The sequence below is a fragment of the Primulina eburnea genome, chromosome 1, assembly GCF_022965805.1.
Source record: "Primulina eburnea isolate SZY01 chromosome 1, ASM2296580v1, whole genome shotgun sequence".
NCBI classification, from domain to species: domain Eukaryota; kingdom Viridiplantae; phylum Streptophyta; class Magnoliopsida; order Lamiales; family Gesneriaceae; genus Primulina; species Primulina eburnea.
In genome coordinates, this window is record NC_133101.1 from 8,180,828 (window position 1) to 8,241,775 (window position 60,948).

Consider the following 60,948-nt stretch of genomic DNA (forward strand, 5'->3'; position numbering starts at 1 on the left):
GTTTAAATTGAACGTATGATGTACAAGATTTGTACCTTATGTATACCGATATGTATAATAGTATGATTTCCATTACGTTCCGCAATTTTAAAAAAAAAAATTAGACCTTGTTTATTATAATTGATTAAATTATCCCAATGATGATTATGAACTTGATTAGTGTCCGGGTCCCCATATTAGCAGATACAAACCAACATTAATTCTGAATAAGTGATGTTTTTCCATTGTGAGTAGACAATAATTCACTGTGTATATATTTACTTGGCATATATAATATAATAGTGTTAGCCAATTATATTTGTGGCTTTTAATTAATTGTTTCCTGTATGACTTTTCAGTTATTTCGCGACTGTTCATTATGTTTTTATTTTACTTTCTCAAGATAAAGATCACGGATTCGAGACTTAATTATAATAAAAAAAATTCGAGAAATAAATTCTCGAAAATTACATGCATGTGTACCATATGAACATTGTTCGTCTAATTGTACGACTTAATGTGCATGCATGATTCATAATATCTATCATTAAAAAATTATTATTGGAACATTTCATGTTCGCAATCTTAATTTTGATGTTAACAAAAAGTGCTATTTTATTTATAATGATTTTACCGAAGTGCGCAGAAATCGGAATTGATCAGGATTCGAAATGATCAGTTATCGAGCCAAAACTGAAGCTATCAAGACGCAAATTGAAAGCGCAAACTGATCGCCCAAACAGAATCAGTTAAAACTGAAATATCAAAAGACCGGTTCAACTGATTGTCCAGCTGATAGATATTTCAGCAGAAGATCTTCAGAAACCCGGCCAGCTGATGAAGATCCCAGCTAACCAGTTCCACTGAAAGAGTGAAATCAGTTTAACTGACGAGTCAACTGATTTCACCAGCCCAACTAAAGATCAGTTAAGATGACTAGTTCAGATCATCAGTTAGAACCAATCAGTTGCAGAACACTACAAGGTTATTCAATGGAACCCAGCTGTGCGCATTGAAGAAAAGCAATTGTCCAGTCAAAGGACAATAATAGACGTTGCATCAGTGTTTAAAGCCAAAATGTTCCGGAATAGTTGTCGGAAAGTACAAGATAAATATCAAGGAAAAGATTCAAAATGCAATGGATACAATAATTGAGTCTCACTGTACGATCAAACTTCGCGCCTATAAATAGAAGATGAAGATCAGTGAAGACACAAGAACAATAGAGTGTATGAAGAAGAAGGGCACGCAAAAAGCCTTATCAACTTTTAAGAAGTAATCAGCTTAGTTGTGAGGGAACACTTCAACGTGTTATCAGCTTAGTATAGAAGTCATTTTCCCTCATTGTGTGAGAACATCTTCCCGGTGTATTCATTGTTCAGTTCTCACACACACTCACACAATCACTCACATATGTCAGAGAGTAGAGTTTAAAAGATCAGTTGAGTGAGTCTTGTACAAAGACGTAAAAATTGTGTATGTAATCTTTGACATATAGATGTTAAACAAGTGTTGGCTCAAAGGTGATGCTTCAGTCTAGGCTAGGAGTTCAGTTAGGCAATATGGTAACTCCTAAACTGAGTGGGTTTATACAAGGTATTGTATAAATCAAAGTCTTCTAGTGTATCATACACGAGGAGGTAGAAGGGGTGACGTATGAGCAGTTGGAGTCTCCGAACATCCATAAACATATCTTGTGTTATTTGTGTTTAACTGCTTGTTTTTGTTTTTAACTGATTTGATCAGCTTAGCTGATATCAGTTCTGTTCTGTCCATAACTGAACTGATATAAGCCAAAAATGATCTCATGTAATTTCCAGTTATTCAATTGCACAATATATAAAACCGGTTAATTTTCTTAACGAATGATTATTTAGAGTATTTTCCGCTTGGTTTAACACCAAACTCGATTTAATTCATCGGTGTTTACATTCTTAGAATACAAGCTATTGCAATTCATTGAGAATATTGTTTTTGAAGTACCCTCAAAGATGTCTGAACCGATCCATCAATTACTAGGGGGAAAAATACTTTGGGAAAGTTGTTTTATTGTCTTGTAAACGTCTTTTACGATTTTAGTCATTTATGCTATTAAATTTCAACTTTAATCTGTTATATTTGGTTTTTGTGTGACAATTTTAGTCATTTTTTTGATATGTCGTTGATGTGACGATGACATCTGTAGTGTTTTATCAACACTATAGATAAAAAATAACTAAAATTGTTAAAAATAATAAGATTTATGATGTGTCATGTTCATAGTTTAACTGAATAATCATGACCTTACAATTCTCTAAACTATATATGTGGTGTGTTTATCTTGACTATTCGCTATTACAATTCTGTACTTTGAACCTGCAGTTGGTTTTTTCAAATTATATCAGGTAATTATTTTTTCCATCAAATAATTTTTTAATTATATTTTTAGTTATTATGTTTTTGTTTTCCTAATTTCTTGTTCAATATCGCATTGGTGGGAAAATGATCGAAATGTGTTCATTGGACTCTTCCCAATGATTTAAAATATATGTACCATACTATTATTGATAGAGTTTTCGATAAAGTGACAATATTTTTTACAAATTTTAGCAAATAACATAACATTAAAAAAAAAGGAGTAATTGAACTTAAAAACGATTTAAACTAAAAATAAAATTGATTTATTTATTTATTTATTTATCAAGTATTAATTTAAAATTTTATCAGTAATTCATTTACTAACATGCGCGATTTTTTATTAATAATTTTTCATAACTCTGTAAAATTAATTACTAAGGACACCCACAATGGTGGGTATTGTGGGTGCTATGTCATCTAAATATTTCTACCCACCAAATATTCACAATTGTGGCTTGTTGATTTCCGTGCCAAGTGAATAACCGGTTACAAATTTGTCACCGGTTATTCACTCTTTTTTTGTTTTTTTTTAAAATATTTTTAATTAAAATTTCTAATTTTAATAATCATTTTAATATTTTTTTAATATTCCAAAATATTTTTAATATTTTTTTAATATTCAAAAAATATTTTTTTAATATTCAAAAATATTTTTATTAGTCATTTTAATAATTTTTTTTATTTTTTTGTAAATTAGCTATTAAAAAAAAATCGTTATTAATTTTCTAATTTTATTTTCGAATAAAAATTACATATTAAATAATAGATGAAATTAATTAAAGTGGTGAAATAATTTTTCATAAAATTATAAGTTATTTTATTTAAGTGAAAATAAACTATTAATTAAAGTGACAGTGGGATCCATAAATATTTGATTGGTGAGATATTTGATTGTGAAATGTGAGATATTTGAGTAGTAAAATATTTGATTGATGATGTGGAGTACGAGACCCACAAATATTTGATAGAAATACCCGTGTTATTGTGGATGGCCTAACAATAACATGGACAATGTGGATTTTAATTAAATTATCACTTTTACTAGAACCACATTTTTTTTATACACGTACTCTTACACAAATTAATGCCATGCATTTTATTTTACATTATAACATTAGGACATGGCATATTATATTATAGTACATAATATTTAGTCCTTGGTTTTAGTAAATTTAGGCTCTCTCTGCATGAAGGCTTTGGCTTCTTGGGCGCTGTGGCAACATCGGCAATCCAAACCTCCGCCCGACATCCGCCACCCATGTCCGCTGCCGCAGCAGTTCCCCCATTTGCAAGATCCCCATCCTCCACCACCACCACCATATCCACCGCTACCTCCCCCACCACCATAGCCTCCACCACCACCATAGCCTCCACCACCACCATAGCCACCACCTTGCCCACCGCCACCATAGCCTACACCTTGTCCGCCACCTTGTCCGCCAAATCCGCCACCTTGTCCGCCGCTACCATAGCCTCCACCTTGTCCACCACCCCCACCAACGCCTCCACCTTGTCCACCACCACCACCAATGCCTCCACCTTGTCCACCACCATAGCCTCCACCTTGTCCGCCACCCTGTCCACCACCGCCACCACCATAGCCTCCACCTTGTCCGCCACCCTGTCCACCACCATAGGCTCCACCTTTTCCGCCACCCTGTCCACCACCATAGGCTCCACCTTGTCCGCCACCATAACCACCTGCACCCTGTCCGTCACCGCTATTAACTACATAGTTTTCTGGTCCGTCTTCATTTCCTGCGTCACACAAACAATTAAAATGAATTTAACAAACATGCCTAGCTTCTACATGAATGCTTCTATACAATCTCAGCTCTCACCATAGCTATAGCAATAACGATAACATCTGCCGTTGCGCCACCCGCCGCAGCACCATTGATGCCCGTAGTATCCACCACCTCCTCGACCAACTACGAAATTTTGATCAGAGTTTAATCATTTCCAATTAACTACGAAATAAACCGCTCATAATTAATCATATTAATGGAGAATCAAATCAGAACCAACCCTTTTCTTGATCTCCTTGGGCCGATTCCTGAGTCTCCTGCTGAGATTTTTCCTCCGCAAAAGCTGAGCAAACAAGAAGAAGAACGACCCCGTATACAATAAAAACTAATTTAGACTTCATTTTTAGTCTCTTTGATGGATATTATACGTAAGAACAGGTATATGTTGCAATATGAATCGATCCTTATTATTTATAGGTATACTGAACCAGTAAAAGACATGAAAGATGGTGAAATCATGACAGTAGACGCATTAATGGTGGATAGGTAGCAGTTTAATTAATTTCACCGATTAGATATAGGTAAGTAAGGTCGAAGCATTTGTTGAATTTTTGTGAAGATTCCGGGTTCTTATCAAATTTGATTACGATTCAATCCGAAGAAAAAATGTCAATGAATACATCAGGAGTTTGAAAGTGGTAATTCACAGTTCACATGCATGACTGACGGGTATGAAACCCTATGTAAGAGAGAGAGTGTGTATATATATATATATATATGTACATATACATACGAACTTAGAAGTAGAAATATAGAAACGAGAATTCATATATATATATATATATATATATATATATATATATATATATATATAAAAGAACACAACCGGTATCACACATACACACACATATATAATTGGATTCATGTACGATATAAAATATTTGAATGAGAAAATAGTTTTTCTTGGTCTAATAACTTGTCTAATTTTGGGTTTTAATCGACTAATTTTCAAATTTTGGTTTTGATACATTAGTTTTTAATTTCATCTATTTTAATCTAATTCTTGATGTGACACCGAAAATATTGATATGACATCAAATATGTTTTTGGTATTGAAAATTTATGACTTATCAAATGTTAGTTCAGAAATTAGACCAAAAATCCGAAATTAAAAGTTCATGGAAGGTATGCTAATTTTTGGGTAAAAGCTTAGCTTTAATAATATACAAATTCATTCAAAAAATAATAATAAACAAATGAAATATTTGTAGCGATAATATAAAATTTTATCTACCATAAAAGCATTTATTCTCTCTTTATTCCTATTAAGCTTGATATTTTTTATATTTGGAAACTTTGCTAATATTTTAATTTATATCAACCGGGAAAGCTGCATTAGAACCAAATTTTGACTAATTAGAATTCCAAAAATCATTGAAGATCAAATTAAAGAACTAAATTTTGACTAATAATTAGAGGACCAATTTTTAGAATTTTCCACCTATATATAATATCGTATGTGGTGAACACTCAAGGTACATCTAATTTTTTTTTAGGGAAGTACGACAGAAAAATTGATGTAAAGTTAATTAGCAACTATATATCTATCTATACTATTTATTAAGGCTGAGCACCTTATAAAAACTGCCAAGGAGGACACCATCTTTTTTTTTCCAGTTTTACCCTTACAATTATAGTAATATTACACTTTTGTTTTTTTGTTTTTTTTTATTTCAACACACACATTTATTTTTATTTCAATCATTAAATATCAATTTAGTCCCTCCATAATTTGTCAATTTTTACTTTAGTCTATCGATAATGATAAAAAAGATTGTACACACACGCAACGCGTGTGCAGAGTAACTAGTATATATGGAGTTTTAATATGTTGTATATCTATCGTGTGTATTTAATGTGGAGGAAATTGGTTAAATAACATCGATCAACTCTTTTTTTAAGAAAATGACATTCTAAAGTGTATTTGAAATATACTTGAGGAGGTCATTTTCTTAAAAAAAATAATTGACCGAGGTTAAAAAATAAAATACCCCAACGCCGATAAGATGACACTCATCTATGAAATATATCAAACTTGTGCATCCAACAAGTATGTGACATCTCATCGGTGTTCACATAAGTGTGTTTGGTGGATGTACAATATATCAAAAAAAAACACACACACATATATCATCGTGCCCACCATTGAGGTGTCGCTCATCTATTTGATGTACAATTTTAATATGTTTCATTTCATCCAAAAAATGAGTATCACCTCAGTAATGGACACTGTGAGTGAGCACTATATACATGGCCGATCCTAGCAATATTTGAGCCCGAGTTTAACTTTTAAAAAGAGGTCTCTGAATCATAATGTGTATTCATATTTTTTTTAGTTCCATAGAAATTTTTCAAATTAAATCAATATGTTAAAGACAATTTAAAAAACTAAATGAATAAAAATATCAATCATTTCCAAAATGATCATTAAAAAATAATCCATCTAACAGTTTTTTAGAGCTAAAAATACTAATCAAGTCTGTATAATCAAGTTTTTCAGTAATTTCTTTCTCAATCGACAACATAGCCAATCCATTCAATCTTTCTTGTGACATGGTTGATCGGAGAAAAGTTTTGATGAGCTTTAACTTTGAGAAACTTCGCTCTGCACTTGCTACTGTGACCGGGACAGTCAACAAGATTTTATAAGCAATATGAGCATTTGACATCAATTGTGATGATGGAAAAGCAGAAAATAATTATAATTACAAACAAACATGGGGAGGAATGAGTTTTCCTGGATTCATTATATTGTTGGGATCTAAAGCAACTTTGATCTTCTTCATAGTCTGTAAAGCCTCCATCCCAAGTTCTTTTTCCGAATACTGACACAAGAATTAGTACTATTATTTAAATGTCATAAAAGAAGAGCCTATCTTGACTAATGAAACGTGTATTCAATAACTGGAGTAGAAGAAAGTTCGAATCAAAATACCTTCATTTTCCCAGTGCCAACGCTATGTTCCCCAATGCACGTTCCTGCTCATCGTACAATCACAAAATATGAGGAAACTCCATATATCTAGCTCATCAGTGATCAATAACATCGGTAATATTGTAGGATAAAAAATTACTTGGATTTACTTTAGTAACGCTAAAAGGCGTAAAGAAATTGATTTGGTTTTGGGCTATTAATATTATATATAATAAATTTTTTTAACAATTTTTGGGTCCCAAACAGAAATAGGCCTGAGTCATTGGACTCATTTGACTCTTAATAAACACGACCCTGACTATATATAATCTTGTGACCTTGCACACTATTGTGCGCACACGCCAGTTGAGCTAGCGGCACGCCCGTTGTTTTACCTTCGATAGGATGTTCCCGCAAACATCGTTGAATAATTTAATATAGCAGGTTTCTTGAAACTCAGATATTTGTGTAAGAGACGACGTTTCCACATAATGTTTGTGCAAACCAATATGGTCCCATGATACGACATAAATATTTGCTTTAAAACTTTGATATATTTGGCATATTAAAATTTTAAATAAAAAATAACTGAAATAAAATAACGACATGTTTGAAATACTTAGTGATAAATGTATCAAATTAAACATAGAAAAGTTTAATCTTAAATTGATTCAATCAATTTTAGAAATTAAATATATTTTATATGTCCTATAAAAATTTAAGGTGGATTTTAGATTATATTAATTAAAGAATTAGGTTTTTTCCGAACAAATTAAAGAATGATGCTATAGTTATCATCGTAGGAGAAACTGTGATTATAAATTGATTTTAAAAAATTTAAAATAAAAATAAAAATTGCTTTGTTCTCCATTTTTGTCACGCTCCGGATCTAGGCTCATGCCCGCGGCTACACGATAGGCTCTTATAGAGGCTACTTCGAATCAATCATCGTTTTACGAAAATGATTAAGTCAAGTTATTATATAAGTTTATTGTAAGCCCTTCTAAAATATTCTAAACTTCCATTTTAACAAATGTGGGATAAAAGTATCACAATTCTTCTATACACCACATGTGTGCTTGGTTTGCTAATATACCGCATGAGTTTTAGTCAACAAAATTTTCAAAATTTGATTTTGATGTCCTAACTTTCATTTTTTCTTGGATTTCAGTCGTATATTGTTGGAATATTGAAGTGGCATCGATAATTTCTATTGAGATGAACAACTATTTGGGAGGAAAACAATTTCTCATATTGAAAAGAATTGTGAATTAATGTTTCATGTGCAGTGCTTCATATATTAGACCAACTAAAAGTAAAACACGTAAAATAAAAACAAGACTTTTAATACTAAGACTACTAACACTATGTAACATGCCCCATTCCAGCTTGGAACAGGATCTGTACACCAAGCTTGGACAACAAAAATGTATGTTGATCCTCAGTCAACCCTATGAATATATCTGTCAATGCTTTGAGAAGTAGGAATGTGTGTGGTCTGAAGTAAACCAGCTTTAATCTTATCCCGGAAGAGGTGACAATCAATATCAATGTGTTTTGTATGCTCATAAAACATAGGATTGGATGCAATGTGCAAAGCGGTCTTGTTTTCACAATATAATATTGCTGGTTCTGCAAATTCAACCTCCATATCATAAAAAAGACCAGTTATCCAAACAATTTCACAAGAAGTATTTGTCATGGCTCTATATTTTGCCTCTGCAGAAGATCTGGAAACAATGCTCTGTTTATTTGTTTTCCAAGACACCAAAGAGTTACCCAGTTTGACACAAAACCAGTAAGTGACCTACGGTTAATGGGCAAGAAGCTCAATCCGAGTCACAGTACGTAGGTAGACAAATTTAGAAGACTTTGGGTAGACAGTAGTATCCCCATTCTAGGAAACCCCTTGAGATACTTGAAATCCCTTATGGCTGCATCCATATGTGAGCATTTAGGAGAATGCATAAACATACTCAAGTGCTGAACTCTGTGGCAAATGCCAGGAGGAGTAATAGTTAAGTAAATTAATCGTCCAACTAGTCGCTTGTAAGAGTCCGGATCATCAAGAATATCATCTACTTTACTAATTGGTTTCTCAGAATTTTTGAAACTGATACTCACGGGAAATTTAGGGTCCGATCCCAACGAGCGTCACTAGTTCAGACATGGGCTTTAAGATGACCCTGAGCCTGAAATCAAGAAAAAGACCGTTAAGAGGGGGCCAGGAGGGTGTCCTGGCGTAGCCCCTCCGCTGCTCAAGTCAGTGACTGAGGATATATGGGGGGAGCAGCTAAGGGTGCTGCTGAAACAAATATATTGAATTCTTAATCATACGCTCAAACCTGATATTTATAGGAGAATACCTGGGCTTGTCATGGGCCATTCACCTGCGGGCCTTATATACGGGCCAGGAGTTTGGGCCGGATCTTGATGGGTTCATCCCTAAGGTATCACCAGTCTCCCCCTCCCGAGTCGAACTGAATCGTAGGTTCAAAGTTCGATTAATTGCATTGTTCTAGGTTTACAACATGTGAGTTGTGTGTCCTTCTCGCCATCTGTCAGTCTCCAAAAATTTGGAAACAAATAAAGTCGCAATCCTGCAGCGTCTCCCCTCCCCACGCTCGCCGCTCGCCCCTGCCGCGCACAACGCCCCAGCTGCGCGCCACTCGCCCTGTCGACGCTCGCCGCCAGCGCACAATTCGCCAGCCTAGCCTCGCCAAGCGCCGCCCTCGCCTAGCCACACCACACTACCCTCGCCGAGTCTACGCCCAGCCCTTACGCTCGCCTGTTCCGCCCTCGCCTGCGTATACACTTGCCGAGCTCGCCCCTCACCAGCAGCCCACACGCTCGCCCACACGCTCGCCCTCGCCTGCCCATACACCTGCCAAGCTCGCCCCTCACCAGCCCTGCCAGATCGCCCAGCCCCTCAGCTCGCCTGTCACGCTCGCCCATCACCGCCCAGCCAGCTCGCCCAACCCCTCAGCTCGCCTGTCACGCTCGCCCATCACCGCCCAACCAGCTCGCCCCTCGCCGCGTGATTGCCCATGCCGTGCCACGCTCGCCCCTCGACGTATGCCGCGCTCGCCCTGCCTTCTCCTCGCCTCGCCTCGCCATCTCCCCGTGCAAGCCACCGCCCAACCTCGCCATCCAGCTTCTCGCCCGAGCGCACGTCACGCTCGCCCCGCCCAGTGCCCGTCCACTTCCGCCATGCTCGCCCCTCACTCGAGCGCCCCTGATGCCACGCTCGCCCCTCGCTCGAGCGCCCCTGATGCCACGCTCGCCCCTCGCTCTTCGTCCACCAGCTCGCCCCTCGCCCTTCGCCCAGCGCCCGAGATCGCCCAGCCACCTGCAGCTCGCCCATCGCCAACGTTCGAGCTCGCCCTCGCCTGTTCGCCCTTCATCCGCCAGCTCGCCCCGACGCCCAAACATGCCCTCGCCCAAGCACGCCCCTTGCGAATGGTTGTCTAATTTCGATCCCCGTAAACTCTGCTCCCTGTAAACATCTTTCGTTATCGACTAACCAAATAAATTTTTCTCCTCCCAAACTCTGCTCCTTTTCTAGGCGATGTCTTAGCAGGAAAATTTAATTCTCCTCCTCCACTCTGCTCCTCTGTTAGGCGACGCCATAGCAGGAAAATAACATTTTTCTCCTCCCAAACTCTGCTCCTCTGCTAGGCGATGCCTTAGCAGGAAAATAAAAATTCACTACCTCTACCCTCTAACTCCTTTGCTAAGCCGGGTCTTAGCAAGAAAATAAAAACTCAACATCTCCACCCTCTAACTCCTCTGCTAGGTGACACCTTAGCAGGAAAAATAAATTTAATTCTCCTCATCCACTCTGCTCCTCTGCTAGGCGATGCCTTAGCAGGAAAATAACATTTTTCTCCTCCCAAACTCTGTTCCTCTGCTAGGTGATGCCTTAGCAGGAAAATAAAATTCACCACCTCCACCCTCTGACTCCTCTGCTAGGCCGGGTCTTAGCAGAAAAATAAAAACTCAACACCTCTACCCTCTAACTCCTGTGCTATGTGAAGCCATAGCAGGAAGATAAAATTCAACACCTCCACCCTCTAACTCCTCTGCTAGGTGATGTCTTAGCAGGAAAATGGAATTCAACGCCCCCGCCCTCTAACTCCTCTGCTAGGCGATCCCTTAGCAGGATAATAAAATTCAACTCCTCCATCTAACTCCTCTGCTAGGTGATACCTTAGCAGGAAAATAAAAATTCAACACATCCACCCTCTAAATCCTCTGCTAGGCCGGGCCCTAGTAGGAAAAATCGAACTCTCACCTCATCATCTCATAACTCCTCTGCTAAGTCGGGCCTTCGCAGGAAAAATCAAACTATCACCTCAGCATCTCATAACTCTTCTGCTAAGCCGGGCCTTAGCAGGAAAATAAAATTCAACGAGCCCACCCTCTAACTCCTCTGCTAGGCGATGCCTTAGCAGGAAAATAGAATTCAACGCCCCCGCCCTCTAACTCTTCTGCTAGGCGATGCCTTAGCAGGATAATAAAATTCAACTCCTCCATCTAACTCATCTGCTAGCTGATACTTTAGCAGGAAAATAAAAATTCAACACCTCCACCCTTTAACTCCTCTGCTAGGTGGTACCTTGGCAGGAAAATAAAAATTCAACACTTCCACCCTCTAACTCCTCTGCCAGGTGATACCTTAGCATGAAAATAAAATAAACACCTCCACCCTTTAACTCCTCTGCTAAGCCGGGCCTTAGCAGGAAAATAAAATTCAACGCCCCCACCCTCTAACTCCTCTGCTAGGCGATGCCATAGCAGGAAAATAAAAATTCAACACCTCCACCCTCTAACTCCTCTGCTAGGTGTTACCTTAGCAGGAAAATAAAAATGCAACACCTTTACCCTCTAACTCCTCTGCTAAGTCGGGCCCTAGCAGGAAAAATCAAACTATCACCTCATCATCTCATAACTCCTCTGCTAAGCCGGGCCATAGCAGGAAAATAAATCAACACCTCCACCCTCTAACTCCTCTGCTAAGCCGGGCCTTAGCAGGAAAATAAGATTAACACCTCCACCCTCTAACTCCTCTGCTAGGTGATACCTCAGCAGACAAATAGAAATTCAACCTCCTCACTATCTAACTCCTCTGCTAGGTGATACCTTAGCAGGCATATTTAATTTCTTACGCTACTCCTCTACTAGGTGATGCCTTAGTAGGAAAATAAAATTTCTCCGCGCCCCAACTCTGCTCCTCTACCAGGCGATGCCTTAGTGGGAAAATAAAATTTCTCCCCGCCTCAACGCTGCTCCTCTACTAGGCGATGCCTTAGTAGGAAAAAATAAAATTTCTCCCCGCTCCTAGCTCTGCTACTCTACTAGGCGATGCCTTAGTAAGAAAAAATAAAATTTTTTTCTCGCTCCAGCTCTGCTCCTCTACTAGGCGATGCCATAGTAGGAAAAAATAAAAAATTTTCTCTCCTTCCAATACAACAACATTCATGAATTAAAAAGAAGAACCTGATTTTATTGAATTCCAATTGATTACATGAGAAAATGTAAAGATGAAATACATCAACGATAAAATCCAGAATGATATGCCTTAAAGTGATAAACATTCCAGGGACTCCTGAAAGCCTTGCTTTGAGTATTCTTCAAGTAATAAGCTCCAGAATTAAATTTCTCAATCACTCTGAAAAGATCATTCCACTCTGGGTCCATCTTTCCCTCTGCTCTTCTTGTACCTAGGACCAAGCCACACATTTCCTCCTTTCCTAATCATGTTAACCTCCAAACGCGCTCTCTTCCCCTCTTCTTTCACTATCCCCTCATAACACCGACGCTGCGACCCTCTGATCCCCGCGTAAAACTCCAACCTCCTTCCCTATAGAAAACTTCAACTTCTGATGATACGTGGACTGCTACAGCTCTGAAATCCTTTAGGGCTGGTCGCCCCAAAATTCCATTGTAAACGGATGGGGTGTCCACCACAGTAAATGTTGTCATTTTTGTTACCCACCGAGGCTCATGTCCCAAAGATAGAGGAAGAACAATCCGACCCAAAGGCGGGATGGCGTGTCCTGCAAACCCATACAGCGGGGTGGATACCGGCTCAAATTCAAATCCTCTCATCTTCATTTGATCCAACGTCCTCTTGAACAAGACGTTCACGGAGATTCCATTATCAATAAATATTCTCGCCAAACCATAATTGGCAATGGTGGCCGTTACCACCAAGGCATCGTTATGTAGAGTGACAACGCCTCGAAGATCTTCTGGCCCAAAGCTGATGACAGGGTCTTGTGGTAAGTCTGCACCCTTACATATCTCAAAGTTCTCCAACCTTCTCCCATGTGCCTTCCGAGCTCGCCCAGAGTCTCCATCAGTAACACCCCCCGAGATCATATGAATCATTCCTCTAGTAGGGTGGTTATCATCATTCATTCCTCTCCTCGGTTCGACGAGTTCCTGAGGAACACCTTGACCTCGAATTTCATCTCTCTGCTTCCCGACCCTCTGATTTATCCATGGAGGGCCTTGACAACGCCTAGTGGATGGGCGAGACCTCGGTCGACTCTCGGATGCAGATCCTTCGCGTCTTTCCCGCGAAGGCAGCCTAGCACTGCTCTTAGCCCTTCGCGACTTCTCCCACCTCTCCTCGGGCTCCCTCATCTCCATCACCTCGTCACGACTCCTATTCAGAGAAACATGCGACGAGAATTGTCTTTTGTCCCTAGCCTTATCATCCTCTCTCTCGCCCGCGCCTCTCTTCCTACTTCTTCTTTCCGCTCCCTCAACTCTATTTCCCCCAGGTCGCTGCTCCTTCCTCTTATGCCGCTGGGCATCTTCGAAATTTACATATTTTTCCGCCCGAGATAACAGATCATCATAGCTCAACGGAGGCTTCTTGACCAGCGACTTGAAAAACTCCGCTCCCCTCAGTCCTTGTGTGAAGGCACTTATCATGATGTTAGGGGTAGCCGCTGGTATTTCCAGCGCTGCACTGTTGAAACGCTGGACAAATTCTCGTAAAGTTTCATTCTCTTGATGTTTCATCACGAACAGGCTCAAATAATTTTTCTGGTGCCTCTTGCTGCTAGCAAATCGGTGCAAGAAGGCAGCTGAGAAGTCCTGAAAAGAACGTATAGAGCTGGGCTGCAAAGTGTTAAACCACTGCTGGGCTGACCTCACCAACATGCCCAGAAACACCCTGCACCTGACTCCATCCGAATATTGGTGCAACAGAGCCGCATTCTCAAACCTCCCCAAGTGTTCCTCGGGGTCAGTATGTCCATCGTACTCTCCCACATTCGACTGTCGAAAATTTGGAGGAAGCCCTTCTTCTAAAATGGTTAGTGAAAAAGGACTTCCTCTCTTGGGTGTCGGCGCTCTGCTCCCCAACTGCTGCCTCAACATCTGTATTTCCTTCCACATCTCCTCCATCTCCGGATTCTCCTCACTTGGGAGGGGTCGCTTCTCCTCCACCCTACTCTGACTGCCCTCCACATTCTCCTCTTGCTCCCGGCGAGCGGCCTACTCTTCTACAAACATAGACTCTTTATTCCTCTTCATTACCTCATTCACTGTCCGGGTAATAAATTGGCCCAGCTGTTCCAGGGTCAAATTCCCCACATTCTCATTGGGACGGGTTTGCTCGACCCTCGTCTCGTGAATGGGCTGCTCGGTTCTCGTCTCTTGACGAGGTTGTTCCTGTCTTGTCTCAAGATGCGGTTGTTCCTGTATTGTCTTAGCATGAGATGGTTCGGGTCCCCTCCGAGGACGCGATGATACTGAGGTAGCTCTTCCACTCCCTCTCTTCCCTACCATATCTACGTCTCAACTCAAACTTCCCACAGACGGCGCCAAGTGATACTCACAGGGAAATTTAGGGTCCGATCCCAACGAGCGTCACTAGTTCAGACGTGGGCTTTAAGATGACCCTGAGCCTGAAATCAAGAAAAAGACCGTTAAGAGGGGGCCAGGAGGGTGTCCTGACGTAGCCCCTCCGACGCTCAAGTCAGTGACTGAGGATATATGGGGGAGCAGCTAAGGGTGCTGCTGAAAACAATATATTGAATTCTTAATCATACGCTCAAACCTGATATTTATAGGAGAATACCTGGGCTTGTCATGGGCCATTCACCTGCGGGCCTTATATATGGGCCAGGAGTTTGCGCCGGATCTTGATGGGTTCATCCCTAAGGTATCATCGAACAAGAGATGAAACTCATGAGTGGTAAGTTTCTGATGTTACTCTGTTGGGGTGTCAAAAGGTTTAGCACCTGAAACTTCTGCATCATCAATGAGTTCTAAAGAATACTTTGTTTGATTAAGGAAAATTCCCTTCCTCGAACTTGCAATCTCGACTCCCAAAAAATATTTCAATGAGCCTAGGTCTTGAAGCTCAAGTTTGGAATGCAAAAGCTTCTTTAAATAATCAATATTATGCATGTTTTCACCAGTTACGACAATATCATCAACATAGACCACCAAAAGTGTAATGTTGCAATTATGGTGCCGAAGGAATAATGAATTTTTGGTTCCACTGTCTCAAGAAATGTTTAAGGCCATATAAAGATTTACGTAATCTGCAAACCTTGTTTGAATCATGGTCTTTATCACCCAGAGGGCAACCACATAAAGTTTTCTTCATCCAAATAGCCTTGAAGAAAAGCATTAGCCACATCCATATAATTTAAAACCAAACACAAATAGCAGGAAAATCTAATAAATTGTGAACGGTCACAATCTTAGCAGTAGGGGAGAATATATCATGAAGACCCACTGCAGCATGTTGCATGTAACCCTTCGCTACCAAGTGCACCTTAAACTTATCCACTTTACCATTAGCAGAAATTTTAGTTTTTATACCCATTGAAAACATATTGACTTGACATGATGAGGTAAATCAACGACATCCCATGTATAGTTAGATTCTAATGGTACATGTTCTAAGTCCATTGCATGCCTCCATCTAGAATAAGTAGTTGTTTCATGGTAAAATCGCGGTTTAGCGAGGGAAGAAATATCAGCTAGAAAACTTTGATATGCTGAATAAAATTTAGAATAACAAAGATGGTTATTGATGAGTTAAGGACAAGAAGTAGTATTGGCTTGGGACAAGGATGGGCAAGCAAAGTATTTGGTCCAAATAGGAGGCCGAGTAGCCCGAGAGGATATTTGCAAGGGAATAAAATATGTGGGAGCTGAAAGAGAAGGACAAACATCAAGGTTGGATGGGTAGAATTGTGAAGAATCTGAAACAGTAGGAAGAAAAGGATCCTTAGGTAAAGAACAACTCAGAGTGGAAAAGGACTTAGGAAAAACAGAATAAGTGTCACGCCCCGAAACTCGGGATTGACACCGGCGTTGTTTAACAATCACACAATCGAAACAACAAGCCTTTCGTAGCACAGTATAAACCGAACCAGTTTATATATCATATTTCAATGAAATAACATTGTCTTTACAAAACTGAAATAATTAAGACGACAGAGTTTTTAATCCGGAAACGTAAATCTAATTAAAAATAACGTAAAGATAATCGATTTCTTGACATTCACCATCCCCAAAACCGCTCGGATTTTTCCTCCTCAATCTGTTCTTCGGACTTATCTGAGAAGGGTTGTAAGGGGGTGAGTATTTGGGGAATACTGAGCAAGTGGGGGAAAATCGAGCACAATAAAGACAACATGCATAAATTTCGAATCATAAATCATGAGTTCATACGTACTTCATAACACATGCATAAACTTTGACCCAGCACTGCGACTCATCTACTTTCTACGGTTTACTGACGTCAGTCCCTAATTTTTACTCCTCTAAGGGGGCGAGGCCGTATAGCGGTTATGTCCCCCACCGCGTAAGGGTACGTCGTGGTTGAGATTCCCTCCCGTATACAGTCGACTCATCACAGTGCTTTTGAAAGCGTATGAAAATACAAGAAAATAGTAGAAAGAAGATTATACTCGACTATTTATTTTTCTTGAAAAAAATCGAAAACATGCATAACCAAATCCAAAATTTTAAAGTTTAAAAACAAGCCCACTTACAATGTTTGGATGTACTAAAAACGTGGATGCCTGGCTCGGAAATAGAGTCGCTTCTCACTCCTACTTTGGACAAAACTTCAGCTTGCTTCCTTGTCTAGCTTCGGGACGATATTCGGGCAGAATGTTGGCTTAGGGGAGCTGCTGAAATTTCGAATTCTGCAGCTAGGGGATTTTGAAATTAGGGTGTAGAAGGGCTAGGTATGGTGGGCTATTTATAGGGGAGGGGAGTGGCGCTAATTTTGGTACTAAAATCCTACCAAAAGTCATGCACAATCTCACAATTTTGGCTCCAAAACACCTTCCATAGCTGCTGATTTTTCTACAAAATCAAGCTCCCCAACATTTTAATCCAATGGTTCGAAATTGAGGTGCAAAGGAGATGAAAATTTGCTTCATCATTTTATCTTACCTTTCATATATTCCCACACTAAGCACCACCATTATTAAGGCAATAATCTAGGGCAAATTTCGAATTTCTTGCATGGTCATATATTCATTCTCCTAGACTTTGTATGATAATATCCAAATTTGCTATATTTCTTACCCAAAATTCGAAAATATGCCTCATTTTAATGACTTAATCTTGTATTTCCAATGTATTTTCATATAAAATATTCTCCACTATGAAAATCCTATACAAAACTTCTCATGCTCTTAAATTCCCTTATACATGATTAATTAAGAATATTGATTAACCAAAAATATTCGGTCCGCACAATAAGGCTGAGATTTTTTTGCAAATGGAATAAATTCTCGTGAACACAATGTCCCTTGAAAAACAAAAACCTTTTTGTTTGAAGATCCATAACATATATCCCAAAAACACAAAAGTCTTAGCTGAGAGAATTTGTAATCAACATGCAAGGTTGTTGCATAGTAAATATGTGATACCCTTGTCTTATATCATAAAAATTAAAGATTTAAAATGAGTTTATAACGAGCTACAATATTTTTCTATAACCTAGAATTTTGATTTTTTTCATAATTCCTCATACTAGAGATGAATGTCCAAACATATCGCACCTTACTTTTCTTATACTATACCTGTAATATTCATCGACCTATTATATTAGCATTTATGCTGTTTAACTTAAGAAATCTTAGTACCAAACTTTACCGATCAACTTCTATCATTGATAATACACTTGAAAGTTAAACCTTATTTCAACTCCATAATAATATTAGCCTAAGATCCTTGAATTGAATCTTTATCTTACGGTCCAAACTAATGTAACTTAAGTATTTACAAGTATACTCCAAATATAAAATTGTTGTAAATCTTAAACCTCGAATAACGTTAATCCACAAAACCCAATTATACAACAACGACCTTGTGAGGCCCGGGGCCGAAGAGGGCGGGGGGTGATCGCCGGTACCATCAGTTGCACGGACAATGAGCGGCTCCTGGCAGGCTTCTAGGTGGAGGGAACATGAATGAACCGACCCATACGGGAATGAGAGGGATTCCGAGACTGTTCAATGTAATGGACTGTACAGTTGAAGAGGGCTTAAAAGATTTGATTTTTACTACTCATATCAAGAAAGTGCATCTTCTTTTCGGTAGTTCATCACATAAGAACTCCAAAGTTAAGCGTGCTTGACTTGGGGCAATTTTGGGATGGGTGACCTCCTGGGAAGTTTCCTAGGGTGCGTGTGAGTGAGGACATAAGCACGCTGGAAAGACTCGTCTTGGTACAGTGAGGACAGTCGTCAAATCTGAGGCGTTACAAGTGGTATCAGAGCCGACCTCTCTTAGTACGGTGTGGTTCGGGGACGAACCAAGCGGAAGCTGGTGGGCATGTGAGGCCTGGGGCCGAAGAGGGCGGGGGGTGAACGCCGGTGCCATCAGTTGCACGGACAATGAGCGGCTCCTGGCAGGCTTCTAGGTGGAGGGAACATGAATGAACCGACCCATACGGGAATGAGAGGGATTCCGAGACTGTTCAATGTAATGGACTGTACAGTTGAAGAGGGCTTAAAAGATTTGATTTTTACTACTCATATCAAGAAAGTGCATCTTCTTTTCGGTAGTTCATCACATAAGAACTCCAAAGTTAAGCGTGCTTGACTTGGGGCAATTTTGGGATGGGTGACCTCCTGGGAAGTTTCCCAGGGTACGTGTGAGTGAGGACATAAGCACGCAGGAAAGACCCGTCTTGATACAGTGAGGACGGTCGTCGAATCTGGGACGTTACAGTTGGTATCAGAGCCGACCTCTCTTAGTACGGTGTGGTTCGGGGACGAACCAAGCGGAAGCTGGTGGGCATGTGAGGCCCGGGGCCGAAGAGGGCGGGGGGTCATCGCCGGTGCCATCAGTTGCACGGACAATGAGCGGCTCCTGGCAGGCTTCTAGGTGGAGGGAACATGAATGAACCGACCCACACGGGAATGAGAGGGATTCCGAGACTGTTCAATTTAATGGACTGTACAGTTGAAAAGGGCTTAAAAGATTTGATTTGTACTACTCATATCAAGAAGGTGCATCTTCTTTTCGGTAGCTCATCAAATAAGAACTCCAAAGTTAAGCGTGCTTGACTTGGGGCAATTTCGGGATGCGTGACCTCCTGGGAAGTTTCTCAGGGTGCGTGTGAGTGAGGACATAAGCACGCAGGAAAGACCCGTCTTAATACAGTGAGGACAGTCGTCGAATCTGGGACGTTACAGACCTTCTACCAATATTTTAAAGTCCTTCAAGTTCCAATTACATGCTTAATCTATTTTATTCTCAATTACAATATAGTTGAAGCCTAAGATCCTTGGACATTTCTCATTGGAACGAATATCGCATTCTTATGTATCCTCAATGCTCAATACATACTAGTGAACAAAACTTAGTAAATTATCCCATGGTAGTCTTAGACTAACTCTAATAAATCAACTTCGTTTATAACTCATAGAGTTCTAGAATCCCCATATCAAGATTTTAGATTTCTTACTCGATAAAAATATTAACATTCGTCAATTGGTAACCTATGTTGAATACAACTAATTCCTTTCTGTTTTGATTTCACCCAAAATTTTCGTATGAACAATATCCCATAAATTTAAAATTCAAACTTACATAATCCAAATAGATTTAGATAAAATTATTCCAGTACACCTATCCGCTTAACACCAAGTTTCTTAATTACTTTAAAAAAATTTCCTCAGAACATGGTGCCTAACCCACTTCCTGCTTGCTTCTATCAAATAACCTAATAATCTGTTATACCCAACTTTCTAGGAAAGTTTAACCCTAGCACATGTATAATTTTTAACTCTTAAAATTATGATTAATACTTATGTCATATCAAACCTTAAGTCCCCAAAAATATGTTAACTTACTGTCGAATCTTATAACTTAATAATTGCTCAACTTTATCTTAAATTATTGCCACTCTAGATTCTTGATTTGCCACATCATTATTCACTAGCGCATAAATTTTCAAGCCCAAAGTTGATTTATCCTACAATACCCTTGATCACTATTCTTTATAACATTATAGCTCAGATGTTTCAAGGTTATAAATATCCCCTCAAACCTAAATCATCAAAATTTCCTATCATTTAAACCATTCGATTCTCGTTTATTGCTAAACTAGTCCCTCCCCCCCCCCCCCCAAATTTCTTAAAATTGCAACATTAATTCTTAATTTCTCAAAAAATTATCCAATTTTTCCTAAATTCCTACAATCCTACAATTCCATAAATACCCAAAAGTTCTTGGCGTTCCTAATTCCACTTTATAGGTTTCTCGTAACATAAAGTTCAATAATTTTAAGATTATTAGACCCAAGATCAATTCTCATAACCTCAAAATTACTGATTTTACCCAAGTGTTCCTCAAAAGTTCAAATTTAATCCTCAAAATTTCAAAATTTGCAATTTGGTCCTTAAAATTCTAAAAGATTACAATTTTGGCCCTATAACTCTTCGAAATTTGCATTTTTGTCCCCATAATTTTCGACTTGGCCCCATTAAACCTTAAAATTCTCGAAACTAAAAATTTAATCCCAAAGTTTGGTAAATTCGAAATAGTCCCTTAGAATTTTATTGTTGCACTTAGATCCTCAAATTATTGGTTAATACAATTAGGCCCTTAAAATTCTCAGTCCATGCAGTTCAATCCTTAGCTCCCACTACGTAGAGCATGCATCCTAAATAAATTATACTTTTTTTTGTACTTCCAAAGATCGTCGTAGTTTTCGAATCATAAATGCTTACATGGAATCCTCAAATATTAATTCAACTAGCAACCACGAATCATAAGTAATTTCTTAGAAATTCTACAAGTCCCAAAAGCATTCATAATCTTCATGACTAACTTATAATCCAAATAGTAGAACATCAGTACTTACTAACCAAAAATAAAAATCAACATAGACAAATAATTTCCATCCTTTCTTAATGCCCAATAGCAAAATTCTTATTCATGTCCAATTCCCCCACAAAGCCAGCATGCATGAAAATTATATAATTTCTCATTTCATGTGGTAACATGCAGGAGAATTTTAAAACGACAAATCTCAAAACAAAATGACAGATAAACATGTATAGTAAACATATATCATGTAAACATGAAGGTGATAGCATTAAAAACATTTAAAACATTTAAATCATAAAAGCTTACAGGCTTGAGGATTGAAGACAGAGCGGCAGAAATATTTTTTTAATAAAAGCTCGCATTTTCGAAATAACATTTAAAAATGATCTTAAGTTTTTGACAATAAAAATAGTGCATAAACATAAACGAGTAAAAATTGTGAAAATCATCAGCGTATCAAAACCAGCGTATCAAAATGTTCATATCATCTCAAATCTCATAAAAACAAAATCCGGAAAACATGTGGTCCTCGGGTCGTGTCACCCCACCAGGTCTGTCTACTCAGTGTTCAGCACCTCCAGTCCTCTCAATAACAAGCTCACCTGCATCACACACGCCTAGTGAATCTAAAGACTCAACACACATGTATTGTTAATAACAAGTACATATACATAGCACACAACAGTGAAAAATATCATACTCAACATATCTTTCATGAACTTAAAAGCATAACGTAAACGTGTCGTATAAAATTATGTTGTGTCAACTCATGTCATCTCATATCATGTCATCTCATATCATCATATACGTGTCAGAACAGCGCATCGTGTCATCATAAACTTAAACAATTTCTTTTAATTGAATTTAGTTCATTAGTTGTGACTTTCGTATCAGCTCTATCGATGGATCCATCTATAAAAACCGTGGAACCCGGCGGACTGGGGACATCAGTGACAGCATTACCTGCCCACTGAGCCCGGGCCTTAGCTCATCATAGCTCATGTCATCGTATACATATATATCATTAGTCACAACTAATTATCATCCTTAAAAAATATCATCATTAAACATGCATATGCGTAACTTTTCCTTTAAACCAAGCATGCAATGGGCCTGAATTGATTAAACTAAAATTTTAACAAGATGATTAAGCCCAATACTTAAAATTAGGCCCATTAGATCTTAATGCACTCCCGTAAAATAATTCGTGTTGAAAAGTTTTGAAAATAATAGCCGGACCCTTAAAAAGTCCTCCGATTTGATAAAATTTGCGTACTGTTAAAAATAAAATCACGTAGGTAAAAATACCCAAATAAAATCCCATTTTTGAGAAATACCCTTAAAAACACCTTAACTCAATTTATAAAAATAAATCGTGCAATAAAATAATTTTCCTGAAAATTCTCCGGTCTCCGATCCTCGTTCGAATGTGAAATGCATCTAGAAATCCTAATGCATGAATTTCATGAATTAAATTCTATCGTGCATGAATTATGTATAAAATACATAAAAAGAATTAAACACATAATTAATGAAATAAACATGTATTTACTGCTTTAAAACAATTTAACAAAATACCAAAGAAATTTAATAAATTGCATACAGGTGATTACCGTGGACTTTCAAATTTTCGGAACGTTATATTATCACAAACTACACAGAAATCATGTTATTTCCTTGAGTCAACCTCCCAATCTCTTGATGGAGAAAAAAAATTCTAGATCCACTGATTTTAGTGTATTGGTCCATCGAATTGGTCCTTTTAATCCGTCCAAACTGTGGAAGCATCAGTTGAATACATGATTCCACCAAAGAAACCTTTCGAGACAGTGTTTATAATCCAAAAGAGAATCAACATGTTACATCTTTCCCATTGATTCAATGTAGCACTTCCAATAGCAGGACGCTTACAGGTACCATCAATTAATGCAATTTTATTTTTGGCAAAATGAGCGATTAAAATAGCACGACTCCATACACCATAATTCTCGACTCATGTTAATTGCTCAGTAACAATGTAAATACATGGAGTGTCCGAGAGATGAAGAAACAATGGATCATTGAAGCTATTAGTGTTAGCCATAGACATAGCAAATCGTAAATTGAAATCAAACAAGTATCCAACAATAAACTGCAAAATCCGTAAAACCACTCAACGATCTCAATCGATTGAGCTGAATAAGGACACAATCTTCCAGTGGAAAATCAAATCACGAAAATGAGCTACGATCTTCAATGACTAATTGAGAATCTGTAGCAAACCTCGTGCCCAAGTTCCAACCAAACTATCTGTTGGAGTAGATGTTCTGCAAGCCAACGATTGACTAGAGAATTTATTGACTCGAGGATAATAAACAATCTTTATTTTAGTATAATTTAACTTTTTTATGGTTTTATTTACTTTATCTGTATACCCTTGCAATCAGCATAGAAAGTCCTTGATTATACTTTAATACAAATGAATCGTAATAAAATCTTTAAACTCATTTGTAAATACTGTATATTCTAAATTCGTTCCTAGTCAATTCAGCCATCTAAAATAAGGATAAATGCGATTGAGCTTGAGACTAGCATCTGTGATGTTGTATACTGTGTTTCATGGTATGGGCATAGATATGTTCAATCATACAGATGGGTAATCATACGACGATTGTACCGAACAACACTCCCCCGGACTTTCCAAGTGGTTATCATTCATCGAGAAAAAAGTCTGTGATTGTCATTGTGATTGTACATGATTAGTCCTTACGACCCGGGACAATACTGAGGCTCTACATACTAGGATTGTTCTTTGACTCGTTTACCGATTTCACGAGGGTCACAAGGTGGCGAGGTTGGGTGCAATTGCGAAATATGTAGGAGCTAGTGCATTTTAGTCGGAGATTCACCGATCACCTAAAGGTATGAATATCCTATGTGATCTAACGAAATAATAGTACATGAAATCTCTGGCCAGAGTGTGAGATATACATTAGGGAAAGAGTTCTTTAGTTGTGCATGCGATGACACTATGAATGTTTCATGATTGTATCACATAGCTATCGAATTAATATGAAACCCTCGATGAACCAATGGTTGAAGATTCGATCAGTATATATGATATGAAGGGATCGTCCTATACGCTAATCATAACTGACTGGTTTTTGCAGGCACTATATGAATATTGCGGCGATGTTACTAGACGCTTTTACCATGATTTGATGGGTTTAATCAAAAAATAGTTTCTGACATTATCATGATCAAATGTTGGTACACGGAATGTGAGAAAATTATGGTAAGCCCGACTAAAGGATATTGTCCTGAACCACAAAAAGTTGCGAACTCACGGCTAGCTGTATCCATGAATCATTGAGGGTCACACAAGCACTGATTTACTTGTTCCCGTTGAAATGATAAATTCAATGAGTTGAATTTATAGACAAAAATAAGTTTGATATGACCAATCGATAAGCTTATAAATATAGTTTATAGAAGCTTATAGAAATTTTGAGAGCATTACTGCTAAAACAGTAAAAGGGAGTGCACATGTCTTATTTAGACATTGATGATCTCAAAATTAAAGTGTGCATCATAATAACAAACAAGTTGAAATTGTCGTATCGATGATATTGGATCGTCGTTTGGGATTATGATGAGATTAATATAATGGGTGCATAAATCGTGCGCTTGCAAGAGTATAAATCCTTCAGGCAAATTTATTAAAGTTCAAATGGGCTTTAATAATTAAATTATATTTTAATAAGTTAAAATATAGCCATTAAGGTTTATAAAATATGGTATTGATTTATGTAATGTGGACATATTCATGATATCATAATTTTAGAAACTTACACACAAAGCAAAATAATATTAATGCATAATATTCTCTAAATATATGTATTAATATTCGAGATTGTATTTAATATGGTATGGATTTAGAATCTTTAGTTAACTTAATTAATTGAATTAATTAAGTACAAAGAAAGGTTAGAAATATAATGAGAATATTTTTTATTCTAATTGAATGTCATGCATTCGATAGTTTTAATCGAGATTGGCAAAAAGTTGGCATGTATTTTAGAATCTTAATTAATTAAGTAAATTAAGGATTAGAAATAATAATAAGAATTTTGATTCTTAATTGACAAGATAGCAACCGAAAGCTTTTGCAAGAAAAAAGATTTATTTCGGCTCTTCCCAAGATCATCGTGTGCTGCTCTCAAAATCCCTATTTTTTGTAAGAAAAATTCGGGTTATAGTATTGAGTCGATTTCTTCTTCATGTTCCATCTCTACGCAAAATATATTCTAATTCGCTAGTACATAGAAGATGTATTAGTAATCTGGTTGTGGACCTGATTCGAAGATTGAAGAAGGAGATTTGAAAAAAGTTCATATGGATTTTCAACAAGAGCTATATCCGCTAACACTGAAATAGTTGGAGCCAAGTGAATCAATTTACCAAAGGTATATATACTAAACATCCTTTGTATGTTTATGTTTAATTTAAACCATACTGAGTGTCCAAATATTTTGAATGTCAAAATAAAATTTTAAAACTTCCGCTGCGATTTGGACACGAAAAAACCGATAACTCAAAACGGTAACAAATAAAATCACCAGAATCTTGCTTTGGATACCATGTTAAAACGAGTAGCTATTTGGGAGGTAAACGATTTGTCATATTGAAAAGAATTGTGAATCAACGTTTATGTACATTGCTTTATACATGTTACCAACTAAAAATAAAAAAAAAAGTAAGAGCAAAACTCGACTTTCAATATTAAAACTTATAACATTATCTAATAATTTTCGATATGACGTCAAAAAATGCTGATACCAGATATTCTTGACTTGTCTTATAACACATCAATAATTGGACAAAAATGGATGAAAATTAAAATTTAGTATACAAAAACTAAATTTTGAAAATTTTGTGAACCAAATCTGGACAATTAGAACAAAAAATTTGTTTTCTTTTTTGTAAATGAAAGAACTTAATAGTGTCACCAGACTTAAAGACATTCAACAGCAAAATTCATTTCTTAGACTTGGAATATCACGTGTTCTCACTCACAAGGCAAATATCACACATGCGTATATATATACACACACCCTGATTAAAGAATAAACATATTCAACTTCGTATTCAAGCATCGTCATCACCAACTGAAACTGATGGACTCAAAATGCAGGTTTTTGGCCGAACCGGATGCGCATATTTTAGCAACATCATGTCTCATGCTCTTAGGGCCACAAACCAAAACTCCTACATCCGATCCTTTGCATTCAAGAAGTATGCCTGCCACAATTGTACCAAGCATCTCTCGTTATTTTCGGGAGCAAGAATAAAGCAGTTTGCGTCATATTATGAACAATTTCAGTTTGTCGAGAGTCAATTTAGTCTCTGATGTTTCCATGTATTTTGTTTCTAGTTTTGACCTAATCCCACTCTCATTTTTCGTTTTGTTTACGGGTACGTATCTATGTTAATTTAAAGGCGATACCCTGCTAATGTCTTGATCAACTTACAAAATTGTATGTATATATTTTGATAGCAGTGTCTAGGCATGATTGAAACACCAAAGGAAAAGATATCAAACTAGAAGAAAGAGAGCACTTACTCTTTACGTCAGGTCTAGCACCAAAATGCACCTTCGTAGACTGTACAAGAGATTGATGAGGAAGACTCTCAAGCTCCGTATCCATAGTACATAACCAAGAAGCCGGCGACATTGTTGGTATCGCAAAATCGACATTCTGAATCTGCTTCTCTTCAGCAGAAATCTTTCTCTTTTGCCACAAGAAAACAACACTAGCTGCTACAAAAATACTAGCACACACCAGAAACATGTCCCAAAGAATCTTGAAGCTGTAATGGTAATTATCTTTTCTACGTTCCACTGGATAGATATGGTAACGTGTAACAAGGCCTAAAGATATCAAAAATAAGACAAATGAGGACGATATTATTACAGCAAGACACAGCCAGCTATTTTTGCCAAGCACCGGGGAAATAGGGGAATCCAATGGATTTGGTTTGAACAGTTTGGTTTGGATCTGTTTCTTATAAGAATCTTCTACGGGTTTTTCAGTTTCTCTTGTAATATATGCTTCAATCTGTAGTTGTAGATTGGAGAGGTCTAAAGGGGTTCCAGATAAAGGGAGCAAAAGGTCGAGCATCCTGAGATCGGTTGTGTTCTTGAAGGTGGAGATTAGGAGAATATTTGGAGCTTTAATGGTGGATCCTGTAGTGGTTTTGTGAATGATCTCGCGTAGTATGGATATAAATGGAGTTATGCCGCTTCCTCCGCTAATCATCACCAATGACTCGCGACTGTGACAAGTTTTTAACATCGTTAGCATGTGTATAGTCGTCAAGATTAAAGAAATAAATAACTAAGATTTGAATCCAAGTAGCTCAATTCCAGTCTAGAGCTTAATCGAATTATACGTGTTTGAACATGACCCTAAGAGTCGCACAAGCAGATCGAGCGGATAAAATATATCATTGATCGAATCGCATGCAATACAAATGATGGAGTGACTCGACTTACGTGGAAATTGATGCCTGATCCTATTGGCTTAATTCTGTTAGTCTGCTATGCTTACCTTAGAAAATGAGACGATGCAGGTCCATAAGGTCCTTCGGTTGATACCTCGAGATGATCAAAAGAAGAAAGCTGTGTATATAGCTTTTGAGTCCAACTACCTTGGCTTTTAATGGCAACGCTTAGTGTTTGTGGCTCCAGGTTAGAGTTTGAAGTCACCGTAAATGGATGCCACTGCAACTTGCATACGCTTGGAACATTCAGAAACAAGACACTCGTCGGAGTGTAACTCAACTCTGCAAGCAAAAAATTATTTAAGTCGAGGGGCTAGCAGGAAATTTAAGTGATAAAATTCGATGAAATATATCTTGGAGAAACGTGTTAGGATATTAAACGAGCTAATATCATTGCGGAACATCAAAAGTAATATCCATAATATGTATCTCACTTTTACAATAATGATTGTACATGAGATGATTTTTTTTTTTTTTTTGTGTGAATTTTGAAATGAAGAATGGACGAATATTTATACTTGGAGTTTAGGTAAGAAAACAAAAAATAAAATATCATTATTTACATAATCAAATCAACTATTTTTTACTTACACAAAACATGTGATAATTATTTGTAAAAATGATGTGTTTTGAATTCAAATTTGTTGGCTTTAACAAAACGAAACTTACTCTTTCTACAATACTAGTAACCAGTACGTGGTTTGCACGTGAAAGCAGTTTGTTTGTGCCATAATTAGTTACCCAACATGCTATGAAAATCAATACAGATTTTGTTCTCACCTGGACTTTTGGAAAAGGTAAGTTCCATTGTACCGTTAGGTAAAAGTCGAGTTGAAACCAGTCTAGACTTGCTTCGTGATTGCAAGAACCTCAAATATCGATCGATAATGAACAGAAAGATTCCGGGAAGAATCAAGCATAAGTATGCTACTCCAACATGAAACATGTAGAAGAACACAAATAGAACATATAGATGGTGAACGTAGAAGAAAACTTCGAACGCTTTCCTCCTGACACGATCAAAACTTGTTACCCACATTCCCAGGGACAAAACGAATGCGATAACTCCTGCTACATTTGACAGATAAGTGCTGCTCCATTGAAGCATCTGCAATACCGGTTTCCTCGCGTTATTAGCTTGTTTTCTTCTCGGTTAGAGGCATAAAGAAAAACAAAACCTGGAAAAAACCAAGTACATGTATTTTACCAGGTACATCTGATCTGTCATCGCCCACCAGTATATGATGAATCCTACGCTGTGAACTGCAAAAAGGAAATTTGAAACATGGCCAAGCCAAATGTGATATTTGATGCTAGATTCAGATGTAAGGCCGACCAGAGGCAAGAGAGACGAGCCCCGAGTCACCGGGAAAAACAGGAACGCCCAACATGTGTTTCCGATGTATCCGAGCCTCAGGGATACACTACGAAACTTCGCTTGCCACCTATAATATCCAAGAAAATGACAATCTTTACTAAAAACAATAGTTCAAGCATACTGGGAAACTCATCATTCGACCATCTGTTGCATCACCCTGTTTTGGCTAGAAAACTTTACACTTGATCAGATGCATCAGCACTAGTAACATGAACCATGATAGTAAAATTGGGTTGATTAAGATTCAACAGTTTCGATAACATACACTTTCTCTCCTAGTGTATGCATGTGGAGATTCCCAAAGCTGATATACAAATAGTTCGCCAAAGACCAGATCAGAAGTACCACAAACATGGCTGCAAATGCAAGTTCCACTGCATTGACTATCCCCAACGGCGCCATTACCAGTGCTGGACGTCTCATTGAACGGAAACAACGCCAATTACTGTGAGGAGTTCACGCTCAATCAGTATTTAATATATCACATATATCAAGGTTACACAACTCCAAAGTGAAAATGCCCAAGCTTACGCAGAGTGAAATTTGATGATTGTGTATGAAAACGGACACTCATATATTCAATATCAAAATCATACGAACTGCATGCTCTGTGAGAACCTGAAATTCCAGCCGCTAGCAAATTTCAGCATAAGCTAAAAATTCCAGTAGAAGCTAATATTTCAGAAGCTGGTATTTTCCAGCAGACAAAATCCAGCAGGCCGAATCCAGCAGCAGAAGAGCGAATTCCAGCAGACAGTTACTGATTCAGCTATTGAGTTGTAACTGAAGCATTTAACTCGAAATAAAGGCTGTTAATGGCAGATTATGGCCATTTATTTGGGAGACTAACAGTCAGAATCTTGCCTATAAATAACACTCTCAAATCTCTGAATTGGTGTTACACAAATCTGAGATTATCATTTGAATTTCGAGCTAAGGGAGGGTGCTTATTTTCGAGCAGTAGAAACCAGTGGCAAGAACGAGCATATTCCAGACTTCTACCGAAACCTTATTGCAAATTACAGTAAGTGGGCTTATGTATAAATATCTTGAAAACCCGTTTGATGATTTCTGTTTTAAAGCAAAGTATATTCTTGATTTCTGATATCTGATTTTTGAAGAACTGAAACTTAGTGAACTAATGGTAGGAATATATATTCTGAACATTACTGATTACTGGCCTCACCCCTTAGAGGAGAGAACATATAGGGGACTGATATCAGTTTAGCCATGAAATTCACGAACGTGCTCAGTGCTTACTTGTTAAATACTGATTACCGAATACTGATTACTGATTTCTGAATACTGATTTCTGTTGAGAAAATAAGAGTTTCTGTATGTTATTGTATTACTGTTTCTGTAAAAATGATTTCGAAAACTGGGAGTTTTCGAAATGTTACTGAGTGACAATCATATCACTCACCCACCAAACCCATCTCAGATAAGAGTACTGAAGAAATGTTAGAAGAAGAGAACAGATCCAGTTCTGGGGCTGGTCAAGAAGACTGTTGTTCTCAGTTTATGTTTATTTTATTCCGCTGCATCTGTTAAGATACTGTAATATTTGGTTTTACATTTTCGCTGTAAAACATCAAGTATTCGAGTTGTAACAGACAATTGATTAATTTCGTATTATGAATAAAAGACTGGTTTACGAGATTCTGTACTTCTGAGGCTTGTTGTTTTCGAATGAATATTTGAGAGCAACGCCAGGTGTCAACTAACCCCCGTCCCGGGGTGTGACATTGAAGTGGTATCAGAGCAGAACCGGGTTTCATAATCTTGGCGACCAGAATGCAGTTCTGCATGATCATATTGAACATCTACAAGCAGTAATAGCCAACCAAGAAGAACCTGAGGAGGATCCAGAAGAAGAAGAAGAAGTTGAAGAGGATCCTATGGATTTGGGATTAGGAGAAGTGATAGATTAGGGCATCAGTAGTCATTTTCTTTGTAATAGCACTTGTTCTATTTGCATTTCTGTTTTCATTTTCGAAGTTCAGTTGTAATTGCACTTTCTTGGGAAATCAATAAAATTTCTTTCTATTAATTGATTTCATATTTAATTCTCGAGCAATTACTTAAACAATATGTTTCTTTCGTTTAAGTTCATATTCTGCCAAAACCTTAGAATTTTCATAATTGTAGGATATGGATGGAAGACCAGTGAGAAACAACCGCAATCCTCGTTACAATAACCGTAACAACAACCGAAATGATGCAGACACACAACAACAGCAACAGCAACAGCAGCCACCAGCAGTTGGCCTCAGTCAAGTGGACTTGATGGCTATAGCCACAATTGTGGCAACCACGCTACAAGGGTTAGTGAATCCTAATGCTAACCAGCCACCACCACCACCACAGCTCAGAACGGGACCAAGCAGCACTATGAGGCTCTCCGAAGAGCAAGAGTCCCAAACTTCGATGGAAGCTCCGATCCTGAGGTCGGACAAAATTGGATGAAGGAGGTCGAGAATCACCTTCGACTACTGGAGGTTCCACAAGCGATCAAGGAAGATGTGATTACACCTTTTCTTGTGGACAGAGCAGCCAAATGGTGGGAAGGAGTCTCACCAGCTATGTGAGGAACGGGACCTATCACATGGCAAAGGTTCCGAGAGGCATTTCTGAAGCAGTACTTCCCGACAGCAGTTCGAGTGCAGAAGCTGTCAGAGTTTGAAAGCTTGATGCAAGAACCAAACATGACAGTGGTGGAGTATTCATCCAAGTTCCACTCATTGGGAACTTACTCCCCAACCATTATGGGAGACGAAGCCTTGAAGATACATCGCTTCAAGAAGGGATTGAACAGCCATATTCAATCTGCTCTTGCCGTTATCGAGCCCAACAGTTTCGATGAATTGATGGGAGCCGCCATCAGGCCTGAAAACGATATTAAGAGGCGTGAAGGCGAGAACAAACTCAAACGCCCTCAGCCAAGCCAGTACCAATCGGGCCAACACTTCAAGAGGCCTAGGTTTCCAAGCAACCAATTCACCAGTGATCCAGCCAAAGGAACCACTTCTTCTCCGCAAAGAGGGAGTCAAGTGCCAAAATTGTGGATTCACTCACACTGGTGAATGCCGTAAGAATTCGAGAGCTTGTTTCCGTTGTGGAAAGATGGGTCATCGCATTGCTCAATGCCCTTTTCCAGATCCGAGAAATGGTCCAGCAGGCGGAGCAACTCCAAATAAGCCTAAGAAGAACAAGTCAAATGCTCGAGTCTATGCTATAACTCAAGAAGAGGCGGACAACTCAAATGATGTCGTAGGCGGTACCATTCTAATCAATAATATATCTGCTTATGTGTTATTTGATTGTGGTGCTACGCATTCATTCAGGTCTAAGAGATTTGTCAAGAGGTTAGGAGCTAAGCCTGATAACTTAGAAGAACCATATAGAGTAGCAACTCCTGCTAATCGAATTTTAGAAACTCGCACTCTATATCGGGATATTAATGTTCTCATAGAAGATCAGAATTTCAAGGCAAACCTGATTCAACTAAACATGGTGGAATTCGACGTAATTCTTGGAATGGATTGGTTAGCCAAGAATCATGCCTTAGTTGATTGTCATGGAAAGACGGTAACCATCCAAGCTCCACACCAAGAGAAAATTTTATTTCATGGCAAGACCAAAGAACGAAAGACTCTCCTTTCTGCTTCTCAAACTTGGACAGCTATGAAGCGTGGAGAAGAAGTTTACCTAGCTATGTTAAGCGAGGTAAAGAAAGAAACCACACTTACGCTAGAAGAGATTCCGGTAGTACGAGAATTCCCGGATGTCTTTCCTGAAGAACTCCCGGGCGAACTTCCCGATCGCGAAGTGGAATTTGAGATTAACCTAGTGCCCAATGCTACACCAATCTCAAAAGCACCATACCGAATGGCTCCAGCAGAGTTGAAAGAACTCAAAGAGCAACTTCAAGAGTTGTTGGACAAGAAGCAAATCCGACCAAGCGCATCTCCGTGGGGAGCTCCTGTCCTATTTGTAAAGAAGAAGGACGGAAGTATGAGGATGTGTATAAATTATAGAGAGCTGAACAAGATCACGATCAAAAACAAGTATCCGCTTCCAAGGATAGATGATTTGTTTGACCAACTCAAAGGAGCTTCAGTCTTTTCCAAGCTCGACTTAAGGTCAGGCTACCATCAATTGAAGGTCAAATCAGACGATATCCCAAAGACAGCTTTCAGAACAAGGTACGGACACTATGAGTTCACAGTGATGCCGTTCGGATTAACAAACGCTCCGGCAGTATTCATGGATCTCATGAACAGAGTGTTTAAACCATTTCTAGACAAGTTTGTTGTGGTATTCATCGACGACATTCTAGTATATTCGTCAAGTGAAGAAGACCACAAAGAACACCTTCGTCTCACCCTCCAGAAGCTTGAGAGAAAAGGAACTATACGCCAAGTTCAAGAAATGCGAATTCTGGCTAGAGAGCGTCGCATTCTTGGGACACATAATATCAGCAGCAGGAGTATCTGTGGACCCTAAGAAAGTAGAGGCAATCTCGGATTGGCCTAGACCAAAGAATGTGACAGAATTTCGAAGCTTCTTGGCATTAACAGGCTATTATCGAAAATTTGTTGAAGGATTTTCTTCAATAGCCATACCTCTCACAAGCTCACACAGAAGAACTCTAAGTTTCAATGGAGTGAAAAATGTGAGCAAAGCTTCGAAACTTTGAAGAAGAAGCTTACATCCACACCAGTGCTAGTATTACCTATGGAAGATAAGGACTACACCGTCTATAGTGATGCATCCAAAGAAGGTATAGGATGTGTACTCATGCAAGAGGGAAGGGTGATTGCATACGCGTCAAGACAGTTGAAGCCGTATGAACAGAATTACCCAACACATGACCTTGAATTAGCTGCAGTGGTGTTCGCACTAAAGATTTGGAGACACTATCTTTATGGAGCCAAGTGTGAGATTTTCACCGATCACCAAAGTCTCAAGTATTTGTTCACTCAAAAAGAACTAAATATGAGACAAAGACGATGGATCGAACTCATGAAGGATTACGACTTGACAATAAGCTACTATCCAGGCAAAGCCAACAAAGTAGCAGATGCTTTAAGTCGAAAGAATATGAGTAAGGTGATCCTGACCTCACTTTCAGCACAACCCTGTCTTCGAGAGACAATCAAGATGAGTCAAGATAGAGATTCCGCTTTGGTGAAACTGAAAGAGCAAGCCAAAGAAAGGAAATCACCAGATTTCGAGATAGACAACAAAGGAATATTGTTGATGAAAGGACGATTGTGCGTACCAGACATTGATGACCTTCGACAAGAAATAATGTCTGAAGCACATAAGTCAAAATTTTCAGTTCATCCTGGCAGTACCAAGATGTACAGAGACTTGAAGAAAAATTTCTGGTGGAGTGGAATGAAGAGGGACGTGGCAACGTTTGTTTCTAAATATCACGTGTGCCAGCAAGTCAAGGCAGAGCACCAAAGACCTGGAGGACTTCTTCAACCATTAGAAATCCCGGAATGGAAATGGGAACATATTTCCATGGATTTTGTAGTAGGCCTACCCAAGTCGAGACAAAGTCATGACGGCATCTGGGTAATCGTAGATAGACTCACGAAATCGGCGCATTTCCTACCTGTCCGCATGAACTATAATTTGGACAAGCTAGCCACATTGTACTTGAATGAAATCGTACGATTGCATGGAGTTCCAGCTAGCATACTGTCAGACAGAGATCCTAGATTTACATCTCGATTTTGGAAGAGCTTTCAACAAGCTATGGGGACTAAGGTTACTCTTAGCACGGCCTACCATCCGCAGACTGATGGCCAAACTGAGAGGACAATACAAACTCTAGAAGATATGCTGAGAGCATGTGCCTTGGACTTGAGTGGTACTTGGAGCGAACATCTGCCCTTAATCGAATTCGCATACAATAATAGTTACCACAGCAGCATTGGAATGGCACCATACGAAGCTCTGTATGGACGAAAATGTCGATCACCACTGTATTGGGATGAAGTAGGGGAAAAATCCATCGTTGGACCCGAACTAATCCAAGAAACAGTGGATAAAGTTGCTATGATCAGGGAGCGATTAAAGGATGCACAAGATCGACAGAAAAGCTGGGCTGACATGAAAAGAAGACCCGTGGAATTTGAAGTTGGAGAGAAGGCATATGTCAAAGTGTCACCCATGAAGGGTGTATTCCGATTCAATAAGGCTAGTAAACTTAACCCCAGCTACGTCGGACCATTTGAGATTCTTGAGAAAGTGAAACGCTTGCTTACAAATTAGCACTTCCACCCGATATGTCAAGGATCCACAACATTTTTCACGTATCGCAGTTGAGAAGATATATCTCTGATCAAAGTCACATTCTGGAAGCTGGACCACTTCGGGCGGAGAGTAATCTAAATGAAGAGCTGAAATATGAAGAGATTCCGATTCGAATTGTGGATCACAAAGACCAAGTACTGAGGCGACGAACTATTCCATATGTCAAGGTACAATGGTCCAACCACACCGAAAGAGAAGCTACTTGGGAGTTGGAAGAAAAGATGCGAACACAATATCCCTATCTCTTTGAAGATCAAGTATAGCCAAGTTTCGAGGACGAAACTTCTCATAAGGAGGGAGGGATGTGAGAACCTGAAATTCCAGCAGCTAGCAAATTTCAGCATAAGTTAAAAATTCCAGTAGAAGCTAATATTTCAGAAGCTGGTATTTTCCAGCAGACAAAATCCAGCAGGCCGAATCCAGCAGCAGAAGAGCGAATTCCAGCAGACAGTTACTGATTCAGCTATTGAGTTGTAACTGAAGCATTTAACTCGAAATAAAGGCTGTTAATGGCAGATTATGGCCATTTATTTGGGAGACTAACAGTCAGAATCTTGCCTATAAATAACACTCTCAAATCTCTGAATTGGTGTTACACAAATCTGAGATTATCATTTGAATTTCGAGCTAAGGGAGGGTGCTTATTTTCGAGCAGTAGAAACCAGTGGCAAGAACGAGCATATTCCAGACTTCTACCGAAACCTTATTGCAAATTACAGTAAGTGGGCTTATGTATAAATATCTTGAAAACCCGTTTGATGATTTCTGTTTTAAAGCAAAGTATATTCTTGATTTCTGATATCTGATTTTTGAAGCACTGAAACTTAGTGAAATAATGGTAGGAATATATATTCTGAACATTACTGATTACTGATTACTGATTACTGGCCTCACCCCTTAGAGGAGAGAACATATAGGGGACTGATATCAGTTTAGCCATGAAATTCACGAACGTGCTCAGTGCTTACTTGTTAAATACTGATTACCGAATACTGATTACTGATTTCTGAATACTGATTTCTGTTGAGAAAATAAGAGTTTCTGTATGTTATTGTATTACTGTTTCTGTAAAAATGATTTCGAAAACTGGGAGTTATTCCCGCCCCTGCTTACTGAGTGACAATCATATCACTCACCCACCAAACCCATCTCAGATAAGAGTACTGAAGAAATGTTAGAAGAAGAGGAACAGATCCAGTTCTGAGGCTGGTGAAGAAGACTGTTGTTCTCAGTTTATGTTTATTTTATTCCGCTGCATCTGTTAAGATACTGTAATATTTGGTTTTACATTTCCGCTGTAAAACATCAAGTATTCGAGTTTTAACAGACAATTGCTTAATTTCGTATTATGAATAAAAGACTGGTTTACGAGATTCTGTACTTCTGAGGCTTGTTGTTTTCGAATGAATATTTGAGAGCAACGTCGGTGTCAACTAACCCCCGTCCCAGGGTGTGACATGCTCAAACTTTCATTTCACATTCAATGCATGTGAGAAAGGGAACTTGGAAAAAATCTAACAAGTAAAAGACCCAACCTCGGGGAATTCGATTTCGTCTTGAAGTGTAGATGTACGCATCCAAGAACAGCAAGAAGCATGATTGGAAAACTGAATAAAAGAAGATTTGTCCCTGAAAAGATATCACAAATTTAATCAAATTAACCAACATCAACGGCAATAACATCCCCTATATATTACATTAAAACAAAGATGAAACCTTGTTCTCTGAAGTAAGTGGAGTTGAGATTTTTATTCATTTTGGGAGTCCAGGTATTCTTGTAAACTTTTGTAGGAAGCATAGCCCATATGAAAATATACCCTACAAACACCACAAGGAAGAACACTTGCCATGCTGCATTGGATTTCATATTTCAGAATATGTATGATCTTGGATTATTTCTCTATTATTACATTTATCAAATGGGATTTCTTGGATTCATAGGACAAAAAAAAAAAAGTTTTATTGACCTTTATATATATGTCAAGGTCAAGTCGAAGAAACGGCATGATTCATGCGGAAGTACAAGGATATTGTACTGCAAGCTCGTTTTTCAGGCTTCTTGAATTCTGAACAAGTTAAAATTTGGATTCATTGAGATATTTTAATGATTTATATATATAAAAGTCAAAAACTCACGTTTTGTCTTTTACGCTCCAGAGGAGCCATATACAAATTTGTCCACATATTCTTTGAACAACATCATTCTTTTGTTAAAATAATCATAAAAAATCAAATTTGCCTACGTTTTTCATCCAAATATCACCATGATAGTTGCAATAAACTTAAGTTACTTTAGACATATTTAGTGGTCATCCTTCGAGTGCTTTTCTAAACCTTGTCCACTTCCAAAGCCTCGGGCACAAGTCATGTGGAGATGCATGATCGATATTCCATCAACCCGTGTTATTTATCCGTCTTCGTTATACGAAAATAGTGACCTCGTTTATAAGTTCATTGTATCCCCCTAGCTAGCTAGTAAACAAATTCAAACAACTTTAAAAAGTTGACTCTCGGGAGTGCTTGTTAACGTAAAAGATATTGTTAATTTGTGATTATGTTATCAAAGTACGATGCTATATTTTTATATATATAAAGAAATGTATTTTGGGATAAGATATCTATCATAAATTAGTTTCTAATTCGTTGACATTCATTTTTTTACTATTGTTGAATTTGTGAGGATGATAAAAGATTATATTTTGTAACAAAAACAAAATATGTACTGTAAATTATATAGTACATATACTCAATGCTAGTACAATCGACTTTTTTGGGTCTTGGAGTACTTATGCTAAGGGAGTAATCAGTTGACATTATGCTTAAATAGAAAATATTGAAAATAATATATTGTAATAAATTAATATGGTCAATGTAAAATTTTGTTAGATAATAGATTATTTATTTGTTTATTTTTTAAAATGGATATCAAGATATCTGGTGAAATGATTTTTTTTATATGTCAATTCGTTTAATTTTGAATTTTGGCCTATTTTGTCAAAACAAGTTTGTTTTCGACACAATAATTTTAAATTTGGATGGTTTGATCTAATTGCTATAAGTCAGAAATTTTTCAATGGCATATTAGTATTTTTCCGTGTCACATCAATAGATGCACCAAAATAACTGAAAATCAGAAGCTAGTGTACCAAAATCAAACATTGAAAACTTAGTGAACAAACTCAAAATTAAACAAGTTAGTTGAAAAAATTGTTTTTATTTAATATATATATATATATATATATATATATATATATATATATATATATAATTATTTTATGAAATGGTTTTTCAAAGAATTATGAAGCCATGAATCTTTGAAAGTTGATCTTGAATTTGTATCATTGAATTAATTAATCCAAATTATCACACAAATTTATTGTTCAGACACTCATAAAATCTTTTTCAAGTTTTTCTTTAGTTATATATACTATAATATATTGTATACGAATGATTAGATTACCTCTCTATGACATACAATTAATAATTAAAATTTGACTTTTGATTAAATGATGTTTTCAAGTTTAATTACCTTGATACCCATACCCAACAAAAGTAAATGCAATACTATCTTTTATTTTACAAAATAATCAGAACCACCACAAAGAAATTATAGAATATCATGAAAATTACATATTGCATGAATCTCTTTGCTCTCACATATATCTAAGAACTAAAGTTCCAAAACCAATACCAAGAAATGTAGCAATTGATATTCCAAATATCCCCACAAGAATTCCAGGCATAACTAATGATCCCCACCCTTTAGCTGTGGCCATTCCACATGCTGTTGTAGGCCCTCCAATATTAGCATTTGATGCTAACAGCAAATGCTTTGAGTCGATCCGAAATAATTTACCAAGACCAATTATAACGATGAGATGCGCGGTCACTTGTACAAAAGCGAACAAGAAAATACCCGGTGCTGTGTTGATTACATTCCATATGCTGCCACTAGCACCCAAAACCGCAAAAAATATCTGTTTGCAAAAGAATAGGCGATCCAGACATAAAAGTATTAGTCAACACAAGACGTGCTAAGAGAGTGTAATTTGGTGTAGATATGGTTTGTCCTCGACTAAAAAGGGGGTCAGAAATGAATATGGAGTTATTTTGCTCTGTTAAATGTTACAAAATGCCAGGTTTTTTGGTATTATATAGGCAGAATGTTACAAGATTGCAGCCACCTCAAGTCAAATGAAGATAGATACTGAAACTTGCAAATTCCTATAATATACTGGAAGTTGTATTGCAGAGGCATAATCTCATGGTAAAATGCACTGTGGTTACCTGCATTAATATTACAGAAAATGCATCACCAGCGGGTGCCAAGCGGCGGAAGAAACGTGGAAGCAAAGTTGCTAAAACAACAATTATTGCCGTGATTGCAGAAAGATCGCTTCCTTGAATCCCAAAGAAATTTGTAAGAGAAGTAGCAGCTTTGCAGATAGAAAAGGAAACAGCAATTGCTGTAGCAATGGGGAGTACTGAGAGTTGGCTCTCATTAGACACAGGACATGAAGCGTCTGCAGAAGATAAAATGAAGGCAATTCCATCAAGTGTTTGTACAACAACAAAAATATTGATTCTAGATTTAAGAAGTAATGATCGAACATGGCAAAAGTTGTCGTGCCCCTCGTGCCCATCGAAGTTGAGGTTGCCTAAGTAACCACAAAGCTTTAACCATCATTAAAAATTGAACATCCGAGGGAGCACGTAACTTTCATAGAAAAAACTTATGCATTGGTCCAATTTTCTTTTTATACTTCCGATGTCGGCAGACACAAATGCTTACACTTTAGGATGATAATACTTTTAGAATAAAAAGTTCTACCGATCAGTGTAACCATGAATTTCTTGCTTCAAATATTTCAAGGTTCAATTTTCTACCTTTACATACCATCATTCAGCTTTGATACCTCTGGAGGGATTTTGGAGGCTAATGAAAACAAGACAACGAAATACAGAGCACAGATGATGTTATCTGCTGCTACACCAGCAGCTATAACTGATGGAGACGTGCCAAGTGCCTCTGAGATTGCAACATAATTGATTGCTGCATGAAATGGAAACATGATCATGAGGATTAATTAATGCATAAATCAAGAATAGCAGCGAAAACGCAATATAACATAGATTTATGCACAAAGCATCAGCACAGCTTGTGCTATCTGTCATGGTTAGTACCTGTATGGATTTTCTTATTTAAATGGATAGAGTTTGAGGAGTCTAAAAGGATAATGTAAGGCGGGCTACCCTGCAGGTAGTTTCTGAATGTTATGATTTTTAAGTATGACTTTGTTTTGTATTCACGTAATTCTATGTCTTTTTTTTTCGTCTGATTTATGTGTGTTGTTAAATCATGGAAAAACATTTCATTAATCGAAAGAAAATGTTTTCTCGACTTGGAGGATATGTAAGAAAGTTGGATAAGGAACTACTTGCCTCCACCAATATAACTACCCATGAGAGCAGCAGCTATTTTCCAGTTATCCTGACCAAGTGAACGCATAGGCACCAATAGGAATGCCACCATTGTCCCAACGACAGTTGCAACTGAAATTTAAATTGAAGGAAGAAAAAAAGTTCAGTTAATTTTTCAATGTATAGGACAAGATCAGATCTCCATAACATAGTGCAGTTAAATGAAAAAAAAAATTACAATTACAAAAAATACTAGAAAATAGCGCTCTGGTGACTGGAAGATGATATTTGCATTTCCTTAGAAATTTGATAAAACTACAGTAAATAGGTGAATTGCACTTCTATGCGACTTCAGGAAATCGGTTTGAAATTATGCTAATCCAGAAACTATTTATCAAAGAAACTTACGCGTAATTACACTTAATAGTACGTCAATCTCCAAACCACCAAAGGGAGGACCATGATTCCAAGTTAAGTGCCACTCACATCTACTAGTCTATCCAACCGAGCTGACAGCCTAAAAGACATCAAAGACACTCGTGTCAACGAAACACAAATTATGTAAGCTCTCCATAGGAGATATCAATTTCTAACTTTAAATATATTATACAAGTTCGCTAGTTATATTATAACAACAAAGATAAATCTCAAACGGCGATTTTCAAGGGCATAGGAAACCAACTTTTCATATTTTGAAAACTTAAATGAATGATATTTTCAATGAGCATGCTACCAACAACACCAACATGAGTCATCAATTTATATTATAAATGGATGTTGTTGTGCCCAACTTAAATACGACATGTTATTATCTTCCACTAAGTTTATAAAGATCTAAGAACATAAAAATCCAAGATTTGTCATGGAGTAGAGAACTCCAACAGCATCTCAACCAATACCAATAAAGGAATGCATTCCTAAAAAGGGTATATCAAGTACTGGATTTAAACTTCTACAGATGGATTCACAACCTATCGAATTTTATACTTGAGCAAACGACAAAATCAAGTCAAGCTTCTGGAATGAAGAAACACACCTGATCCTAGAGAAAGCCAAGAACAAAGTCCCAGTAGACTGTACAAACTTGTCGCAAATCAGCTCTAAACAGCAGCATTGGTATTGTTCATGGTAAGCAAATACTGAAACACCATCGAATATGCAGGTGCGTCGTGAGGAATTTCCCTAGATTACTTGCCGCAAGCCCCATTAAAATGCTGACCAATGCAGCACTTACCATGCTCCAATCTTAGTCTTTTCCGACCTTCATTCAATTAATGAATCTCGCCTCAAACAAACCATCTCAAAATTCAAACTTCTCTCAGGATAAAAGAAAATCGGTGTTTCTACAAGAAATCCACAAGCTAAAAACCATAATAATTTCTCAAAAAGGGAAAAAACAATCAAAGACTGAACAGATAATCTAATAGTTTCTCAAGATTGGAAAAATACCAGAGGCCGAAGGTGCCAGTTGCCAGGAGTGCAGTCCATACACCCCAGTCATCATTAGGGGAAATCAATGGCGAAGTATTCATATGAGAATGGAGCACTAATGGGGTGACATTAAACTTTCTTTTCTCGAAAAAACTCCCTTTTGACGAAGAAAATACATACGACGACTGTTTGTTGATGATGGGTTTGCCTCCATTATGGGCTTTACAGTGAGTTTGTGACGACAGAGAAGAACAGAAGAGAGCACACGGCGATACTACCGTCGCCATTGACGGCGAGCTTAACAGAGGTGACGAATGCCGCCCGATACCTTCTGCAAGAATATTTTGAAATCTTCTTATCCATTTTCGTGGTCACGTGGGTCATTCTTGGTGGTTGATATCATTTATAAATTCTTTTTTTTTTTTTAAGAGAAATATATTATTAGGAATCATTCAAATTACAATCTTCATTCAACGCTTCTAGAATAAAATTTGGCGGGGAATTCCAGATAGAAGAACGAGCATGAAAACAAGATTCCCTAGCAAGAATGTGGGCAACCTTGTTTGCTTATCTACGAGTGAAACAGACCCTGAATGATGGTCTTTGGCGAAGTAATTCACGACACTCTAAGATAATCGCTCCGAACTCTGAGTCGTCGTCTCTTGTTGAATTCAGTGCTTCAGTAACACCTTTGGCATCAGACTCGAAAATTGCCTCCTGAATGTTCATTTCCATGATCCAGCTAAGAGCTTCCTTGATCGCCATAGCCTCTGCCTCTTTTACGAGAGCTCTGCCAGGGAAGGCATTTGTTCTAGCTGAAACAAACACCCCCTCGTAATCTCGGAGAACCATACCAACCCCAAATAACCCCGATCCATTCTGTACTGATGCATCCACATTGCATTTGAGTGTTGGGGCTTGTGGTTTTATCCAAGGAAATCTCTCTACTTCCCGATGGGTTGTTCCCTCTGGATTTGTTGTGATGTTACGCACCGCTTTCCAATCTGTCAAGAATTGAATGGCTGAGCTAACAATTGAATCAGCTGGTCTAACAATTCTATTCCAAATTTTCTCATTCCGAGCCCGCCATATGCCCCATAGTACCATAGCTATATTTTCGAGGGACTCCACATCTACCTGCTGGAACATTTTGAAGAGCCACTGGATGAATCCTTCAACTTCGTTGGACTTTGAGACAACTAAATTCCAGATACCAAGTTCTTCCCAGCAAGCTTTTGCCATTGGGCAGAAGATAAATTGGTGCCACGAGTTCTCCCAATCGCTCCCACATGTTGCGCACGTGATAGGAACCAGGATATGTTTCTTTTGGAGATTGCCTCTATTAGGAAGAATATCTCGAGCTACACGCCACAAGAAGACTTTTACCTTCGGTGGGATTTTTAGGCTCTAGAGTTTCTGCCACTCCCCATGGCCCGTAGGAACGACGTCGTCACTCAGCAGTTCTTGTGCTATTTTGTAACCTGATCGAACTTGGTATTTCCCATTGCTGCTATAGTGCCAGATGAGTTGATCGCCTCCTATGTTTGTGTGTACATGGATGTTCAAGATTTCATGTACATCTGTGTTTCCAAAAATATCGTCCAGCAGCTCATGATCCCACTGGGTAGTGAATGGGATGAATAAATCACATACCTTTAGTGAGTGAAGCTCTGTGATAGGAGGGGTTGTTATGTAGAAGTTCCTTGGGTCACGAAGCCATGGCTCTCTCCAAACATTAATCTTATCTCCCTTTCCAATTCGCCACCTGACTCCTCTTTTTATTATGATTCGGGAACTCCACAGACTACGCCATATGAAGCTTGGATTGTGGCCCAAACTAGCATCCAGGAAATTCGAGTTTGGGAAATACTTCGCTTTTAGAACTCTGGTCATTAGGGAGTCTGGTTTAGCAATGAGGTTCCATGCTTGTTTACCTAGCATTGCCAGGTTGAAGGATTTCAGATTTCTAAACCACATGCCACCAGTTTGCTTCGGAGCACATAGCCTATCCCAACTCAACCACTTGATGCCTCTATTGCCATTTGGGTTTGAGCCCCACCAAAAGGAGTTCATAATACGTTGAAGCTCCTCAGTAGTAGATCTCGGCAGCAAGAACACGTTCATGCAGTAGGCTGGAAGAGCTTGAGCTACTGCTTTGATTAGTATTTCTCTACCTGCTTTAGAGAGGAATTTACCTTGCCATCCTTGTATACGCTTCCAGAGTCTATCTTTCAAGTAGTTGAAGATATCCTTTTTCTTTTTTCCAAAAGCGAAGGAAGCCCTAGATATGTCCCAGACCTCATGTCTTTAGTGATGTCCATTATACTGGACAGCAACTCCTTTTGATCAGCACCCATGTTCTCACTAAACATTATTCCAGATTTCGCTAAATTTATCGCCTGGCCTGAGGCTTGCTCGTAATCACTAAGCAGCTTCTTTACCACTTCGCATTCTTCCACCTTTGCTTTGCAGAACAAGAGGCTATCATCGGCGAATAACAAATGAGAAATTTTTGGACCACCACTGCTAACTCGGCATCCATTGATGAGATCATGTCTTTCTGCGTCATGTATCATAGAGGAAAGGGCGTGAGCACAGATGATGAAGAGGTACGGTGAGAGTGGACATCCTTGGCGTAAACCTCTGTGAGGTTTAATAGGCCCAACAACTCGATCATTGACAATGACTGAATAGGAAACAGTAGTAATGCAAAGCATGACCAATTTTACCCACTCTCTGTAGAAACCAAGCTTAATCAACATGTCTCCCAGAAAGTCCCAACTAAGGCGATCGTAAGCCTTGCTCACATCAAGTTTTACAGCCATGAAGCCTTCCTTCCCTCTGGTTTTCCGTTTCAGGTTGTGGAGCACTTCGAATGCCACCACGACATTGTCCATAATCGATCTACCTGGGACGAAGGCTGATTGGTTCTCTGAGATGATTCTGTCCATAAGAGGTTTCAAGCGGTTTGCCATGACCTTAGCAAAGATTTTGTATAGAACGTTACACAATGATATGGGCCGAAAGTCCTTCATGTTGTTTGGTTTTGTGCATTTTGGAATTAGCACAATATGAGTGTCATTTAAGTTATTTGGGAAAACGCCATTGCTCCTCCAACTGTTACATTCCTGGAAAACTTCCTGTCCCACCGTGCTCCAAAACTTGTGATAAAACATCGGATTAAACCCATCTGGCCCTGGTGACTTATCGCCATTCATTTGTAAAACCGCAGATTTCACTTCTTCGATCTTGAATGGTGAGAGGAGATCACGATTTTCTGCTTCAGAGATCACTGGTGTAACCTTGGATATGATCAGATCGCTATTTGCCGAGCTGGGGGAGAATAATTCTGTGAAGTATTTCTTTACCGCCTCACATAAGTCATCGATCTGCTCAATCAAATTTCCATTCTCATCAGTCAATTTCTTTATTTTATTCGATTCTCTTCGGCTGGTGGCTGTTTTGTGGAAAAATTTGGAGTTCATGTCTCCGTCTTGAAGCCAATAGACTTTCGCCCGCTGTTTCCAGAAGGTCTCCTCCTGTGCTAATAGATCAATGAGTTTCGAGTTTAATTCTAGAGCTCGATGCACTGAAGCTTGGTCTGTTTTGGAGCGGAGATAATCTATTTCATTCTTGCATTGATCGATTTTTTCCCTGGATTCTCTTGAAGCCTTTCTGCCCCATCTCTTCAAGTTATCAGCTGTATCTTGCAATTTATCAGTGAGGCTAGTGCTTAAGGAGTTCACCCAATGATCGAGCAAAACTTACACTGTGAATTCCCCAATAAAAATATGATTTTGTATGCTCAACATAAATCGCAAGTGCACGATGTCAAGTAATAATATAGTGTATGTGAATACGAGTATCGTTCCACTGAAGACTGTATTTAACAATTATTATTTTAGTTATTAAAACTTTAGCGACGAAAGGTGATTTGTTGTGTTATAACTACTAAAATGCAGAAAATTAAATAAACAAGTTCAAAGATTAAATGATCAAATATGACTGCTAAATCGATTGATTAAATTTCAAATGATAAAAAAAATTGTTGGGAATTCTGGTTCACCTACCTCTTATTAATTAATTAATTCGTTCGATTGTGTTCTACGCCTCCGACAGGATTTCCTATTCAATTGAACACACTCTCTCGAGCTAATGCCAAACTAATTCACTCAATGAAGTAATTAAATGTCTTTAATTATTTATCAAGAATGAATCGCATTTCGATTTATGAAACACCTAGTTTTCGACCCTAAGGACTATGACTATCGGCACGTATCCAATTTCATATATCTATGTAAATTGTAGATCCGCGAATGATAGCACTCGATCCTATCACTAGTTATTCTCTCGAACTCACTCGTGATATAAAATTGTCGTTAAAGTTAGCTACGCTCAACGACACAATGAAAATCGTAGAATAATCAAGAATAAATCACAAATCGAAATATAAATTAACTAGATCAAAGTTTGGGGTAGGATCCCCTTTAATCCCAACAAATATTAAAGTTAGCTACTAGAATTCATAATGAAAATAAGCAAAACAATATTTAAACAACGGAAAATAAACTAGAAATACGAGACGTGACGAAATCTGCGAAGAACGATGCCCGGAAACCGTCGAATCTTCAATCCAAGTGCAAAAGCTCTCCAAAAACTCCTTGTGCTCCTCCAATGCCGTCTGAATCTTGCTCAAAAGTCGACCAAGATCTTTCCATAGCAGCCACCCTCCAAAATTAAGGTAAGAAATCGCGCACCATAATCTTCCCAAATTAAGCGGCGCTCGGGCGGTAGAAAAGTGCCGCTCGAGCGCCACACTTTCTGTATTCTCCCTAACTTGTGCGGCAGTCGCGCTCGGGCAGTAGAAATATACCGCTCGAGCGCCAACGCTTCTGTCTTCGGATGCACCTATTCGCGCTCGGGCGGTATATTTCTACCGCCCGAGCGCCAACCTTTCTGGCTTCTTCTCCTTGCTAGTCGTATTTGGCGCCTGAGCGGTAGAAATCTACCGCTCGAGCGCCGCTTATTCTGTCCAAAGTTCCTTGTCTTCGACACTTTGCTTCCTTCTTGGTTTTTCCGACCATTTTTCCTGCAAATTCGTCACATACAAGTGAGACATGATAAAACGCAAACGATTACTCTAAAATGAACAAAATGTAAATGAAATGCATGCATGCACAAGGCAAACACAAATAAACCAATGCAATAAAACACGTAAAAACGACACATATCAACCCCCTCATACTAACCTTTTGCTCGCCCTCAAGCAAAATAGGTTAAAGCACGAGATTTTAAACAAACACAACGAACACAAAACACTCAAACAAGAAATAACCAACACAAATAACTGTCAAAGGTGAGTTAACAACTTTTATGTCATGCCTCAGCGAACTTTTCCACATACAGATCATAATCAAGTCAAATCGCAAACGAGTACTCATTCTCATCTACACATAAATCTTGACACTCATTCGAACGTGTGTGTGTGTCATGATGGGTCTAGTCATTCGTATTTCGAATAGATCAATTATCAAATCATGCGAGTCACTCAATTAACACTTCAATACAAGTCTCACTAGCATGCACCCCCGTGTCCATTTATCACTAGCCATAAATTGAACTTTATTCAACTTTTAAGTGCAGATAAGGGTGTCGAAAAGAAGGAAAATGAGCTCAAGTGGCTAAAAGTTGGGAGTACATCGATCATTTTCATTGTGCAATCGTCAAGACTTTTCGTCTGACTTTCCTTGTCTCCTTACATCTCCAACTTTTAGCCTAAGAATAGAATTTCATTCCTTTTATTTCGGCTCCCCCTCACCTTACATCTCCTTCTTTCTTCTCTTTTTCTCTCTCTTTTTTTTTTTTTTTGAATGCACAATTTTCACAAATGTACTCCCTAGGCTACGAATATATACTTTGGATTACAGCTGGTTAGGAGTATGACATTTTAATTCAGTGCATTGGAAAGGAGGTAAATGTAAAGTTCAAGGCAAATCAAATTTTCGCATTCAAGGTCCCAATTAGCGACTTATTTTCACGGGTTTACATGCTAAATCAACTCATAAATGGTGCCTTTCAAGTTAACCACACAAAACTTTCGAATTTCACCATTATTCCTACAAAATTCTAGTCCCCACCCATATGTGCTCAAAAAGTTCAAATTATGTGCCAAAATTCATGTTTGAACAATCAAGAGTACCGTTCATGAAATGACCCAATCAATACTTTTGTATACTATCAATCCAACCTCATCATTGGCGCATAAATTATGTCTTCTCACCATAAACGACACTAGACAACATAGATGCAACAAATAACTAAGCAAACATAACAATCTACCCACCCCCTCATACTAGAGTTGTGCAATGCCCTCATTGCACAAAACGAAACAGACACTAACAACAGAACAATTCAAGAATGTAAATGCAAACACAGAAATGCAAACACAAATATGCAAACACCAATGCAGACTAAATAAACATGAAAGCTAATACACATGCTAGACGGAAACAATGACAAGAAAGAAAAAAACAGAAAAGCGGTAAAAGAAAAAAATGCGAAGTAGGGGAAACAGTAAACTCCCCTGATCAAGTGTCATCCTCATCCTGCTCCGGCGGTGGCGCTCCTGCGGCCTCCCCATGCTGAGAGTAATAATACTGGAACCGGAATGGGGGAGGGGGTAGCGGAGACGGTGGGATGGTCGATGGGTTGACGCCCCCTTGCACAAGCAGCGAGCGCATCATGGAGTCAATGTGAGACAGATGGTCGGTGACATACGAGTTGAATTGACCCTGATGCGTTTGGAAGGCGAGATTCTCAGCCATCATATCGGTGTGAGTTCTCCGGCAGGGTGGTGGTGGAAGGCGACGTGGGATGGCAGTGCTAGATCCACCGGCGTCTCCCTCCCGAGAGGGAAATTCACTTATTCGCTTAGCTCGTTTCCGCTGGAGGTCTTCGACACAAATAGGCTTCATGGGTTGCAACCACTCCTCATCATCGCGAAATACGACTCCCGCTCTAGCGCACAGCTCGGAGATAATGGTGGGGAATAACAGGCCCACATGACTGTTGTGGGCACTCAGTGTGATTTGTGAATTGATGAGTGTGCCCACGTTGATGGCGTAGCCCTCGGTCAACGCATAAAGCAGCACCGCCCGCTCTTTCTGGACCTCGCTCTTATGCGAGACCGACATCATTCTCCGAGCCACAAATAAATACCAAAGGGCAACTTCGGTTTTCAAATACTTCTCGTCAAAACAACTCGGCGAGCCGCCCAATGGTTTCCATATTGCGCCCGGATGGCACAATGTGGCGAGAATCGTATCATAATTCGGGTTAGCAACCAATGTCTGGAAGTGGGAGTCGTCAACCTCCGCCGTCCCTAACAGTGCGTTGATCGTCACCGAGTCATACGGTACATGCTTACCTCTCACAAACACCAAACCATTTCGCCCCTCCGCTGCGTTGGCGTAAAATTCGCGAACCACAGACACTACCGCCGCCTTAGGTTGCTCATTGTATTGTTCCCAACCACGCCTTTGCAAATCAACAATAATATCCAAGTATCTATCCTCTAACTGTCGCCGGACTCCCCTCTCGGCTATTGGATTCCTATGAATTTTAGCATGCTCGTATCGAGCCCTAGCCTCCACACTAATAAAACGATGTCTATCAAACGCGGGAGACGACGAAGAAGAGCCGGGGTTACCTTTTTGTTTCTTTGGAGCCATAGGAGTGGATGAGAGAGATGGTGGGTGAATCGGAGAATATGACTGGAGTGATGACGTCTCTTGATTCCCAAAATGGAGTGTGCCACCGGTGTGTGAGCCTTGATGGGTGGGGAGATTTCCTGCAAAAAAAATTGAGAAGAGAGTGGGAGAGGGTTAGGGATTTGGGGAGAAAAATTTGGGAATTTTTCGTGCAGAATGAAAGATGGGAAAGAGGATTCGCGCATATAATGCAATCGCGCTCGGGCGGTAGAAAACTACCGCTCGAGCGCGAACCTCTCTGTTGGTTTTTTTCAGAGGTACGCATGCGCGCTCGGGCGGTAGAAAACTACCGCTCGAGCGCCAACCTCTCGGGATGAATTCTCCCAAGGGAGACGTCCGCGCTCGGGCGGTAGAAAACTACCGCTCGAGCGCGGCCCTCACTGTTTTTCTCTAAATTTTTTTTTTTTTTTGAAAAAAAAAATTAAAAATAAAAATCCCAAAAAAAATTAAAATAAGACAAAAACAAGAAAAATAACTAAATTGACACGAAAGAGAATTTAAATCAAATGCAAAAGAGAGGGAAGAAAAGTAGTTCTCAATTTATAGTCGAGAGCTGGACTGTTCTCAGTTTGGCATGTCTTGGAACCGGGTGATTCCAAGTTGTGGCTCAATTGTGCCACCAATGTAGTGCTTCAGGCGTTGGGCATTGACCGTAAATGTCTCATCCTTCCCATCTTTCAATTCCACAGCTCCCGATGGATAAACTTTCGAGATCACGAATGGACCGGACCATCGCGACTTCAATTTACCGGGAAACAAGCGCAACCGGGAGTTGTAGAACAGAACACTTTCACCCTCCTTAAATTCTCTCTCGATGATTCTTTTGTCATGAGCCTTTTTGGTTTTCTCCTTGTAAGACAGTGCAAGATCATAAGCCAAATTGCGGAACTCCTCCAATTGGTCCAATTGAAGCAAACGCTGTTCACCTGCATCAGTAAAATTAAAGTTTAGTGCTTTTGTTGCCCAATATGCGCTATGCTCTAACTCTACAGGTAAGTGACATGCTTTACCAAACAATAATCTGTACGGTGTCGTGCCTATTGGTGTTTTGAAAGCAGTCCTATATGCCCAAAGAGCATCATCTAATCTCACCGACCAATCCTTTCTACTGACACCTACCACTTTCTCCAAAATCCGCTTTATCTCTCGGTTAGACACTTCCACTTGACCACTCGTCTGAGGGTGATAAGGGGTAGAGGTCTTATGTGTGACACCATATTTGCTTAAGAGTTTTTCAAAGAGTTTGTTGCAAAAATGAGTGCCACCATCACTAATGATTGCTCGTGGCGTTCCAAAGCGGTTAAAAATGTTTTTCTTCAAAAATTTCAGAACCACTTGAGCATCATTAGTGGCGTATGCTTCCGCCTCTACCCACTTAGACACATAATCAACCGCCACCAAGATGTATTTTTTTGTGAAAGAACTAGGAAATGGTCCCATAAAGTCTATTCCCCACACATCAAAAACCTCACACTCAATGATATTATTTAACGGCATTTCATGACGGTTAGAGATGTTACCTGACCGCTGGCATTTATCACAGTGTAGCACATAAGAACGAGCATCTTTGAAAAGAGTTGGCCAATAAAAGCCACATTCAAGTACCTTGGATGCCGTCCTTGTTGGTCCGAAGTGACCACCTACCTCACGGTCATGGCAATGGTTGAGAATTTGATCAAACTCTTCTTCCGCAACACACCTTCTTATCATGGCATCTGCACAAATTTTGAACAAGAAAGGTTCCTCCCAAAAATAATACTTCACGTCCGAAAAGAATTTCTTTCTTTGGTGAAATGTTAAATTTGGGGGGGGGTGAGCCTGTAACAAGAAAATTTGCAAAATTGGCCTACCATGGACAATTTTTCACCTCAAACAACTGCTCATCTGGGAACCAATCATTAATCGCATCAGTCACTCAATCATTACTGATAAATTCTAATCTAGACAAATGATCTGCAACCACATTCTCAACACCCTTCTTATCTTTTATCTCCAAATCAAATTCTTGCAATAATAAAATCCACCGAAGTAAGCGTGGCTTTGCATCTTTCTTTGCAAGTAAATATTTAAGGGCAGAGTGATCAGTAAACACAATTACTTTCGACAAAACAAGATAAGCATGAAACTTGTCAAGTGCAAACACTACTGCAAGTAACTCTTTTTCGGTGGTGGCATAATTCAATTGTGCTTCATCTAGAGTCCTACTTGCATAGTATATGGTGTGAAATACCTTGTTTTGTCTTTGTCCGAGGACAGCACCTACCGCAGTATCGCTAGCATCGCACATGATCTCGAAGGGTAGATCCCAATCCGGTGCCACCAAGACAGGAGCCGTCACTAAGCGCTCTTTCAACTTCTCGTATGCCTGCAAACAATCAGAATTGAAATCAAAAGGCACATCTTTCATGAGTAAAGAAGATAAAGGTTTTGCAACTTTAGAAAAATCTTTGATGAAACGTCGGTAAAAACCGGCGTGGCCTAGAAAGCTTCTAACTCCCTTTACGGACGCCGGAGGTGGTAAGTTCTTGATAACTTCAACTTTCGCCTTATCCACCTCTATTCCGTGCCCCGAAACCTTGTGCCCTAGGACAATTCCCTCTTGTACCATAAAGTGGCATTTTTCCCAATTAAGCACCAAGTTTGTCTCCTCACATCTCCTCAACACTACCTGCAAGTTCTGCAAACAATCATTAAAAGACGAGCCAAAAATCGAGAAGTCATCCATATATATCTCAAGAAAAGTCTCAATCATATCATGGAATATAGCAGTCATGCATCGCTGAAAAGTGGCAGGGGCATTACACAAACCAAATGGCATCCGTCTAAAAGCAAAAGTGCCATAAGGGCAAGTGAAAGTGGTTTTCTCTTGGTCCTCGGGCGCAATCATGATTTGGTTATACCCAGAATATCCATCTAAAAAACAATAGAACTCATGACCCGCTAACCTCTCAAGCATTTGATCAATAAAGGGAAGGGGAAAGTGGTCTTTACTGGTGGCATCATTCAATTTCCTATAATCAATGCACACACGCCATCCCGTAACAGTCCTAGTGGGTATTAATTCATTATTTTCATTTGTGATAACAGTAATCCCACCTTTCTTTGGCACACACTGAACAGGACTTACCCATGCACTATCAGATATAGGATAGATAATACCTGCGTCGAGAAGCTTAATTGTTTCAGCCTTTACTACCTCTTGCATCTTCGGATTTAATCGTCTTTGAGGTTGCACGAGAGGTGAGTACTTCTCTTCCATCAAGATCTTGTGCATGCAGACGGATGGATTTATTCCTCTGATATCTGCCACCTTCCACGCAAATGCACCCTTGTGCGCTTTCAAAACTTCCAACAGCTTGTCCTCCATCACATCTGTCAAAGCAGCAGAAATAATGACAGGTAAAGTGTTATTCTCACCTAAGTATACGTACTTGAGGTGTGGAGGCAACGGCTTCAGCTCAAGCGTTGGTGGATCCTCGATGCTTGACCTTTGAGGTGTCAAATCTCTTCGTTCTCCTAGATCCTCCAGTCGCATCCTCATTGGCCTTCTCCATGGTTGGTTGGCATTAAAGTGTGCCACAATTTCAGCTCTTTCTTCGTCTAACTCCTCTTCTCCCAATTCAGTATTGATAGTGGCCTCCAAAGGGTCCTTAAGAGCATCCTGCACATAGTTGGATACAAGAGAGTCAAAAGCATCAATTCTAAAACAACTATCAGAATGCAGTGTGTGCTTAAGTGCATTAAAAACATCAAATGTAATCTCTTCTTCGCTCACTCTCAATCTCAACTTTCCCTCTTGCACATCAATAAGTGCCTTGCCAGTTGCAAGGAATGGTCTCCCCAAAATCAGAGGCATCTCTGTATCCTCTTCCATGTCGAGCACCACGAAGTCTGCAGGGAAAATGAATTTGTCCACTTTTACTAGCACATCCTCAATCACTCCGCGGGGGTACTTGAAAGACCTGTCAGCCAGCTGCAAGGACATCCTCGTCGGCTTAGGCTCTCCTAATCCGAGTTTCCTGAAAACAGATAGAGGCATAAGATTAATACTTGCACCAAGGTCACACAATGCTTTACGAAAAACTACATCACCAATCATGCAAGGGATAGAAAAACTCCCTGGGTCTTTTAGTTTCGGTGGGATTTTGTTTTGCACCAAAGCAGAGCAACTTTCGGTCAAATTTACCGTCATGTGATCCTCCAATTTTCTCTTGTTGGCTAAGATGTCCTTCAAAAATTTAGCATAACTAGGCATTTGCATCAAAGCATCGGCAAAAGGAATATTAATATGCAATTTTTTAAACACTTCTAAAAACTTACCGAATTGTGCATCTAGTTTTGCCTTTTTTAATGCTGCAGGAAAAAGTGGAGGGATAACAATCTTAGGTTGTGCAGTGAGTGCTGGTGTAGAGTTAGATGACTTATCTTGAGACGTCGCAGCATGTTCATCCGACACTTGGCTTTACTCTTTTTCTCTAGGCTCAAAAACTTTTCCGCTCTTCAACTCAATGGCCTTCACTTGCTCTTTTGGATTAGTCTTGGTATTACTTGGCAAGGTGCCCGGCTCTCTACTTGCTATCATCTTGGCCAACTGTCCAATTTGATTCTCGAGCCCCTTTATTGATGCATCTTGGTTTTGGAGTCGAGTTTCAGTGGATGAGATAAACTTAGACATCATTTGTTCCAAGTTGGACTTTTCTTCTCTAGGAGGATCGGATCTGTACATCGGTTGTTTCCCATATTGTTGTCCTCCTTGCGGCCTATTATGACTGTTTTGACTGCCCCATGAGAAGTTGGGATGTTGCCTCCACCCAGGATTATATATGTTCGAGTAAGGGTCATTCCTTGGGCGGTTTTGGACTCCCACTTGATTCACCGGTGCCTCATCTTGCACATAGAAGGGATTTCCATCTTGACAGTCTTTCACATAGTGTTCCCCTCCACACTTCTCACAGAATATCTCTTGAAGACGCATAGCCGTGCCACCCACGTTCAAGCCATCTATTTTCTGTTTAAAGCGTCAAGTTGTGCAGTAATAACAGAAAAATCAGTTACCTGGTGAACTCCGGCACTTCTCCGCTGGTTGTTCCTGTCAGATTGAGGATGATAGCTGCTAGCAGCCATCTCCTCCAACAACTCATATCCTTCTTCCGCAGTCTTCCTCAAAAGGTTCCCACACGCAGCAGCATCTATCATAGTACAGTTAGGAGTAAGCAAACCGTAATAAAAGGTTTGAACGACTAACCCAAGTGGCAACTCGTGATGTGGGCATCTTCGTAATAGATCTTTGAAACGCTCCCACGCCTCATATAGTGACTCTTGATCGAACTGAGCAAATGTTGTGATGTCTGCCCGCAGCTTCATGGTCTTCGATGGCGGAAAGTATTTGATGAGAAACGCCTTCGCCATGTCCTCCCATGTAGCTATCGAACCTACAGGTAAACAATTTAACCAAGCTTTAGCTTTATCACGCAAAGAGAAAGGAAATAAACGCAGTCTAACAGCATCATCAGAAACTCCATTAAATTTAAAAGTATCGCAAATCTCAAGAAAATCCGCGATGTGTGTGTTTGGATCATCCACAGCAGTTCCTTCAAATTGGACGGTGTTCTGAATCATCTGGATAATGGCTGGTTTGATTTCGAATTGGTTTGCCCGCACAATCGGCCTCACAATGCTGGGGCGTGCACCATCCAAAGAAGGCTGGGCATACTCTAACATGGGTATGCGGCGTGGCATCTCAATTCGTCTCTCGTTTTGGCGCTCCGCCTCCTGCTCTTGTTCGTGCCTCTCCATCAGTTCCTTAAGTCTTTGCTGTTGTCTTCGCCTGCGGAAAGTCCTTTCAATTTCAGGGTCACACTCAAGCTCCAAGTCAAGTGACTTTGGCATGCACCGGAAGAGATATCTGAATTAAAATATGGAGTGTTAGTTCAGTAAAAATAAAATACACTAAAGAAAATAACTAAAAATATAATTGTAGATTAACAGTCCCCGGCAACGGCGCCAAAAACTTGATCGAGCAAAACTTGCACTGTGAATTCCCCAATAAAAATATGATTTTGTATGCTCAACATAAATCGCAAGTGCATGATGTCAAGTAATAATATAGTGTATGTGAATACGAGTATCGTTCCACTGAAGACTGTATTTAACAATTATTATTTTAGTTATTAAAACTTTAGCGACGAAAGGTGATTTGTTGTGTTATAACTACTAAAATGCAGAAAATTAAATAAACAAGTTCAAAGATTAAATGATCAAATATGACTGCTAAATCGATTGATTAAATTTCAAATGATAAAAAATTTGTTGGGAATTCTGGTTCACCTACCCCTTATTAATTAATTAATTCGTTCGATTGTGTTCTACGCCTCCGACAGGATTTCCTATTCAATTGAACACACTCTCTCGAGCTAATGCCAAACTAATTCACTCAATGAAGCAATTAAATGTCTTTAATTATTTATCAAGAATGAATCGCATTTCGATTTATAAAACCCCCTAGTTTTCGACCCTAAGGACTATGACTATCGGCAGGTATCCAATTTCATATATCTATGTAAATTGTAGATCCGCGAATGATACCACTCAATCCTATCACTAGTTATTCTCTCGAACTCACTCGTGATATAAAATTGTCGTTAAAGTTAGCTACGCTCAACGACACAATGAAAATCGTAGAATAATCAAGAATAAATCACAAATCGAAATATAAATTAACTAGATCAAAGTTTGGGGTAGGATCCCCTTTAATCCCAACAAATATTAAAGTTAGCTACTAGAATTCATAATGAAAATAAGCAAAACAATATTTAAACAACGGAAAATAAACTAGAAATACGAGACGTGACGAAATCTGCGAAGAACGATGCCCGGAAACCGTCGAATCTTCAATCCAAGTGCAAAAGCTCTCCAAAAACTCCTTGTGCTCCTCCAATGCCGTCTGAATCTTGCTCAAAAGTCGACCAAGATCTTTCCATAGCAGCCACCCTCCAAAATTAAGGTAAGAAATCGCGCACCATAATCTTCCCAAATTAAGCGGCGCTCGGGCGGTAGAAAAGTGCCGCTCGAGCGCCACACTTTCTGTATTCTCCCTAACTTGTGCGGCAGTCGCGCTCGGGCGGTAGAAATATACCGCTCGAGCGCCAACGCTTCTGTCTTCGGATGCACCTATTCGCGCTCGGGCGGTATATTTCTACCACCCGAGCGCCAACCTTTCTGGCTTCTTCTCCTTGCTAGTCGTATTTGGCGCCCGGGCGGTAGAAATCTACCGCTCGAGCGCCGCTTATTCTGTCCAAAGTTCCTTGTCTTCGACACTTTGCTTCCTTCTTGGTTTTTCCGACCATTTTTCCTGCAAATTCGTCACATACAAGTGAGACATGATAAAACGCAAACGATTACTCTAAAATGAACAAAATGTAAATGAAATGCATGCATGCACAAGGCAAACACAAATAAACCAATGCAATAAAACACGTAAAAACGACACATATCACCCAACTTTCTCTAACCACCTCATGTAGGCCTGGTTCACGCAGCCACTTGTTTTCAAAACGAAATCCCCTCCTTTTCCCGCTGAGGATTTTATTCTCTGTGGTAAGGAGAATAGGGGAATGGTCTGATATAGGAGCTGTACAGTTCAAGAGGGTACCATGTGGGTATATCGAAGTCCAGCCATTACTTACCAGCGCTCTGTCTATTCTTTCTTCAACAGCATTAATGGTTCCTTTACTTCTTGCCCAAGTGAAAGGGTAGCCCTTGAGAGGTAGATCAGTCAATCCGCATGTAGCCACTACTTCTCGGAAGCCGTTTATAAGCCAAGTGGGATGATCTACCCTTCCTATTTTATCATCTGGGCTTAACATGTCATTAAAATCCCCTATGCAGCACCAAGGAAGTTGAGATTGGCTGTGAATGGTGTGAAGTAACCTCCACGAATCCCTTCTCCGTCGCCTTTCTGGATAGCCATAGAAACCCGTAAGTCTCCATGTTGGTTTATCATCGTCCTTAATTTATGCGTTAACATGATTTTCAGAGAAGTCTTGTATAATACATAGATCTGTATGACGCCATAACAAAGCAAGTCCACCCCGACGACCCACTCTATCAACAGCAAAAGCACCTGCGAAACCAATCTTTACTCTAATTTCTTCAATTCTAGCAGCACAAACTAAAGTTTCCGAAAGAAAAAGAATCTCGGCTTTGTGAGTTCGGATCAGCTCATGAAGAATAGGAATTGCACGAGGCTGGCCGAGCCCTCGGCAATTCCAACTAAGGACAATCATGGCTCCCGGCAGGCCTGGGAACCAGGACCTACCGATAAAAAATGATGATTTGGGTGATCATTCTCTGAGTCTTTCGGATGGGCTTTTGTATCCAGGATCATGTTGGTGATCTTGGATTGGGCCTCTGTATTGTGGTTCGCGCGGGAGCGTTTCCTATTATTGAGGGACTCCATCTCATTCCCATAAATTTCTCCATCAAAAGTAGGGTGGATGGTATTTCCATATAGGCTGTTACCGAGAATCATGCTCCAATTTGAATGATCATTTGTAGAGATTGAGAGATTGTCGGCTATTTCCTTGCCCTTGTCAGCGGAGGATTTGTTACTTACCTCTTTTGGCTCCGAAAATTTTGCTTCTGATTGATTGCCATCTATCGTTGTGCCAACTGTGTTAGCCGGAGCTCCGGTGGGCTCATCTTCTCGTAGCCATTTGTTCTCCCCCAGGTTATGTGTTCTCTTGTCGTGCGCTCGAAGCCATATGCCCCAATTCCTTTTACCATATCATGAGTCATGTTGAAGAGTTTGTCACAGAATTTCTCTATATGTCCCAAACGACCGCACAAAAAACAAAAAGAGCCAAGCTTTTCATATTTAAAACTTACGAGGAAACTCTCACCATTTGATTTTCCTATTTTCTTGCATCGTTTTAGTGGGTTTTGGACGTCGATGGCTACTCGTATGCGCATGTAAGGCCTCCACGGTCCTTTGTTATTGTTGCTGTCATATTCCAGGAAAGTTCCCATGTAAGATCCCAATTGCTTGCCCACGGCTTCAGACATGTATCCAAACGGTAAGTCGTGAATTTGGGTCCAGAAGTTGAGATGGCGTAGTGGAACCTGTAGTGGTTGTTCCTCTCTTTTCAGATGGTGTAGGAGAAGAAAGTTATTGTCAAAGGTCCAGGGTCCTCCTTCCAATATCCTTTGCAAGTCCACCGAATGATAGAACTGGAAAATAAACCTTTTGAATCCAATATCTCTGATAGTGACACCTTTACCTGGCCTCCAGATGGAAGATAATCGTTGTTTCATGATATTCAAATTGATTTGCTTTTCTGTCAGGAAGCTCCCCACTAAGCATAGCTCGTTTGCCTCGTCTGCTATTTGTAGGGTATTCGGATCAAAAGCAATTTCATCATCTTCGTCGTCAATTAGGGATAATCCAGCCATATGTGGATCCATGGGCGAAATTTGCCTCACTGAAGGACTAAAATGAAAGCAAAAACTCTCAACAGGGAGAGGAAAAACTTAAGCTCTCAACAGGGAGAGGAAAGCCGCTGAAATATTTTGATAAGCCAAAGATTCTACTTTTCAGTATCATTTATAAATTCTTAATGACTCTTAAAATGTAATTAAAATGGTTCAAAGCTTAAATCACATATTTTTCAATCTTAAACAAACACTTATTATGGATAAGGCCGGACTGGCCGAGTTTGTCATCCACGTCTCCTCTCGCCAAATTCCATCTTTATCCTCGTATATATCTTGATTCAAGTTTTTTGGGATATTTTTCGTTATTATAAGTCTCAAATCATCATTCTCATTTCAAAAATATTAATAAAATGAGTCGGATTAAAAGACGAGGATAATATTAATATCAGTATTATTAATATTATTATTATAAATATAATTTTCCGGACATGTTTAAAGATGAGTTCACCCCAACTATTTCATAGATTTTAAAAATTCTCGAAATAAAAAAAATGGAGGTCCGGGTCTTGTCATCCATGATTAAGTATGATTTCGTCTTGCTCTATTCAGTCACTCTCCCGTAGAGATGTAATCGAGTCGAGCCGATCCGAGCCGAACTCTTGAATGTTTGAGCTTGGCTTGTTTATAATCGAGCCGAGCTCGAACTTTATTTAACGAATATATGCATGTCTCACGAGCTTATTCAAGCATTATCGAGCCTAAACAAGCTTAATAAATATGAATTATACATTTAAATTTTCAATAAATTAATTAAAAAATAAATTATACATTTAAAGAAAAATATATTATTCTTATTAAAATTTGTAAATTTATTATAATAAATAAATCTAATAGATTTTTCTATATATTTCATAAATATGATGCAAAATAAATAAATTAAAAATCAAAACTATTATTTTTTCATCTAAAAGATTACTCTCGAACTTACCAACGAACATGTTCACGAGCTAACGAGCCGAATACTGTAAAGCTTGAGTTTGGTTTGTTTATCTTAATGAGACTCATTAAACGAGCTCAAACGAGCTTTTATCGAATCGAGTTTCGAATAAGTCACAAACAGTTTGGTTCGTTTATATCCCTGCTCTTAGAACGGAAACTTTACCCTAAAAATACGTACGTAGGAATATAAAGAATTTTGGGGCATTTCCGTTT

At 39.0% G+C, this 60,948-nt stretch overlaps 5 protein-coding genes, 1 non-coding gene and 1 pseudogene across 6 annotated transcripts; 1 reads left to right on the plus strand and 6 right to left on the minus strand.

Annotated features, from left to right (window-relative positions):
- Positions 1-3,414: 3,414 nt before the first annotated feature.
- Positions 3,415-4,573, minus strand: LOC140826054 (uncharacterized). Its single transcript, XM_073188166.1, has 3 exons — positions 4,405-4,573; positions 4,218-4,307; positions 3,415-4,134 (listed from the first exon to the last, which is right to left on the minus strand). The coding sequence occupies exons 1-3, from the start codon at positions 4,523-4,525 to the stop codon at positions 3,527-3,529; spliced, it is 819 nt and encodes a 272-aa protein (XP_073044267.1). The 5' UTR covers positions 4,526-4,573; the 3' UTR covers positions 3,415-3,526.
- Positions 4,574-26,403: 21,830 nt separating this feature from the next.
- On the minus strand, positions 26,404-37,602 carry LOC140826041 (ferric reduction oxidase 4-like). Its single transcript, XM_073188141.1, has 8 exons — positions 37,400-37,602; positions 37,219-37,312; positions 29,619-29,798; positions 29,183-29,420; positions 28,756-29,083; positions 28,023-28,257; positions 27,035-27,747; positions 26,404-26,712 (listed from the first exon to the last, which is right to left on the minus strand). The coding sequence occupies exons 1-8, from the start codon at positions 37,548-37,550 to the stop codon at positions 26,573-26,575; spliced, it is 2,079 nt and encodes a 692-aa protein (XP_073044242.1). The 5' UTR covers positions 37,551-37,602; the 3' UTR covers positions 26,404-26,572.
- A 1,558-nt stretch (positions 37,603-39,160) lies between these two features.
- On the minus strand, positions 39,161-42,930 carry LOC140826061 (uncharacterized; annotated as a pseudogene).
- Positions 42,931-43,102: 172 nt separating this feature from the next.
- Positions 43,103-43,777, minus strand: LOC140803339 (uncharacterized). The gene has a single exon (XM_073159183.1). It carries the CDS (start codon positions 43,775-43,777, stop codon positions 43,103-43,105), a length of 675 nt encoding a protein of 224 aa, XP_073015284.1.
- Positions 43,778-43,942: 165 nt separating this feature from the next.
- LOC140803345 (uncharacterized mitochondrial protein AtMg00310-like) lies at positions 43,943-44,659 on the minus strand. The gene has a single exon (XM_073159196.1). The coding sequence runs from the start codon at positions 44,657-44,659 to the stop codon at positions 43,943-43,945; it is 717 nt and encodes a 238-aa protein (XP_073015297.1).
- Positions 44,660-55,558: 10,899 nt separating this feature from the next.
- LOC140814968 (small nucleolar RNA R71) lies at positions 55,559-55,664 on the plus strand. Its single transcript, XR_012114226.1, has one exon. It is a non-coding gene; the product is annotated as a small nucleolar RNA R71 (small nucleolar RNA).
- A 3,295-nt stretch (positions 55,665-58,959) lies between these two features.
- LOC140803365 (uncharacterized) lies at positions 58,960-59,766 on the minus strand. Its single transcript, XM_073159230.1, has one exon. The coding sequence runs from the start codon at positions 59,764-59,766 to the stop codon at positions 58,960-58,962; it is 807 nt and encodes a 268-aa protein (XP_073015331.1).
- Positions 59,767-60,948: the final 1,182 nt, after the last annotated feature.

Bases quoted from the DNA above. Each gene is read 5' to 3' on its own strand.
- LOC140826054 (XM_073188166.1), bottom strand. From the start codon at position 4,525: ATGAAGTCTAAATTAGTTTTTATTGTATACGGGGTCGTTCTTCTTCTT. The intron at 4,308-4,404 runs GTTGGTTCTGAT...AAAATTTCGTAG, and splicing joins CCAAGGAGATCAAGAAAAGG to TTGGTCGAGGAGGTGGTGGA. The intron at 4,135-4,217 runs GTGAGAGCTGAG...TGTGTGACGCAG, and splicing joins TCGTTATTGCTATAGCTATG to GAAATGAAGACGGACCAGAA.
- LOC140826041 (XM_073188141.1), bottom strand. From the start codon at position 37,550: ATGAAATCCAATGCAGCATGGCAAGTGTTCTTCCTTGTGGTGTTTGTA. The intron at 29,799-37,218 runs GTTGGGTCTTTT...AACTCCTCACAG, and splicing joins ACGAAATCGAATTCCCCGAG to TAATTGGCGTTGTTTCCGTT. The intron at 26,713-27,034 runs GTAAGTGCTCTC...CAATTGTGGCAG, and splicing joins TGCTAGACCTGACGTAAAGA to GCATACTTCTTGAATGCAAA.
- LOC140803339 (XM_073159183.1), bottom strand. From the start codon at position 43,777: ATGGCAAAAGCTTGCTGGGAAGAACTTGGTATCTGGAATTTAGTTGTC.
- LOC140803345 (XM_073159196.1), bottom strand. From the start codon at position 44,659: ATGAACGTGTTCTTGCTGCCGAGATCTACTACTGAGGAGCTTCAACGT.
- LOC140803365 (XM_073159230.1), bottom strand. From the start codon at position 59,766: ATGGATCCACATATGGCTGGATTATCCCTAATTGACGACGAAGATGAT.